Source organism: Zalophus californianus, chromosome 2 (assembly GCF_009762305.2).
Source record: "Zalophus californianus isolate mZalCal1 chromosome 2, mZalCal1.pri.v2, whole genome shotgun sequence".
NCBI lineage: Eukaryota > Metazoa > Chordata > Mammalia > Carnivora > Otariidae > Zalophus > Zalophus californianus.
The window spans coordinates 65,548,182-65,620,270 of NC_045596.1; the positions used below are offsets into that span (position 1 = coordinate 65,548,182).

At 40.7% G+C, this 72,089-nt stretch overlaps 1 protein-coding gene and 1 long non-coding RNA gene across 2 annotated transcripts; one reads left to right on the plus strand and one right to left on the minus strand.

Annotated features, from left to right (window-relative positions):
- Window positions 1-1,682: 1,682 nt before the first annotated feature.
- Window positions 1,683-39,608, minus strand: RASGEF1B (RasGEF domain family member 1B). Its single transcript, XM_027599155.2, has 14 exons — window positions 39,474-39,608; window positions 27,530-27,712; window positions 25,529-25,651; window positions 24,806-24,943; window positions 18,961-19,173; window positions 18,255-18,329; window positions 16,787-16,882; window positions 16,558-16,660; window positions 14,785-14,864; window positions 13,402-13,497; window positions 8,045-8,140; window positions 7,566-7,689; window positions 6,326-6,398; window positions 1,683-3,059 (listed from the first exon to the last, which is right to left on the minus strand). The coding sequence occupies exons 2-14, from the start codon at window positions 27,704-27,706 to the stop codon at window positions 3,035-3,037; spliced, it is 1,419 nt and encodes a 472-aa protein (XP_027454956.1). The 5' UTR covers window positions 27,707-27,712; window positions 39,474-39,608; the 3' UTR covers window positions 1,683-3,034.
- A 275-nt stretch (window positions 39,609-39,883) lies between these two features.
- LOC113925860 lies at window positions 39,884-51,161 on the plus strand. Its single transcript, XR_003521077.1, has 3 exons — window positions 39,884-40,554; window positions 45,531-45,567; window positions 50,720-51,161. It is a non-coding gene; the product is annotated as an uncharacterized LOC113925860 (long non-coding RNA).
- The last annotated feature ends 20,928 nt before the right edge of the window (window positions 51,162-72,089 follow it).

The window sequence follows — 72,089 nt, forward strand, 5'->3', positions numbered from 1 at the left end:
GATGTTCTTTGTGAGACGAAAGGCAGGCGCCCTGGGAGCTCAAGCCTGTGGCGGCAAACACAGGAGACCCTTGCAATGGAGAAAGGTACATTCTTCTTTCCCTACCCAACCCAGGTTGTTCGGAGGCTCCCTCCAGGCCTCAGCGCGCAGCCTGCTTTGGAATGTCTGGCGTGCCTGGACAGAGTACCTCTTGAATCGAAATCTACTGACTGACATGGCCCGGCGCTGCTTGCACTGTGTTTACCGAGGCTTCTGTCCAGCCACATAAATTGGACATGGATCTGTTAACCTGCTGGGGAGTCCAGATATGCGGCACGAAGAGGAGAAGAGTAAATGATTGCCACATATCAGTCAACTGCATGCTTTCAACCCCCGGTTTAGCTAGATATTAAGACAAGAGGCTATTTGTGAGAATGGCAACCCTTTCCATGAAAACTGTTTAAGTAGCCTTGGCATCACATGTTTTAAGCCTAATTCCGCTTTAGGAAAATTTTTCCAGCAGCCACATGTATGTATCTAATGCTCTAATAGAGACCTTATAGCATCTTTGCAAACTCATTTATGTAATGCTCAAAACGACCTTGAGATCAGGGGCTGGTCAGCAAACTTTCTGTAAAGGGCCAGAGGGTGACTATTTGAGGCTCTGCGGGCCACACTGTCTTTGCCTCTCTGCCGCAACTAGAAGATTCCACAGCAGAAAGCGGCCACGAGACAATGCCTGAGCGGATGCGGGTGGCTGTGTTCTACTTTATTTATGGACACTGAAATTTAAATTTCATATGATTTTCACAAACCATCAAATTTTATTCTTTTGATTTTTTTCAACCATTGTGGCAGATTTGGCCAGCAGCCCATGGTTAGCTGACCCTGGATGTGGATGTTTGAGAGAGGAAATAGCACGGCTGTCACGGCAACAAGAAAAGGGGCACGGAGCTCAGGGAGAGGTCTTCCTCAGGGAAAAACAGCAGTTTTGTGGGGTGCCTTCCTACTCTAAGCAGATTCCAGGACCAATAGCATTAGCAACCTCTGGGCCCTACCCCAGACCTGCAGAATCCAAATCTGCACCAAAGCACGATCCCTGGGCAGTTTGCAAGTTTGGAAAGGTTATATCGAAGTTGGAGAAGGCTTGGCAGCATGGTTCAAAGCTTGGCCTCCTTCAAATTTGGGGGCCTTTCAATGGCTATGTGGCCTTGGACAAATTATTGTTATTATCATTATTATTACTTTTTTTAAAAGATTTTATTTATTTATTTATTTGAGAGAGAGAGAGAGAGAGAGAGAGAAACAGCATGAGAGGGAGAGAGGGTCAGAGGGAGAAGCAGGCTCCCCACTAAGCCGGAAGCCCGATGTGGGGCTTGATCCCAGGACCCTGGGATCATGACCCAAGCCGAAGGCAGTCACCCAACCAACTGAGCCACCCAGGCGCCCCTATTACTATTATTAATATGCCATTCCCACACCTAAAAAGCGGGGATGGCGATCCACTTGGAGAGTGCCTGGCAAGTGCTATTTATTAAATGCTTGCTCTGATCCATTTTTAGAAAATAAGTATCTGCACACATACTCAAGGCCACTTCCTCAAGGACAGACACACTCCTAGCAGTCACTTGAGTTGACTTGCTTTGACGATAGCCCCCCACCCCAACAACCCCACCCATAAAAGAAAAGAGAGACGCCACAGCTCCTGGCCGCAGAGTTTAAAATATATTGATGGTTGTACAGGGACAACTGGGAGACATTTTGGGTCTGCTGAGATGGTGTGCAGCGTACACACATGCTCTGTTTTTGGAAACCATGTCATTAAGTTCTCAAATACATCTCTGTTTTGAACATGATGTTTTGTTTTTTTCATTAGCACGGTTTACTACTCTACAGTTTCTCCTAGAGTAAATAAATATAATGGCTATTTGCAGAGCAGCTACAGACTTATTGAGATGTTTAACAAGGTGAACTATTTCACAATTAGATCGACCTTTGAGTTAACAGCAAGATGTTTTTCATCTGTTTTCGTTCACTGCTGCAGTGGAGGGGAGGGGGGATTAACTCTTCCAATTTATTCTTTGTTCACATGTTTAGTCACCAACAGACTCCCAAGCATAATGAAAAATAACAGTCTGTTCAAAAAATTAAATTGTAATTAGGCCATGGGTTTTTTCCAAGACCCTTAAAGTCAGATAATTTAAATTTACAAGAGGAAAAACACAGGCATGATGGAAAACTAAGTAACAAAAAACTACTGCAAAATACATCTGTAGAACACAGTGGTCAGCTGTAAACTGCTCAGAAGGGCAGAGAAAACAAAAAGTTCTTCTAGAACGTTAAGCAGTCCAACGACAAACTCTGCTTTTTTTTTTTTTTCCCTAGTGGCTATTTTCCTACCACAGTGTTGAGCTTCATTATATTAAATAACTTATATGGGTAAAAAGGAGTTTGCTAACCAGCAGCCAACTCAAAATCTTGCAGGAAGAGGGAGGAGAGGAATTCAAAACGCAGCACACACTAAGGGGAAACGAAGTCCAGAGTTAGCAGTGCACCATTTTACCCCTCCTGGCAACACTGTGAGGCTGAAGTTGGGATCTACATGGAAGGTTCTCTCCCCTCCCTCCTCTCCCTTTCTCATTTAAGTTAACAAAGAAACATGGGCTTCCTAAGAGCCAGCACTCAGCTGGGCAAGTCCCATTAGCAGCAAATGTTCAACCAAATAAAAACACACACACACACACACACACACACACAAAAGAAAGCTCCATCCAGGTGCAGAGCGGTGATTCACATGGAAATTCCAGAAGATGAATCATGTGCAGAGCCGGATCGGTAGAGGATTCTTTCTCAAGTGTCTTCAGTGAACATGTCAGTTCTCCCCAAATCCAAGTCAATCTGTCAGCTGTGGGAAATAAGTTCCCCATCTGCTCTTGAGCGAGCTTGCTTGCAGGGACTTAGCAGGCTATTTTGTAGAACTAGATGCCAAATAACAAAGGCCAGCCCCTCAGTGATCTGAGTGACACAGCAGCGGTGACAGTCAGCATCCCATTCCTTAAACTCTGCCTAAGAGGCTGGACCTGAGTAATAAAGAAGACAGTGTGAGAAGGAATGTGGCAGATGATTTCAGTTAGAATTAAAAGGTCTTGCCTAATACTAGTTTCACCTCTCCTAGGCTTTAAGTTTGATTACACATAGTTAAAAAGAGGAAGAAGGGCACCTGGGTGGCTCAGTCGGTTAAGCTTCGGACTCTTGATTTTTGGCTCAGGGCACGATCTTAGGGTTGTGAGATCAAGCCCCACGTGGGGCTCCCCGCTCAGCGGGGAGTTTGCTTGAGATTCTCTTCCCCTCCCTCTGCCGCTCCCCCCCACCCCATGTGCATGCTCTCTCATTCTCTTAAAAAAAAAAAGAGGAAGAAAAAAATATTAAGCATTGAAGTCCTTCTGGTTTTTGTGCCAGTGACTGCTAGTCACTTCAAATAACTATTTATTAATGGAGTTGGCAAAAAGCTTTGTTTATAGGTAAATCTTTATTTTGAGTGGCTTTATATTAAAACAAAAACAAAAAGACAAAAGTCATTGATTATTAAAAGCGTTTACATCTGCACTGGTCTTATCACAGATGGGCTTACTCAGTAAATATAAGCATCTTCACATTCCAATGTCCATTGAGAGCATTTAAATAGACGGTGACAAGAATGGTGTCTACAGTCGGAGGTATATTTGTCATTGCCACTGCTGAGCCTACGTGTCTGACTGAACGGTGCTAGGACCAGCAGGAAAACCTTCTACGCGAAATTATCTAATTGCCTTCAAAGTTAATGCGATGTAAGTTTCAGCTAGGTATTATCATTCTAGAATAATTAGTCTTTGTATCCACTTAACACATGCAGCTTTGCAAACCATGATAGCCTATTTTCTCTTCTTTATCCTCTTGGTGGTTGCTATGATTGGGCCAACACCTGCCGTAACCCCACGTCATTCCCCAACATGGCAGGAGCACAGGCCCAGCGCTGCAGCGGGCATGAAAGACCCCATGCTTGCCCTCAAGGGGCTTACATTGTAGTAGGGATAAGAAGCAATGCACTACAAGACAACCCGTTGGCTTGTAACAGGAGACTGCCTTAGACTCCTTCTGGGGAGATATGAATCAGAGAGGGGGAGGCATTGGAGGGGGGCCTTGAGATGACACAGGATGTGGAAAGGGCAGAGTGCACAGCTGTTACCCAGACTCAAAGGAGAGTTTGTTCTTCAAGGCTCCTTAAAAACAATTTTCATGTAGAAACTCGTCTGTTATACCAAGGATACATCTTCATTGTGTTTAGATACATATTTCCCCATATACCGTCCTCTCTCTTTGTGCTGGGGCTAGCCCCTCAATGAATGCTTATCAGAAGCATTATTACTGAACACTTTTGAGTTGAGTACAACTGCGGACGGATTCATGGATTTGTGTCTGAATTTAAGCCAGTACAGGGCACCCTCTTTTTCACTTCCTATTTCTAAATTCTCCACTAAATTCTCTGGTCACATTTCAACCAACAGATTGTTAACTGTTATTGTATATTGTGTGTACGGTACATATAGATACGGGAAGAGACTGTGTAATTCACGACCTTTAGTTTTTACTATCAATTCTTTGGCTTTACGAACCCTTCCAAACTAACCACTAACCACTAGGAATATGGCATAAAAGAATAACAATCAGAAAAGCCTGGAAAAAAGTATGTGGGAGGTTTGGACTATTTAATGTGTCTGGATTTCACAGGTAAAATGCTGATACCAGGTATCATTTAAGTATAGCCAATTTCCCCACTTACCAATTTTTAAAAAATCTATAAAAGTCACAAGAATTAAGCTATACTCAGGGGCCATATCAACTTCAGGCTCTTAAAAAAAAAAAGAAGAAGAAAGGGAATTAAAAAGAGAAGAAACATGGAAGGCAAAGAACGACAAGGAGTCATTCCTAAAGCTCTTATCCAGCAAGATGTGGGCTCTGAGGCTCATGTTCTACACATGAATAACACTGAAGAGTGCCATAAATATCCTTTAACCCCAACAGAGTAATACAAAATTTTAATATAAAATTGCCACTGGCAGGCGCACAATCTCATGAAAGTAGACTTGAGCACCAGCCCAGCAAGCCTGTTACATTCCCTTGATTCCAGGTGTTGGCCACCCCTTCTTTACGTTTGTGTCTGGGATAAAAGAAACATCTCCAACCCTTTACCTATCACCATGATGTATTCTAAGGCTAATGATTCCATTGCCTCTGCACCCCTCCCTCTTCACTGAGAGGTACACAGAAAACCTAAATTTTCCTTTGAAACAAATGAAATCACACAAACCAAATATATCTAGGATACCCTAGTTCATGAAACACAGCCCATTATCAAGTATAATGAAGACTCCCAAATGACTTTGGGAAGAAGAGAAATGTGGTTGTCCACCCTGGGACAAAAAGGCACATGTTCCCAGAGTCTCTTATTAGAAATACAAATAGAGCAATTTTGATTATATGGTTACTGAATTCTGGGCGATTTTACCTATTAAAATATCTCAAATGGTTAAAATATACATTTACCTATTACCTAACCTTGTTTTTCTGAAACTACATTTGCTTGAAAATACCAATAGATTAACACAATTTTTCAATTTGAATAGATTCTGGATTATGTTTAAAGTCCCAACTTTTGGGGCGCCTGGGGGGCTCAGTCAGTTGAGTGTCCGACTCTTGATTTCTGCTAAGGTCATGATCTCAGGGTCCTGAGATCAAGCCCTGCACCAGGCTCCGTGCTCTGCTTGGGAGTCTCTCCTCCCTCTATCCTTTCCTACCCACTCAAGTAAGTAAATCTTTAAAAGATAAGTAAATAAAGTCCCAGCTTCCTCTTTTTCTCAAACCAAAATGGAGACCAAAATCCAGTCGCTGAGAGAGTGACACACTCAGATTTACTGAACCAACTGGTGCTCGGGTCTCTTTTATCTCAGGTCAAGTAAAACTTTTAGTGTTAGAACTATTCAGAAATAGAGTCTGAACTTGTTATCTTTTAGATGAAGGGAATGAGTCAGTGCTCTTTGTACCATACATACTATGGGGTAAACAATGGCAGAAAGAAAGGAGAGCAGAGTCACTGCATGTGTGACAGTATAAAAAAAGTGAAAGGCGATAAAACTGAACGATGGCAATGAGGATTCTCATCTGCAAAGATTCAGGTGACAAGAGATAAGGAGCAGAGAGGACTCGGAACACACAGGGAGGGACTTCCTACAGAAAGCATGTGGCTTTCCTCAAGTAAGCCCAACGTGGCCTATCGAGACGCACAGCAATGAGAAGCACAGAGCCTCACCTTAAGGACTTCCATCTGTCCTTCTCTATATGATTTTCAGGTCCTTCACTCTCATAGGAAGCCAAGTAGAGCGCTACAATCAACAAAAAGTAAGAATGCATGAACACTGAGGCCTTCTCCTGGTATATTACCCACCACCATCCGCCTCCTGTTTAACGTGAGCTAAACCCTAAAGCAAAACTCTTTAACATATCCAATTACAACTGAGAAGCATCATAGTTTCATTAAGAACACAAAATATCACTTTGCCTGACTGACCATCTCAACAAAAACCCAAGGGCCTCTAGGCCAAAAAGGCACTTAATTAACTGACAGTTTATGGGGGGGAAACAGCTTACAAATGCAAGCCACATGATGCTATCACACGCTCATATTTGTGTTCTTTATGAAGAAGGGGATGGGAGGGGGATCCTTTCCTGGTAGCCTCGATTTTTAAAACACCTTTCATAGCTAAAAAGCCAGATTTTCCAGGCCACTTTTTCATTCTTCTAATATTTTTTTCTTTATTTTTAAATCAAAAAGAATCTCATTCAAAGATTTAAAAGCTTGGTATTACTCTTATTTGTAGAGGTTAATAGCAACCAAGTCCCGTCTGGAGTGGGTAAAATATTAATGCAAAATGCACTTCAGTCATTATCACAAACACTATCAATCGACTATGAGAAATTGTTAATAATACTAGTGATTTCGAGAATATCAGAATATAAAAGATCAAAAGAATAAATCCCTAAGTCTTTTACAAACTTTAATTCTCTTCTCAATTTATTTTATTATAGACAATCGCTGTTTCTGCCTCAAATTCCTTAATGTCTTAACAGGTCAAGATTTTCCACTACTTGTTCAAATAGCAGCAGGTAGCAACTACTGATTTTTTTTATTTTTGTTTTTTCAAATTGCTTTTAATGTCAACATTTTTTGTCCAATGAAGCAAGTCCAAACAAGGGGGAAAAAAAGTCCTTCAAAACCTTTCCATTTGTGCCCAAAGCTCTGCAGCTCTAGTATTATAAAGAATGTTTAAACATGGAAACAATCTGTTTATGGGTGAAGAGTGAGTGCCTGGCAAATATTTTAGGGATAAATCATATGGTTTCCTGTGCAACAGAAAACTCTTAAGATGGAAGAGGTCAGAAGACAGGCCTCATGTTATATGAGGAACCAGACACCAGGCTTGTATGCACCCATTCCCTAATGGCAGGGCTTGAGGACGCTGGTAGGAGCTCCAGCTATGAGGCTTACTCACCATCTTCACTGAAGACTGGCACCGTGAGCAGATACTGCAAGATCTTCCGGTCCCTCTCAAATGGACACTCTACCTGTTTCCACGTCATGAATTCACTCACTTGTTTGGCCAGTTCCCAAAATTTCTAAGAAAAAAGAAAAGAGTTGAAAAGCGGTCATCAAAAGTCATGAGCATTCCATTTAATGTTCCCCTCTGGCTTCAAATCAACTGAACTACATGATTTGCTTAATTTAATAAAAACTAGCTATAGGTATTTGTGAGGAACAGGTAAACATTTACTCACATACCTCCGGATGATAATTAATAATAATGTTGCAGCTAATTTATTCTACTCAGTAGTGTTATTTCCTTTCAAAACAACAGAGAAAGAGAAAACTGCGTTCTAGAACTTCATAATCTGCTTAGGCTGCTTGGCCCGGGATGGAATGTCAGAGAGGCCGGCTCCTCCCTGTGCTCAAGATTCTGCGGCCCACCCTTACCTCAAAGTTGACATGGCCGTTTGGAAGGCGGTTGGCACAGCCCTCATTGAGGAAATAAATATCTTTGATTAAAAGACTGAAGAACGGTATCACAATCTAGAGAAAAGAAAAGATTTTGGTTTGCTTGGGCAAATAGATACTCAGTGTCTCATCAAACAATACAAGAAATTCATGAAGGACATTAGTGCCGGCTTACACAACAGACCACGATGAATTAAGATACAGTGTTTTGTTCATGGCCCATGACAGCAGTTTCCTCCCTTGCATAATTTTGCTAAAGATGCAAATGCTATTAATAACCAAACCCCAGCAAAGACAACAAGCATTAGGAGGTGGATGGCCTCATGTAGCTTTTGCAGTCTTCCCCACTGCAACAGCATAGGATAAATCTAAAAGTTCTAGCTCTAATCCATGGGAGAAGATCTAAAAGAACTCTTGCCTTTCGTTTAGCAATCTCTTAGAGCAAAATATTAACAGAACACCTGTCACTGCAGGCATTTTAAGATTTTTAAGATATGTGACCCCTGTCCCTGCTAGAGATCTGTACTGTTGTATCAGCTAGACTTCTATATTTTAGATGAATTTCTTTTTAGATGAACATTTTACCCGTGAAGACATTGCTCAAGATAATGTGAGAGCTCAGGGTTTTAGGTAATAGTTGCTGCAAACTTCCTATTGGGTAAACCTGGCCTTCAGAAGAGAACAAGTAGGCACCTGTTCTCATGGGAAATCACCTAAGCAGTACATTGCACAATATGTTGTGAGCTATGTCCAAGTGAAGGAGGAATATAAATGTGTACATTAGAGTTAATGGCTGTTGGAAAAACACTAAACCTCTAGTAAGACTCTCCTGCCCCGGGTCTTTGATTTGATGAGGTGGTATTTAATTAATTAACCTAAAATAATAATCTCTAAGAAACTCTTCTAAATCCTACTAAGCCCATAAGGAACAAAGAACAAAGCTCAGACATGGTAACTTCCACCTTTTCTCAAATGCCAACAAGTTTTTGAAGATTCTAAATTTGCTACAGTGCAAACAACGCTCCAAACACAAGTTGTGGGCCTCTGTTGTTTACCCAACAGCAGGTTTTTGAAGTTTCCCAAAGCCTATGACTCATAGGGTACATCTACACTAGATGAATGGGAGCCCTGGAAAACATACATTTGGGCTCATACACAAAAATATGAGGTATCAATTTTCACTTCTAGAGATAAATTCACATTTCCCCCCTAAAGTCATTTTAAAAAACAAGCTTTGGTTATTTTTTATTTCATTGGTCGCTGGAACAGCCAAAGTGAATCTGTGGTTTTGACAGCGTCTTTGAGTATTCTTGTAATCATTTGCTATTGTCTGTGGAAGTCTCTCAAGCCAAATTAGTAAAGATCCCCTCATTACCTTCCCCTTCAAATAATACTGGCTAATTCTCTATTATTTTAGGACTAAACAAGCATCGTAACAATGAAAAAGCATACCCTGGACCTCGCTTCTTTGAAAGACCACCTCTAATGGGGAAGCCTGGGTTTTGGACTCCATTGGACCTCGGCTTAAAATGTGGCCCCACAATTTATTGGCAGTACAAGCCAGGAGTCGACAAACAGTGGCCCGCGGCCCAGCCCAGGCCCACCACCTGTTTTGGTATAGCCCAGGAGCCACACATTTAACATTTTTAAATGGCTGGAAAAATAACAAAATAATATTTCATGAGCACGAAAATTAAAGGAAATTCAACTTACAGTAGCCAGAGAGCTTTACTGGAAAAAAGCCATACTCACTCATTCATCTACATAACGTCTGTCTGCTTTTATGCCTGCACGTCAGAGTTGAGTAGTTACAAGAGAGGCCGTATGGCCTACAAAGCCTAAAATATTTATGATCTGGCCCTTGATGGGAAAAGTCTGCCAACCCCTGATGTAAGTGTAACATACTAAGAAAGCCTAGTTTCCTCACCTTAAAATGGGAACAACAGTAACTACCTCACTGAGTTGTGGTGAGGATTAAATAATACAGGTCTGACCTCGGTTAAGTACTCCCAAAAAATCAATGGGGCCCATAAAAAGGGAAAAATACTATTGATACAGTTATAAGATAATAAGGATATGTCATCACAAGGGAAATGAAGACTAAGTTATAATCAAGATGTGGTACTTGCATACTATAATAGCTTTTAAGCAAGAACTTTATTCTCAGTGCTAGGCTGTGAGATTCATGTGGTGTTGACCATTCTGTCTCACATTGATATTTAAACTTTCCATAACTCCATGTCATGTGCCTCTAGCTGAGATACAGAGGCTCTACTTTATGTAATATTCACATTTATGGTGCTGCAAGATGATCATATACATACATATATATATATATACACATATATATAAATAGAGAGAGAGAGAGAGAGAGAGACTTCACATATAAGAGAGATCTAGTATTTGTCTTTGTCTGACTTATTTCACTTAGCATAATGTCCTTGAGGTTCATCTATGTTGTCACAAATGGCAAGATTTCATTCTTTTTTATGGCTGAATAATATTCCATTGTGTATATATACCACAATCTCTTCATCCATTCATCCATCAGTGGATACTCAGGTTGTTTACATGTCTTGGCTATTGTAAATCATGCTGCAATAAACATAGGGGTGCAGAGATCTTTTGGTTTTCTTTGGATAAATATCCAGAAGTAGAATTGCTGGACTGATCCACTATTAATGGTTTGAATCACTCTTCTAAGAATATAGAAATATAAGTAATCTCCCTTTACTGTTCTGTTCCTTATGCCCATACGCCAGAAAGAAGTCTCATAGGCTCTTCAACTTCCAATTTACTCATTGATAGTCTTCTTCATTATCTGCAGCCCCTATAACAAATCTCACAAAATAAGAATCAGGAGATTATAAGGACTTTGGATTTCCAGGCACTAAGGTAGAGGTATGGGTTACCAATAGGAGGGAGCCCGAGCCTGGTTTCTGGGAGGTCCTGCCAATGATGTCTTTAAAGGGAGAACTTCTCAAGTAATAATGTTTTCTAATTTCCTTTCAAAGTATTCTTTTTTTTTTTTTTTTTAGATTTTATTTGTTTAAGTAATCTCTGCCTGCCCCCAATGTGGGGCTCGAACCCACGACTCTGAGATCAGGTGTCATATGCACACTTCACCAACTGAGCCAGCCAGGCACCCCTCTTTCAAAATATTCTTAATTCAGGGGCGCCTGGGTGGCTCAGTCATTAAGCACCTGCCTTCGGCTCAGGTCATGATCTCAGGGTCCTGGGATCGAGCCCAGCATCGGGCTCCCTGCTCAGCGGGAAGCCTGCTTCTCCCTCTCCCACTCCCTCTGCTTGTGTTCCCTCTTTCGCTGTGTCTCTCTCTGTCAAATAAATAAATAAAATCTTTAAAAAATATATTCTTAATTCAGCGACTTGGCAAATATACCTTAGAGGCATTACTGGTTTCATACCTAGAAATGAATGCTGTTGAGCAGGACCAAGTTCCCACAAACATAAATGGAATGGTAAAAGGATTTAAAACCATGTAATCATATGAGGAATGGTTAAAAACCTGGAGGCATGAGTACCCATAGGAAAAACAGCTGTTTAAAGGTCATTTAAGGGCCTCTGTGAGGAAGACAGAATTGATTTGTTCTATGATATGGTAACTAGAGATGTGCCACCCTGGCCACATAAACTTGCAATTTGAAAGAATATTAAAGATGCTATTATCCCAAACCATGTTGCTGGAAAGATTTTTAAATTACTTACAAATAAAGAGAGTTTCTCCTCACTTCAAAAAAGGAAAAATAAACCCCAACTCTCCTGAATAAAAGATGTGTTTTACCCAGAAATGTTTTCATTCATAGCCCTTGAGACCAATTGTGAAAAAGCAATGGCATCTTTTTATTTTATGGTGGTGATTTCATTTGTTTTATGAACTAGAGAGTACAATTCATATGCTCACATAGAACTGGTTTAAAAGAACAACAAAACTAAAGTGGACAGAATTTATTAAACGCTGTAAAGGGTAAATACTTTGGACTGGTCTCTGGAAAAAGCTATGAGAGTCCCACAAGTCTAGTCTCTCTGGGGGGCTGGACTTCAGAATGACTTTGGCCAGGGCTCCCTGTTACAGATAGGATTCTATAGCCTCCTGGCTCTCCTGGAGGGTCCTGCAGAGAGAGCCTTGCATCTGTCTGGGACGGGGAATGACAGGATGTAGACAGCCCCCCATGTGCTGATTTCCTGAAGCTGAAGAAACTTCTGATTCAATTTTTTCTCAGTCTTGTCACAGGGGTGCTGAGATTTGGGCAAGTAAAACTTAAAAGCTGGTACACTCTGTCAGGCTAAATTGAGATAGTTTTCCCAGTTTCTTCTCCTCTCTGACCTTGTCTCTTTAAAAAAATAATGTATTCACAGTGTCTCTCAAATGTTATCAGAACTGATATTCTGGATTTTGTTGAGAACCAATTTAACATTTTCAAAAGGTGGTGTTTCTTTTGTGATTTGTTTTTATTTTAGATCACTGAGGCTGAAGTTTTTTTGCGGAAGGGATTGAGATGCCCTGAAATGTTTTTTACCCTTATTTCTAAAAATTTGTTGAAGATACAGTTTAACTTAAAAGATGGATAGAATCTAAGCGAAACATAACTTTCATCAAACAACTTCATCAGCCCATTTACCATAACCAGGTATTTACTTTGCAAATAACATGATCTCTAAATGTCAAAATGACTATTCCTTTCCACCTAAGGAAACAGGACAATGACATGGGCCAAGAAAGGACCCTCAGAGTCGAGAGTATGATAGATCCAGGATAGTATTAAATTGTTTAAGGGGAGAGTAGATAAAGCAAGGACCATTAATTTCTCAGACACCATCCCTGTACTTTTTCTGCCACCCACGTACCCAATTAGTAACAGCAGGCCTAATGCTACAGCAACTAACCTACTTTCTGAAAATAAATGACTTAACCATGGGAGGTAAGCTAATTCTTTTAAGAAGAAAGGTTATGCTAAATCAGCTACCTTGTGCAGAGCTGAAATGTCTATTTTCCATTAAATCAAATTACTCTAATGTTATCAGTCATCTTAACATATGACTTAATTTATTGCTTAAAAAACAACTAAGACATATTACAAAATGATCATTTAAATAATGCAATAATGACATAGTAATATCCATTTATAATGGATAATAACATGGTACCTTCCTTTAGCATTCCCCTTCTCTCTGTGGCAAAGCATAAAAATTTCCATAGTATATCAACTTCTCTCTTAGATCTGAACAGGTAAAGGAAGCTTGGGACATTAGTTCACGTGGCATTTAATGCAACACATGGCAATTCTACCACGAATAAAACTCCTTTAAGCACATACCTTCTCTCTGCTGCTGTGAGCAGTTAAAGACCTTTGTGCTGCCCCACGAAGAGCTGTTCGGTAATTGTAGAAATTACTTGAAGGGTCCATCTGATGCTGTCCACAAAAGAGAGAAGAGTATTAATCATTTACTTCTCACCAGCAGAAAGTTTGCAAGATCATACTTTTAACCCTACATAAAAAATTGCAATAGGCAAGGGGTGCCTAGGTAGCATAGTTGGTTAAGTGCCTGACTCTTGGTTTCAGCTCAGGCCCTGACCTCGGAGTCCTGAGATCAAGCCCCGTGTAGGGCTCCATGCTCAGTGCAGTCTGCTTGGATTTCTCTCTCCCTCTCCCTCCTCCCCACCCCTGTTAGCTCCCTCTTTCTCTCTATAATAAATAAATAGATCTTTAAAAAAAAGATTGCAGTAGGTGAGAGAACTCATTAAGGATCAGATCTACCATAGGCATAAAATACATCATAACACAAATGTTTTCTTTGCTAAGGTTTGGTTCATTTAAATAAGCTGATGTCAGCTTCAATAATGTCAAACCTAGACCAAATTCTTTCCAGGTTCACTGTGGAGATTAAACTTAAAACTGATAACAAAGAATCAAACACCAGTGTAAGAAACCATTTCCAGGTTTCATTTGAATGTTAATGGGTCAGCTGATGGTTGGCCATGCATAGGGATCCAACCCTTTCTGGTGAACTTGTTCTTTGCATTTGTTAACAAATCATTCACAAATAATTGAGGCATACTATCTTATAAGAAGGAAAAGACATTTAATAGATAATATGAAAAAAAGCAATATATCCAATGATACTTCCCAATTTGGAGGAAAACTTAGGAAAGTACATTTTTTTATTATCTCCAAAGACCGCTGATTCAAAGCACCAATATGCCAAGGGGATAATGACATTAGTATGACCCAAACACAAAGACTTTATGTATAATTCTTACTATCCTCAGAATTATCCTGGAAGAGCTTTTGCATAGGTTAGCTAAATTTGCTGAAAGGAGGATGAATGAGTATTTCTATAGGGATGGGAACTCTTCCCCTGGGACACTGTAAATAAATGAAGTTAGCCCACCTTGAAGTAGAACTCCCAATGGTTCAGGATCCAAATTCCATCCTGGCAAACAATGGGATGTAACTGACAGGTCACCATTTCTTCAGTCAGTTCACCCCAAAATGGACACCTCTATCTATGAAAGGGCTGGTCTACAACCTGATTTATTCCCCTCCCCCTGCCAATTCTAACCCCCTTCCATTCCCTACCTCTCTAAGGAGAGATGGGCTTTCTTCTCTGCAGTACTCCCTGATCAAGAGCAAGCTCACATAGAAGAATTTCACTTTCTGGGTGTAAAATGTTAACAGCAAGGCATCAGCTTCACATACCTCAAGAACATCAAACTTTGCAGTCTTCACTTTGGCCCATGTTTTTTTCAGTCGAGACACTGGGCTCATGTTCATGCCAGCTTCCCATTTAAAATGGAGTCGGGGGCGGGGGGAGAAAAAGTTGAAACAGACAAATAAGAGAAGTCATTTGAAGTTATCCTCTAAAAAAGTGTTCATTACTAAGTGTAAGTTAACTTGATTAAAAAAAAAAAACAACAACAAACTGCCAGTTTCCCACAGTAGAAATACCATTTCATATTCCCACCAATAATATACGAGAATTCCTCTTGGTCTCATCCTCAACAATATTTGGTTCACCCAGTCCTTTTAATTTCAGTCATTTCAGTGTGTGAAATGGTTTTACACTGTGATTTTAATTTGTATTTCTCTGATGACTAATGATATGGAACGCGTTTTCATATACTTATCATCTATAATATAACAATAAGTATATGAAAGCATACTTTTGTGACATATCTAAGTATCTGCCTCATTTTTCATTGGGTTATTTGTCTTCTTATTATTGATTCATAGGGTCCTTTATAGAGTCTGGATACAAGTTCTTTTTCAGCTATAATGTATTATAAATACTCTCTCCCATGACATGCCTTGTCTTGACATTTTCTTAATGGTATATGGGGGAAAATTAAGTAATCTTCTATTACCCAGACTGTGGACTTTCATTCAGGTCCCTGATTTAGATGATCTTTCTGTTCACTATTTTCAAGAAGTAAACCAAAGAGCCAAAATTTGGGGTGAGTATTTTTAGGGAGAAAATAAGGAAGATTATGTCAAAAAGAAAATGGAAAACAGAATTGGTGAGGTGGGGGAGTTATCAGGATCAAAAGCTTGAATTTCATTTGGTAGAATCTCTGACTTCAAATTGACTCTGACTCTAAAGGGTCAGGTAAATACTCAACTATTTACTAAATACCTACAATGTATACAATAAACATATGATTTATCATATAAATTAGGGTATTTTTAAGTGAAAGAGTCACTATCAATAATTGTGGCATGACCCCATGCACTATGTTTATAGGATGAATGAAAAGAAACATGGTCCCTGGTGTTAAAATCTCCATGTTACAAAGGAGGAGCAGAGTTCGTACACCAGGGTAATAAGGTGCTGTGGGTGGTAAGTACTAGGAGCATGGGCAGTCAGAAGACGTTACAGTTTCTCAGGCCACCCTCTGATCCATGCTGATAGAATCATACAGTGTAGTCGCAGATCATACATTTCTATAATGCTTGACACACTTATAATGCCCAAACACTTTTTAAAATCCTTCATTTGGGCAAATCTCTCACTTATGAGCTTCTATTGATAAATATTCAGATGAGGACAAACTGACTGGATGTATTCCATGAAGTCTCATACATGTCAAAAGGAATGTACACAGGGCGCCTGGGTGGCTCAGTTGGTTAAGCGACTGCCTTCGGCTCAGGTCATGATCCTGGAGTCCCGGGATTGAGTCCCGCATCGGGCTCCCCACTCAGCGGGGAGTCTGCTTCTCCCTCTGACCCTCTTCCCTCTCATGCTCTCTATCTCTCATTCTCTCTCTCTCAAATAAATAAATAAAATCTTTAAAAAAAAAAAGGAATGTACACATTTGTACGATGGTGATATTTAAAGCATTCTGAACATTCTAAAACAATTCAGGATTAAAAAGAATTTTCATTAATAAAACTGTACTACATGTAAATTTCTAGTAGACACATTTCACAGGACCTATACAAATAAAGGACATGTATCTTCCAGAAAACACTCACAGATTATCGCCATCAGGGAATTGAAGTTGCCAATGTTAAAACACTCCCGAGCTACGTCAATGAAATACTCGATCATTCTTGCTCGGTGCTTCTTCTTTACAGGCTGTATAGAAAAGGCGAGGGGGGGGGGGGGGGAAGAGGGCAGTGATCCAACACGTAGACCCAACAGATGTAAAATAAGTACAAAAAAATAATAAAGTGAGGAGAAAGAGAAAATTCATTTCCTCACCATGCAGATTTCTGTGGCAACCAGGTAGCTGAGGCGATTGAACCATTCCACGTAAGCCTCTAAGTTTCGTGTTTTCTTCCGTTCGCTGTAGCAACTCTACAGAGAGAGAGGAAAGTGAGCAGATGAGTTGGAGACAAAAAAAAAAAAAAAGAGTGGATTAGGCTCTCATTTTTGTCAGATATGGGCCTTTATTCCAGTTGATGGAGCAAGACAGCTTTCTAAGACAAGGGGATGGGGACAGAGAGAGAGAAAATCACTAACATTCTCGACTCCCTTTACAGAAATATCACAATCTCTTCATACAGTCCAGTGAATCCCATAAGATCTAGAAAGGTACTCTGATGCATTCAAAATGCTGCCCCTCCCTCCCCGGAAACTAAGTTACTCTCCTTGGGAACTGTCCTCAGAAGCACAATTCAAAGGGTTTTGGCTGCATTCTAAAACAATCTTGACTGATTAATGGGGTGTGACTGCCAATTGCTAGCAACACAGCAAGAAGAAGCTGAGACAGCAGGGGACTAGAACATTTTCTTTTAAAATTCAGTCTAGGACAAAATTTTGAAGCATCATGTAGCAAGAAACTAAACATCTTCCAAGGTAGGTAAAGGGAAGTCTAGGCCATCACGGTCTTTAGTAGGGTGAATGACACATTATTCAAAAGTGAAAGGAGCTCAGCTCATCTCGGAGCTCAAGGCCAAGCCTGAACAGGTTAATTACACCCCTCTTTCCTTCCTTCAAAAAAAAAACCTAACAAACAAAAATGTCCACTAGCCTTCTGCAAAACCTAATCCTCGCTTCCTGTACTGAGGGAAGCTATTCTAAGGCCGGAAAACAGCCGTTACCCCTAAGTTCCAAAGGAGGGCTTTCATTAGTGGGTTGATACAGTCTTTGCCTAACAACTTGCGATGTTTCTGGAGGTCACTGGCTGGGGGTGGGTAGTTTCTTATGTGTGTTTTATAGTCCATGCCCAGTGTTATTTGCTTTACATGTGGGCTTCACTTGGGCAATAAACCTGTCATGAGGGTTCATCTTAAAACAAGAGGCAAAGCGGCAGAGACCCTTACTCAGCACGCTGCATGTGCATCCTGTCTTTAATGCCCTGTTATTGTTGAATCATAAGCATAGCATTCTCTTGTATTTTCTTTCTGACTTAATCTGCTAAAGCCATTATGCTTTTATCTCCTACCTTTATCACCACAAATCCTGCATCTACGTGCTTATTAAATTTCCCAATAAGGAGGAAGAAGAGGCTAAACGTTTGTGATAGGGTAAGAATAGGGTGAAGGCACTTGAAGATCTGGCTTAAGAAAACTGCAATGAATCAGATGTAGCTAATGGAAAAAAAAAAACTTTCTGATTGTAAAACCTAAGACAAAATAATTCAAATTTCTGCCTCTTGTACCTACTGTCACAGACAAAGAAATTCCATTTCCAATTTCAGAGCTGACTTCTAGGTAGCCTGATTTACCTTGTCATTGTCCAAAGGGTCCTTCTGTACAAACGCCTGAACAAATTCTTCTGGCCCAATATAATTGAGCCTTTCCTGAAACATAAAATCAGCAGGTCAACGTTATTAAAGAAAATGAGAAGAAATGGACGGTTAACTCCTTCTGTTGACTTTTGGCATGGCCCCCACTTTTTATAAATGAGCCTTTAACCCTAAATATTGTCATCATCATCAAGATCTGAGCAGAGGCAATTTTCTGTGTAAGTCAATGCTACAGGACATAGTGAAATGCTGGGCAAATTATGGAAAAGTAGAGGGGAAGATGAGGTAGGTCAGTAAACATGCCCTTCAGTCTTGCTCTCACAATATTTAAATTGAATTCCCGGGGCACCTGGGTGGCTCAGCTGTTAAGCGTCTGCCTTCGGCTCCGGTTGTGATCCCAGGGTCCTGGGATGGAGCCCCACATCAGGCTCCCTGCTCAGTGGGGAGCCACTTCTCCCTCTCCCTCTGTGCTCTCTCTCTCTCAAATAAATAAATAAATCTTAAAAGAAATTAAGTGAATTCCCAGAATGTCAAAAACATTCATATTTGAATGTCTAAGGAAAACGAATTCTAGCTATTACACATATTATTTCCCATTTGGATTATTCTAATATAATCTCCCATGACATTACAGCAGATAAACAACTTGTGTGGTTGCCACAGCAAAAGGTGACAAGGACCTTACCAGCTCTATGTGAGTCAGCTGCTGAGCCAGAGTGTAAGGGTCACTGCAGACAGTGATGATGTCCCTTTGTATGGACTGTGGCTTGGTCTTGAGAACCGTGAGCCGATCTGTGGACGTGGAGCTGATTTTTGCCAGGACTTCCTCGTACTGGCTGAGTGTAGCAAGTTTGCGGATTAGACACTGGATCATCTGCTGGACATTCTTCCTGTATGTCTGCCGGAGGATAAGCAAAGGATTACATCCTGGCTCTGCGTGTCGACTTTTGCCACCATGCAAACTCAGGGACTGTGTTCTTAAGTGCTTTTACCCGGATGCTGGAGAACCACCAGGGCAGTTACAGGACGAGTCAGCCTGGCTCTCATAGTTTGAGAGAGATACATCACACATAAGGTGTCTTTTCAGACCTGTAAAATTTAGCTTTTTCCTCAGGCTGTTCTTGAGAATACAATTCAGGCTGAGCCAGGAAAACCCCACAAAGACATTTTAGATTAGCTATTACATAGAACTAACTGCTCTTTGGGCCGGCTTAGGAATGTCCTGCTTTACTTCTGGTGGGCTAAAATACATTGATCTCCACTCAGAGCATCCTCTTCTTAACACTTTTTCTGTCGGGTCACCTTCTTGATTTCCCCACTCCTCTCATGCCCAGTCTCATTAGTCTACAAGCATGGATGCCAACCGGACAGAAAATACCATGACTCTCCACTCCCCACCCCCCCCAACCACCTTCCTGACTTCCACATAGGACCTGGGTTACCACGAGGAAGCAGTGGCTATTCATTTTTGGTATCTGACCTCCATTTGACTCAGGTCCATTTCTCTTACATTCATGAGTCAGTGCTAACACTCACAACCAACCAGACTCTTCCATGTGGCAGTTCTCCCCATAATGCTATTACCAGTTGCCACCTTGTCTGCTGCTGCATTACACTACAGCCATAACACTTAAGATCAATTGGTTTCAAAAGCAATCTACGTATTAGAGATAAATGTCAACCTCTTGACTTCTTACAACACTTGTTAAGACAAAGAAATAACTTCACAATTGATCCATCCCCAGGGTACTTTTATCATGATAGAAGTTATAGCATTCTTTTATTTTTCCTTTTCTAGCCCCAGACTGCCAAACAAACAACATTCATCCTTGTAGGTAAATTACCTGAGAAAGGGACACACGCTAACATGGTCCTTAAGTTAACAGCTCCAAAGGAGGGCAGTACCAGTGAATTGAGATGTGAAAAGGCCTTTGGTTATGCTCCTCTGCGTAGTCAGACCCTTTTTAAAAGGTACTACACAATATTACTTTCTGAGATGAATTATTTGAAAACTGAATGGCAATCTCACCAACAAGTATAAGAACCATATTATTTTACAGAGGCAATTTGGTTTACTAGAGCAAATTACAAAAACTCAAATGAATAGATATTTGCATACTTAAGGAAAATTACAAATGCATCTGGAAATGATCAATTCTTACTTAGTCAAGGCAAAAGAGCATACACAGCCTTCTTTTTCTTTCTTTTTCTCTACTTATCTGGCGTATATACTACTTAGTTCTTTAAACTGGTCCATTAGATGACCTTTTTTTCTCTCTCTATTATTCACAGACCACCCTAAATCATTAATGAAATACCTAAGTGTTTAAAAAGTTGAACCTTCACAAAAACCTATCTTTCACCTAGCATTAAGGTTATCAATTTAGAAGATGCTATCTATTTGGTAATATGCTTGTCACTCAAAGAAAATGTCTTTTTCTTTGGAATTTGAAGGAGTTCAAGATTGAATTAAGGGCTATTTTAAATCCTTCATGGTGGGGTGAAGTAGGGGACAGGGGATGGGTAAAGCAAAATGGGTAAAGCTGGTCAAAAGGTACAAACTTGTAGTTATAAAATAAATAATCACGGGGATGTAATGTACAGCATGGTGACTATGTGAATAATACTGTATTGCATCTTTGAAACTTGCTAAGAGAATGGATCTTAAAGTCCTTATCCCAAGGAAAAAAAATTCTGTAATTTTTTGTGTGGTGATGGATGTTAGTAAGACTTATTGTGATCACTTCACAATATATGCAAATATCGAATCATCATGTTGTACACCTGCAACTAATATATTATATGTCAATTACACCTCAGTAAAAACAATAAACAGAAATATAAGAAAATAAAATAAATCCCTTGTCCCTATTTCCCTTGCTCTTCTGCTTTCATCATCTTGAGTTACACTAAAAATCTATGAACTTAAAATGGTTTCTTCGGCCCCCTGTCCCAAATGTCATAATAAATATTCCCAGGTGACTCTGGTATGTAGCAAAGTGTCAGAATCTAGGCTCTACTGGCAAATCTGGTGGAAGATTCTTATTCTACACTTTAAAATATGCTTTTTTAAGGGAAGAGGTTGAGGGATGTACAGTCAAGGATTCAGCTAGTGAGCAAAAGGCAGGAAGCTATAAGGGGAAAATGTATACAACAGGGTGGAGGGTAAAGCTATTCAAATAATAAAGAATTAGTGTGCGTGTGTGTGTGTGTGTGTGTGTGTGTGTGTGTGTGTGAGACAGAGATGAAGACACACAGGAAAGAGAGTATGTATGTATGACCTCTTTTAAAAGTTTCCTGCTGCCATTTGATTCCATTCCAAGCTTTGTGTTGTTAAGCATGCTTCCTTACTGAGTCATGAATTGCTAAATATGCACTTATTCTTTTTTATAACTTAAAATGCCAGTGACAGTAATTACCTGGCAAATAAAGATAGAATAAAGACCAGCCCCTTAAGGAAGAGAAAATTGCATTTTACCCACTATAGTCATTTGTCATGTAATTCAATCATTAGCTCCATTTCATGTTTCTTGCAGGCAAGTCCTAATAAACCACTTCATTTTGGGCAAATCCCTAGAGGGGGAAATATATTAAGCCAAATTATGCAGAACTGTCCTAGCAGATTCAGTAGAACCCGACAAAATTATATATAGGGAGCACCTGGATTCATTGACTGCCAAAAAAATCCCTCACGTCTCGGGCAAGAAGCAACAAGTCTCAACCCAAGCCCATACTCCTTCCTGTGGAGGGAAATATTTTTTTCCTCTTCTAGTAACTGATTAGTTCGTTCATTCATTCATTCATTCATTCAAACACTACTGAATACCTATGAAATGCCAGGCACTGAGCTAGTAGTTAAGGATGATATGATGAACAAAGGGGGCACAGCAAGGAGTCGGGGGGGGGGGGAGGGGGGAAACAAGTCGTAAAAAAAAAGCAAGTAATTACTAACCACAGAGTGCTATGAAGAAAACAGTGGTGAAAGCCAACAATGAGAGAGTTGCAGGGTGACTGTGGTGGGGGTGGTGAGGGAAGGTCTTTCTGAGGAGAGACACTTGAGCACATCACAGATACGTGGCCTGCCAAGCACAACTGAGGAAAGAGCATCCATCGCAGAATTTTAGAGCTGACAGGGATGTTAACATAGCGCAGTTACCTCTACAATTTACGGGAATGGAGAAGAGGCAAGGAATTGAGGGAACCTGCCGAAGCACACTCAGATCAACCAGATGCCAAGTGTGGCCATGATTCTGAATACTGGACTGAAGGAGCCAAAGGAACAGTCTCTCCCTGGAAAACCCAACCTGATCAAGGCAGGTGACTCTCGGCTGCTCGATCCCTAGGTTAATCAACTCCTTGGTTCGACCTGGCTTACTTTCTCATCTCCTCTTTTCACATTCAAAACCATCTGAAAATCTCAAGGTTTATCAAGGATTTGCTATTAACAAAAGAGTGCTGACAGGAAGCCAGGTTAGAAGGTGGTGTGGCCCTTTATATTTCCCCCTAACCCTAGAGTAGCTTGAGTCTGACAAAAAAAAAAAAAAAAAAGACTGGATCCAATCTGGCCATCACAGATAGAAAGGATCTCCCTCATTGACTACCACGACAAGAAAAACAAAAGGCCACCCATCTGGCACTTTCAGAACGCTAACTTTTTATCTGAAAAAGATTTTTAAGATGTTCCTTTGGAAAGGATCAAGGGACCATTCCTACTTTTTAAAAAGGCAATAGAGGGAAGGGCAGTTGACTGACTATCAGGTTGAGTACCTAAATACAACTTAACTAAAATGCAGTACTGACTGGCTCTGGACTCAGGCTTCATATAGGAAAAAGTCCTAGTGATGCCACTAATCTTTTGAGCATCTTGTCCTAAACTAAGTTCATTGAGCCAGGATTGACCCTGCCAAGCAACCCAACAGATATAACTCCTCTATTGTAAGACTGACTACAAAACTGCCCTGGGATACTGAACTTTTGCCTTTGTGAGTGAGGGGCCTGCCAATTCATACCTGGCTAGAGCCTGTCACAGGCAAACTGGCAAAATAATTTAACAGTCATAACTTGCAAAACGACTCAGGAAACCACTCATTCAGCCTTATAGATATAAATCATGGTTGTCTTGAGCACCAGGTTCAATAGAATGTCATAAGGGAGCAGTAAAAGGGTTAAATCCATTTTCAGGAGGACATAACTGTAGGGAAGCAAGTAAAGTTTTTAATTGCAAATCTTATATAATTTTTTAAGGTGGGGAAGAAATGGTATTAAAATATATTCACCAGAAGTAGACACAATAGATAGGGTATCTTGTTACATGATCTTTACAGCACACCACTGAAAGAGTGAGTTATCAAGGAAGGTACTCGTAATGGGAAAATTCATTTTAAGATGAATGAACCAAGATATCTCTGCAACTGCCAAATGCTTCATCAGTCTTTTCCTGCATGAAAGTGTTGTAACTGCGCCTAAGAAACTTGTTCCCAGGGGCTCACTGGCAGCAGAGAAACTACAAAGACACCCTTGCCCAACAAGGCTCAACACAAAATATCAACCTTCCAGGCCTGCTTCAAAGAGGACCACCTTGATTTTGTTGCAGCTAGTTAATTCTTATCAAAGGCTCGAATGTGGGAAAAGATATTTATGAAAGAGTATCCAAGAGACTCACTTTCTTTCTCCACCTATGCTAGGTGCTAGCCTTGAACCAACTTCCAAGCACCAAGAGACTTGGATCTTTTTCCCTTTGTCTTCTCCTCTCCAGAAGAATGACCTTAGCTAATGACATATTAATTGTGTAGCCTCAGTTTTTTATCAAGGAGCATTTGTTATAAAAACTATACAGAGCAGTTTCCCCAATCTCATTCTATGCCCCCCAGATAAAGTCCTCCGTAAGAAAATTCTTAAAATTTCATTTAATTTAATGCCCTGAAGAATTAGTAGGTTTTCTCTTTCCTGATGGTGAAAATCACATAACCATCTGTATTTCTCTTTTACCTGGAGTTTATGCTCAAATCACAGCAGGCCTGTCCTACTAGACTGTTCTCAACATGAGCCTATTTGTGCTCTCCCTTCCATAGTACAAAGTGTCTATTTCTATTTACTATGTATCAATGTACAACTTGTTATCTGTTAATATGTTACTATGTTATTTATTTGATATCTATTTGTGTTTAGATCTATTAATATGATATGTATTATCATACATGATATGTAACTTTCTATGTCAAATCTTTTTAGAAGGAAGAAGAGTATAAGTAAAATTGAAAAACACTTGCAATGTGAATCCTATGCACGGATTGACATGAACATACCCCCAAATTAATCCCACGAAACTCCAGATGATAGCCCTTAGAAGTGGGATTGTATAATCATTCCCATTCGACACACCAAACAGGCCACTATGCTATGTCAAAGACTTGCCCAAAGGCAACACAGAAAGGAAGAAGTGAAGATTGTGATACATAATTCAGCACCATTTCCCACCAAGGCTTGGCCCTGGAAATTCAAGTGCTTTTGCTAAAATTCAGGATACCAACCTCCTCTCCACTAGCTATTCGGTGAGCCAGATCTTTTAAGTTTCTCATCATTCTTTCATCCCGAAAATCATAAGGAAACGTTTCCGTCCATTCTGTCAGGAGTTGAAGGATTTTGGGTGCAATTTTTCTTATCTGGTTCTGGGGAGAAAAAGCAAATCTCATTCAGTGATCTCTATCACCATGGACTGCATCAAATCAATAACTGTGAACAGAGTCATTGGAAAACTTCTAGTACAAAGTCTTTGGGGTTGAAGAAGAAGTCTAGTCCCCCTTCCCCAAGTCAATGCCAAGTACCACCAGCTTAAGGCAGGACCTAGGGATCTTCCATGGCCTTAAATTTATATTGTGGGCATTTGTTTGTTTGGCATGAAGGGCATGATAGTTTATTTTAAAAAATTCGACCACACTGATCATAATGACCAGCATACACATTATGAAGGCTTTTCTCTTGGGTATTAACATTGAGGTATTTTTATATATTGAAATGTTTCAATAGGACCAAGAATGTTAGAGAAATAAAGATCTTAGATGAAAATGAACACTAATAATTCCAGTGTCCAACCCTATCATGTGTTCTGTAGCCCATTCCCAGTGCCCTTTGCACAGCGGTGATACCATTAATGCCCTTCAGCCTGGGGGGAAGGAAACCAACTTCACAAAATCTAAGCGGCAGAGTTACCATGCCTAATAGACAAAATGGTAAAGTTCAAAACACATCATTACCTTATCGCTATTAGGATCACTTAGTCTCTGGTGCTCAACACATAAGTGGCAAACTTTGGCCATTAACTCATACGGATGCATAAATAACCGAGAACTGAGTAGGAAGGTAAATATGTACGTTCTCTGTGGCAAGAGAAAAAAAATCATTATGGTTACATTCTCTCCAAAACTAATATCTTTCCTATAGTTTATACATCTTATTTCATTAAGTTCTCTTGATCAAAGTTAATATGCTGCAGTTTCAAAAGTAATGCTTCGTAGTAAAACACCTTAAGATGGATTTTTCCTTTGCCTTCTGATGTATCTCTTCCCTTAAACCATACTAAAAATAACAGAAGTACAAGATAAGTTTATCTACTGAAATTATTCAAAGCACACTTTCACATCTCTCCTCTGGGAGTCAGGACACCAGGACACATAACTCATTCTAGGTAAGAAGAATGAAATTCAGCCCAGAGAAATAGATCTAACTTAAATATACCACCCATACAGAATCTTGTTCTGGGTCCAAATATTATGATAACTCAGTGGAAACCAAAAAAAAAAAAAAAAAAAACACCCAACCACAATAGCTCAAGAAGTCTCCAGTGTGTCCAGCATGGCACACAACAGTGTCTGTATGCTTGTGCCAGAACGTTCAAAGGCGGGCTTTCAAGTAATCTGTTTACTTGCTCAAAGGCTAAGCAATTTCATAAAACACAATATCACACTATACACTTTTCTTTAACTACATTGTCTCCAAGAAGCCAGTAACGAAGTAGGGTTTATTTGTTATAATAGTTTCAGACTCCCAGTGAAAAGAGAAATACCAGGGTTTTTTTTTTTTAAACCCCCCCCCCCCCCCCCCCCGCCTTAGGCGCCTTTACTAGCTCATAAACACTTACAGAGCTGAACAAGAGATTCCTTTTACTTTTGATTACAAGTTTTCCCTGTGTGGCAACATATTTCAAAATGCTATGTAACAAATCACACAGAGAGATAACTCAGGAAGAAACACTATGGTGAATTACAGTGGCAAGCACAAACTATCCTTCGCACACCAAGGTCATTATTATATTTATAAAAACATATGAATCTAGTGTCTAGATCATTTCATGAAATTCTTATCAACAACCAGCTGCTGTTGAGTAACAGGGGCAGCTGTGGCACAAGCAAAGGGGGAGAAAAACACCACTTGCCCAGAAACAGAAAAACCTAGGTTTGATTGTTGATGCTGGGGTTAAACCATGTGCCGATTACTCAACATTCTGAATTTCAGTGCTCTCCTCTCTGGCCTCTTGGAATTGCCATAGAGAAAATGTAAATGAATTCCTTAGATTAGAAAGTATCATCTAGGGGCGCCTGGGTGGCTCAGTCGTTAAGCATTTGCTTTCAGCTCAGGTCATGATCCCGGGCTCCTGGGATCAAGCCCCGCATCGGGCTCCCTGCTCCGCGGGAAGCCTGCTTCTCCCTCTCCCACTCCCCCTGCTTGTGTTCCCTCTCTCGCTATATCTCTCTCTGTCAAATAAATAAATAAAATCTTTAAAAAAAATTAAAAAAAAGAAAGTATCATCTACATAAACACCAGCTATCAAAGTAAAACATAAACAACCTATAAAGAACTGCTTCTTGAATATGACTGTTGATCTCCTTTCTATGAAGTTTTCCCGTCACACTTCACTTTTCTCAGCATAGTGATGATCTTGGCAACAAAACAAGGCATTAAGTATTCTAGGAGTATCCAATGTCCTCCGGCATTTCTATGTAAGGACCAACGTATATGCATGAATTAAACCTACAGATACTTCACTTAGATGGTATCTGACCATCTACCGTGTGGTACCAGCCCTGAAAAGAAACGGATATGCAGACAATAACCAAAATCTGAATCATAAGCAGGCTCAATTTGATCTTAAAATACTCAATAACCAATATGCATTTTCTTATTTGGGAAAAATTCTTAGCAACCCAGATATTCTGAAGAATACCAAGGATGTGTTTCAGAGGAACAGGGATACCTACATCCGGATAATAATCCACATTAGGTACTAAGTGCTGGATGAGTGCTTCCAGAGACCCGGAGAGGAGGTTGTTGTCATGGTAATACAACCCTCCACAGCTGTCGTCCGCAGCCTGATAGAGGTTTCGGTTGTAACCACTGCTGTCAAACATTGCTGAAAAGGGAGGAGTCTGAGGCATGCTTTCCTAAAATGAATTTTAAAAGGAGAAAACATAGTGTCAGTAATATGCCATCCAGAAGAAAAGTGAGCTTTAATAGCAACGAGGGAATAGGTTATTTTAAAAAATAGGTGAGGTTCTGATAGAATATCAGAACCCATCAAGAAAGCAAATTGCTCTTTGAGTAACACATGTATGCATATGGGTGAGTACAAATCTCATTCAGTTGAATACCATAAAATGCTTAGATCAAAGGATCCAGTTTGGATTTGAATCCAAGTCTCCAGCTGCCATACTTAGAGATCACTCCTTCACACGTGGGGAAGAGAACTGAGCTTCTGATTGCTTTATCTCACTGAGTCAAGTGTCAGTCATCCTAAGGTAGAAATGGGCAAGCCTTCAAAGCTGGCTGGGGAGAATTACATCACATACGAGAAATACTGGACTAACGTTGGGCATAGCAGGAGATAATCAAAACAGATGTTGAAAAAGTAAAACTGTAAGAGAGGCCTAGAATTAAAGTACATTGTGTGTGTGTGTGTGTGTGTGTGTGTGTGTGCGCGCGCGCGCGTGTTTACAGATGTATGTACAGATGTACGTATGTAAATCCAGAAATACAATGCTGACTCTCCAGCTTCTATTGGGAGATCAGAAGCTGTCAATTTTCACTCCTTTGTGTCAAATTCTTTTGGGGTGGGGGCTCTATAAAGCCTCCATTGTCAGCAAACATGTGGGCTGAGGGGCCCCTGATTTGGGGAACAGGAAGCAGGGTGCTGGTTCTCTCCATTTGTATGCTTTGCAACTCACACAGCCCTTGTTAGAGGGTGCTCAGTAGAGGCTAGAGGCTATTAAGTTATTACTCGGATTCCTAGGGACAGAGCTTGGGACCCTGAGAACAGACTCTCGGTTTCTGGCAGCACGTTTGGACAATGGAGGCATTCAGGAGCTGCCAGACTGAGAGTTTCAGAAGGCAAACAATGCAGGAAGCCAACTCCAGGGTTTGGACTGACGGGGACAGGGTATGTGGAGGCTGCAGGAGGACACAACCTGGGCTAATCCTTCTTTTTGAGATGCCAAAAGATATTTGCATCCGGATGGGGGAGGGGTGTGGAGCCCTGTGTGAGAAAGCACATCCTTCACTCCAGGTGCATCTGCTCCCACTCCAGCTAATGGGGACATGTGCGCGTGCCTCGGCAAGCGTGGCCACGGAGTGGGGTGTTGGGAAAAAAAAACCTACCCTTAGGACAACCTGGCAGATGAAAACAGCATTTAGGGAAGGAAGCATCAAGAAAAAGAAACAGAAGATAAGCTTCAGCATTTTGTACTCTATCCCATCCACAAACCAATGCCGAGGGAGAATGCAAAAGGGAAAAACCAGCCACCAATGGGGAGAAATTGATTACTGAGGATCACTTTGGGAGATTTGTCACTACCTGCATCATCACTGCCATGCCTCTCGCTGAGGCAGGACAAGGTCAGAACAGCCAAAGGATCAGGAACTATGGGATGTAAACATTAACACAAATGCTCCACGCTTAGTTGAAATCATTGTTAAATAAATAACTCCACGTTAACATTTTATAAGACAGTGGACAAAGTGTGTTTCTGTCCTCATCAAATTGCCAGTTTTCTATGAGTACAATGCTTGTGCAATATAATCTTTGCAAATGAGTTGTCCTTGGTGGGAAGATAAAAAAAAGAGCCCATCTACCCTTGCCCTGAGAAACTCAAAATGTCCATAAACTGAGACTCTGGGACCTGAGATGAGAAGCGCCTCAAAGTTTTGCCTGATAGCCTGGAGGGAATGGTTCATTTGAATTTGGTTACCTACTTCTGGCTTAAAAAAGCTTTAGATGGTTAAAAACCATACAGTGTCCTTCATGAGCAGGATCACAGGTGGAACTCTGGGAGTTGAGTTTTTTTTTTAATTTTTTCTGCCAAGAACCATGAATTTTCTTTGATTTCTCCATCTATTCATCACTACTGAAACCATCCTAATAAAGTGATTTGGGGAGATGGCTGGCCAAAAACTTGGGAGTTTCAGAAAAATCAGAAAATGTTGAAAGTTCAAAAGGATCATAGAAATCATCTGGTCCGGGATGAAAAAGAGATTTCATTTCACTTTCCAACTGCAATCAATTAGAAGTGGGTGCCTAGCGGCCTGTGGGTGAGTGAGAAGAATTTAAAGGCTGTAACTAGGTGGGAGAATGTGTGACCTAAGTGATTAGCAACGACTGCAAAAACAGTCATGGAAGAGGTCAAAGCCCAACCTGCTCCGAGCTCCTATTTTTATTAATGTGCAAACCCTGGAAGGTGGAACGAAGTGACCAGGCTAAGATCTCACAGTGCTGTGGCTACAGCACCAAAGGAACCAAGTGGAAGCCCCTCACCCCGTGAATCTTGCACCCCTGCTGCCTTCGGTTTATTAACAGTAACCATTAGCCCGTGATAGTCAAGGGTCACCCAGTTCCCTTTCAAGGAATCAGCACCAAAAGCCACAAGTATCTGTACTTCTCAATTATTTACTCCCACGAAGCAACAAGGACTCAGGTCTGACCAAGGACTCAGATTTAATGAAACCCTAACCTGGTGCTTCACGGTGGTGAGAACTTCAAAAGGTAATATACCACCACCACCACCACCACCACCACCACCCCCCCAACACATGTTTTTTATTTAGAAAATTATTCTCAATTTTGTTCACTCCTTCCCAAATCCTAAATTATAACAAAACTATTAAGTTCTTTTATAGCAAAATTCTTCTGAGAGCATTCTTAGAGCAATGGCAAAAGGCTTCTGTATTGTTCCTTGGAAATGTTTCACTCATGGGATTTCTTTGATGAGGTAGAAAATATCCACACTTAGAAAATCCCCTCCAACCAAGCACCAAAGAAAATACTGCAAATAGCAATGGAAACCAAACTGAGGTAAATGAATTGGGGTTATAGCTTATTACTCCTACAAATCAATTTTAAGAGGGTATGTCTCAGGTCATTTTCCGCCTTCTAATCAGCCCTAAGTTCTATTGCTAATCAGCTGATTTCATTCTCCTATGATCCATCTTGACTGTTGAACTTGCACATAGCAACAATCAACTGCCGAGATTTGAGTCACTCCAAGAGACTCCAGCCCCTATTTACGCATGTTGGTCATATTTTTCTATGTTGCCTTATACTCACAACGGCATCTTTTCCATTCCTTAGGCCCCCTCTCTCCCTCCCCATTCTGCTACTATGAGATCCTTTGTGCAAGGGAAAGGTCTCTACATTCCACCTTCCTTTACTTCTCTGATTCCCCTTCAAGGCCGCTCACCTGAGAAATGCCTGGACGCACGGCACGGAAGGCTCTGAGGAGATCAGCAGCTCCCGTTTGTGTGGTTTACTGCCTACAAATGCCTTTCGGGATTCTTAGAGCTACTCTGTTTGGTAGACAGCCTCTTGTTGTTTGGACTGCATAAGAAGCTGAGGTTCAGAAAACCTGTCATAACTGACTGGGGTTACACAGCAGAGAAGGGACAGATAGATAGGACAGTGTTTCAAACCTTGATCTTCAGGTTCCAGGGTCCAAATTTATTATACTACATCGTGTTGTACTACAAATGGACCTCCTTGAACCTGTAATATTTCACCATAAAATGAAAAGTCTGTCAGTCTATCCCAAATTGTAGGCATCAGAACAATTTATATGCCTTATATGTTTTATGTAAGTCATTGCTCCAAAGATGCATCAATGACACTAATTATTCTTATGAAGAAGCAATACTCCCATGAGAACAGAAGTATTTACGCTACTGACTTTTGCCATCAAGGCACAGTCCCATCTAGACAGAGATTTCGGATTTTAACATATACGTCTTTACGTTTTAGTCTCTTTGTAATTGGCATGCATATAGTGATAAGAAGGCACGCGTGACAGTCTTTTTTGTCCTTAGCAATATGAAATAAAAAAGAGCATCTTACAATGGATGGCATCTCAGATTCAATTAAATAGAGTAGTATTTGCTTATGTTTACTTTATAGATCTCCAGTAAAAAAATCTTACTGAGACAAATGACCAAAATAAAGATCATGGATCACAGTATTCATCACCCATTTCTGGACAATCTCTAACAAGTGGCCAGTCTAGCCATTTTCTAGAAAGACCAACTGCCTTGTGTAAGAAATGCATTTGACAAACAAGGGGAGGTCAACAGCATGGTAAAGTACTGTCTGTGAAGTGTACCTTAAATACCTAAGAAGATAAACATAGTAGTTTTTTTCTTTCAAGTATCTTCCCTGTTATTACCCACATCAAGAACTATTGTTTGTTCAGTATTACTCAGATTTGTCATCCAAGACTTGAATTCTCTTGCTTCAGTTCTGGAGTTGAAAAACAAGGCTCAGAAGATTAAATATTAGCTTAGTTCTTGTTTTAAAAAACAGAGAAAATATCCAAGTGCTGGACATGAGAATCCTGAACAGCATTTATCCCCAGGCGCTATTAACGCCAGGAATCATTTGCTAATGATTTCTGTAGCAGAAGAAGGGCAAAGGGCGAGGCTGCTCTTATCCCAGAAATCCCATTTATTTGTTTTCATCTCGGGGTAGTTCTGATTTCTTATCTGTAGCAAACCTTTTACAGCTCTCACAATTAATATTATCTGTCTCTAGGGTCCTTTAAACTCTCAATCCACTCCCCTCTACCCTTTCCAATATAATCTCAAAACCAACTTCTCCACTGTCTACCACCCTTCCTAAGCGCAGATTTTGCCCAATCCAATTGGCTAACCAAAAATCTTATTCAGGAGAACCTGACTTTCCCAAAATTAGAATGTGCAACAGCATTAGGGTAAATGCTGGCATTAATTTACTATTAAGTCAAACTTCAAAGTAGTTAATTCCTTTGGGGAAAAAAAGAGATTTATATGAGATACTTGAAAAGAAAAACAAAACTGCTGACTTTATTCAAATCACTACCAATAAGATAAGGCAGAGGACAGGCTCACCTCACAAGCAATTCTCACCTTAAAATCATTTCCTGGGAAACAGTATATTCAATGTGGCCAGTGGCTCTTAACTTCTCGGGAGATCACAAACCTCTCCCCACACTGCCCTGAGAGCAATGTACCAACAAGTTTGCATATACCTTGTGGAGTTCAGACCCCAGTTTAATAAACACTATGTGCAGACCTGTACAGAGCCTAGATATGATTTATCTAATCGTCTTCAAAGAAGAAGAACATGGCGGTTCTAAAGGGAAGCTTGGTCTAGCACATCCAAGCTTGGCTCCTTAGAAATCAAGGAATACTTATATTCTCCGGTAGTGCCAATCAAATGGAGCTAAAGAGGCTTTTAAAATGATACTTCTTTTGGTTTGGGTAGAGATATTTAAACAGGTATTTCCACTCCCCCTTAATTGAGATGGCACTTTGGGGTGGGGAAAGATGCGATGAGACAATGGGAAACAGACTTTGGTTTTTAAAACAATGAACCAGGCTAAAAGAAAGCTTAGAGCCATGAAATTAGCATACAGATCACAGGTTCTGTTGGAAAACTTCCCAACAGGAAGTAAAAGATATATCCAACTCAGGTGTACAAGATGAATGTTCTTTCTTAAAATTAACTTGGTAAGCTGAAAAGTTGGTTGACAGACTAGATATGTTACAGGGGCACCTAATTCAGTCACGAAGATATATCATGTTCTTCCAAGGACTCTGAAAAAGCTCAGCCTGACATTGATCCAGAAGCAAGGAAACAAGGTCTGGGTGATTTAAGGGATGAATGGATTTGAAAGGCATGCCTAATGGTTTCAAACCAACGAAAGCACCAGATGAAAAGCTGCCTTTTTCTAAACAGCAGACTGTGTTTGAATTAGCGACTGCTTTTGCACAATGTTATTTATGATGAGGCAGGTGCACCAGGATAAGGTGGTTTCAGGTGACATTTCAAATTGGAAAAGAGGTTGAGGAAAAGATGGGTGTGGGAACTAAATCCAAAGCTATCCTTCAACATCTGCTGTAGGTACTTTGTAAATCTCTACCAGAATGTCAAGTCAGCATTTCCTTTACACTTAAGAGAATGAGCTAGAAAAGGTAGGACTCAAAAAAAAAAAAAAAAAAAAAAGTATGGGAAGCTTTCAATCCATATTTCTTCATAGAGTACTTTGGTGAAATATTTAACAAATCCAATGCCTTTATATCGATCACTATCTTTTCATTTCTGTTCAAGTGCTGGGCATGTGTCCCAATTGAAAAAAACAAAGCCAGTGAGGTAGAGGAAGCCCTCCCTATCACAGCTGAACTTTGAAAGTATATTTGTTTAGTGAGGAGAGGCTTAATTCAATATCCTGGAATTACCGGTTTCCCCATTCCCATCTAGATTCCAAAGGAACTTTGCACTTTGCTGAGATGAACCTTCTTCCTTTTCTCACTTGAGGTTCCAGAAAGCTGAATGAGAAAGATTCACATGTTTCAGCTTTACTCAAGTACTTCTAGCCTCCTTTTGGCGCCACTGAATCTTAGAATACAAGGACAGACTGCACGCTCATAGAGGGTAGCGAACTATGGATTTGACTCAGGGTGAAAGTAAAAGTCACGTTTCTGACACTATCTAAAACACGGCTTCTTTTGAGCTTGAAAATGTCTAGAAGATTATCTTCGCACATTTTCCTGAGCCAGGGAAAGTCCTAAGGGCAGAGATTTCTAGCAACAGCTCTGGAAACTGTAGAAACGCTACACTTCTGCTGACCTCCTTGAGAAAAGAGGTACAGTTCCTGTGAGTACAAACAATGCAGAGTAGACAACTCTAAATCAACTCACTTCTTTGGCATGTGAACAGAAAGGAACTCACTCCCAGATAGGTACATTCTTTGGAACTGAGCCCCAAGTGCTCAGTAAATTTCATACTCAAGGAGGGAAAAGTGAGTATTTTTTATTAAAGAAGGTCTTATTTCTCTCCATAATGATGAAATTGGTGGTACTATTTACCGATGTTACAGGCTTTCATAAAAAAGAACTTGCATTTTTCTTGATTTATCCTGGATGCTACTTAAGAAATCTTTACTAATTCCTAATTGATGGAGGAAAAAGATTGTGACTCAAATAATTACTGTCTTTGGTTTCCTTGGAAGAAAATTAAAGCTAAAAAGTGTGTCATCTTTTGTCTTGGAGCTATCTTGTTAGCAGTTTATTTATTAAAACACAAAACAACATTTTACTACATGGCAACTCTAAATGGACCTGGAAAGTCATTTAAAACTTTTCTACAAGATAAATCTTTACTGCGTGGGAACAGATCACAGAACACTTTGATACTCTTTATGCGTTGTTTTGAATCTACAACTTCCATGTAGTTCCTGAGCTGAACAGTAGATGGCTCCACGTTCCTTGTCTGTGAAAAGATTGGTGCTTTCCAGCTTCAACAGTGGGTGCTGGTTTAGAAATGTAGAAGGACAACTGGAGTTCTGGGTGAAAAAAAACCTAAGAAATTGGTGTTTGTGATCTTGGCATATTATTGAGCTTCGGAAAGTGGCACTGTTCGTGCTGTACGGCTGAAAACAAATACTGGCTGAAGAAGTCAAGTCAGTCTTATTTTGTAGGTCTTAGGTGCCCAAATACAATGAGAGTTAATTATTCCATTTTCCCAGGAGGACAAAAGTGATCTTCTGGACAATCAAAATCATCCTGATCTAATTAGGTGCTGTCAAAAAGAACTTTGACCTTTCTGGGATATTGGAAATGGCCCTCTTCCACACTGTCCAGTCAGTCGCTGTTAGCTGTAAGTAGCTATTAAGCACTTAAAATGTGGCTGGCGCAACTAAGAAACTCAATTCTTAATTTTGTTTAATTTAATTAAACATAAGTTTAAATATACCCATGTGCCTAGTGGCTACCATACTGGATGGCACAGATATAAGGTGTTGGATCATCTATACGATAGCTCTCAAGCCAAATTATAGAATATCATATGGGGAGCATCCTTTACTAAAAGGGTTTATTTTTCTAAACCCAATTCATTTCAGCAGAAAAACGATCTGATACTTAGTGAGGACATTTAGTAAACAAGCAGAAGTTTCTATTTACATTTTATTATGTAACATGGTTCCTAGGATAATTTTATTTTTTGGCTGCAAGTCCTTGAAAAACTATGCTTATCCCTCCCCCTCCATTCTTCTCTTTTTGATAAATAGAACGATCCTGGCAGTCTGTAAAGTGTTTTCCTTCCCTACAAGGCTAATTTGTATTTTCCCTGTGTGAAACTGATTTTCATACAAGGGCTTCCTAATAAAATTTGAATCAAATGAATGACTTCTAGATATAGACATACCTTGAAATGGAATAGCAAATATATAAACCTAAGGAAAAAACCTAGGTCAGAGGCCGGTTAAAAATTTCATAAATGATGGGATGCCCGGGTGGCTCAGTCAGTTAAGCATCTGACTCTCTTGGTTTCGGCTCAGGTCATGATCTCAGGGTCATGAGATATAGCCCTGCTTCAGACTCCGTGCTCAGCGGGAAGTCGGCTTGAGATTCTCTCCCGCTCCCTCTGCCCCTCACGCTTGGGCTCTGGCTCTCAAATAAATAAATAAATAAAATCTTTTTTAAAAATTTCATAAACGGTAACACTGACTTAAGTAAAAAAAATTTCTGACTCAACTTTCTTGATAATTAGTATTTTTTAATACACTTATAGGAGAAAAACAAAAGCAAAAAGGAGGTCAAGAAAATATTAAATCTCTACCTAGTTGTTATCAATACAAAGAAACTTCACTCTCTTCTCTCATTTCCCTGCACCCAGAAAGTAGCTGAACATCTAACTGCAGACACTTCATCTTTCATCTTCCACCCCATCTAGGGTACAAATGCAGAAAGGGATAATATAGCAAAATCAAGCAGTTGTCACAGAACTTAAAAGGGACTCATAGATCATCTAGTTCAACACCTGACCAACTTTACAGATACTGCAGGTAGAGGGAGAGAACAAACAACTTGTGAGGGCCTCAGGACTCATCTCCCTTAATCCCAGGGCAGAAATCTGTCCAGAGCACTAGGCTACAATATCTGTTATTTTAAGATAATCAAGGGCTGTATAGATCTATTTTTTTTTTAGTAGGTTTAATTGGAGAACCAAAAAAAGGACAACTGTAGTTCTAGAAAAGTGAAGGGGGTGGGGAGGCAACACCTAAATTCAACCACGAACATCAAAAATGCCACAAATCGTAAGCAGTATTTTCAACAGTACAATTTGTCTCTTTAAGACTTCACAATACGTTATAATGTCTTTTCCATTATTTGTGGCATAAGAATCAAGATTCTCAATCCCTGCTTCAGGCATTCCAAATTCTTCTCTAAGTAAGGGGGAATACTTTCTTTTCCCCACCTCCTGTCTCAGGGAGACTTGCTGGGGCCATCCAAATTGCTTCTCCAAAGTCCACTTCTTCCAGGTAGCCTTTGGAGATTGCTAATGTTGATTCCCTCATTTCCTGTGCCATTATTGGGTACCTTACCCTGTATAGACTCACCCAGCTTCTTCCCTTCGTTTCTTTTTCTTAGATAGGAGTTATTCAATTGTTATTTTTTTTTGAAAGGGTCTATTGTACTTTATTAGCCGGTGGTTAATTTTAGATTATCAGAATGTAACGTTACTAATAATATAAGAAATATGTATTATGACAAATAATACATTTTTAGAAACATTAAGTAATATAGACCTAAGACTATATTAGATTAGATGCTAAGCTGGGGTAAAAAAGAAAACAATTGTAAATGCTTTCTGGTGATTTTCTATTCCAAAAGACAGTGTTATCTCAGGTATCAGGTGTGGTAATATCAGAGAAAATGTCTTGTGGACCACACAAAATGGAGCGAGACTGAAAGTGAACCACGGGGGAAATAAATTCTAAGAATTTAACACTCCATTAGACAACTAGAAAGTACAAGGCCAGTATGCTTAGTCGCCAGAAATGTTGCCACCTCCAGGAAAACAAAGGATTGACCCACATGTAGTGGAATAATGCCAACAAGAAACTTGCTAGTCAGTAGCTAATCTTCTCAACTTTGCCAGAAAATCTGCTTGAAAGGAATAATACAGCAAAGCTTGTGAACCCTGATTTCTGTCAAAAGTGGCCCAACAACTGTCCCCCCAAAATTAAAATAACCACTAATGATAGGATCTAACAAGCTGCCATTCTTTTATTCTGTTTGAAAATCTCAACAGCCAAAAAATTTTATTTGTATTTCTTTTTGAAAATCAATTCTATATTTACCCCAAACCTCACCTGATCAGTTATATTCCTCCCAAATCTCCAATGAGGCATACACTCTGGTTAATTGTAACCTCCTTATTTCTTAGCATAGGTTTTATCACAGTGGTCCAACTATGTTTTAAATTGAGACACAGCTATCACATGCCAAGCTCTGGTTGCTATCTTCAAGAGGAAAGAATAATTATTCACCCCATCTGAGTCTGACTGTACCAGACATTATTCAAGAGTGCAACACCCTGATCCCTAGACTCTTCCCCTTTATGCACCCAGTTCAGAGACCCTCCCTCGGCCTTTGGAGATCATCCAGGGCTAAATATAGATCTACGCACACCAGCAGTTCCTGGCCGCTGTCACATGGTGCTGCTGACGATGGACTCCTTGGAGACATGCTGGGCCCAAACACATACACACAAATTTGTGTGCATATTCATCTATACCCACCGAATACACTGGCAAAGATGGGCACCTCCACGTTCACAAGAGAACGTCGCTCCCTAGAGATCTCCTCCTGCTATTTACATCACTTGGACCACCCTCTGCACTGTCAGATGACTTAGCTACCTTGCTTTAGCCTGAACTGCATCAATTCGATTGGGGTAAGGTGAGAAACAATACTCAAAACAATGCTCAAGTGGTACGCGGATGCGGGGACACACACACACACACACACACACACACAGGTGTGTACACACCAGACACCCCCCCCCCCCGTCTCCCCCTTTGCTCTTGTACAGCACTGAAGTTGTTCCCACGATTCCCCTAGAAAGTGGAGCTTCTCTTGTGCTAGCTGCCGCAAGGCTCCTAGGTACTTCAGCTCACGTTATTATAACCTAGCCAGGTGTCTCGAGGCGACTCACCTGAGCTCGGGCAAAAGCCAGGAGACTCGGTGTGTCCCAAATTCGCCAGGTGAACGGAGGGATAAACAACTATCGCCTCGTCAGTGGCAAGCACATGACTTCTGTTTCCTGTCCTTTCCTAAGAATCAGAGCTTAGATTATAAGGCACCCACACCAAAAATAAACAACCCTCCCCCCACCCCCAACACACACGAAACTAGCCAAGTAGTAGAAGGAAACAGCCTAGCAGCGCGCTGGAAAGGAGATGAAAGGATGAACGCGACTAGAACTCAGACAAATCCTCAAAAACTACCAAGATTTCAAGCGTAAGGCCTGGCTGCGGGATCGGGGCGAGAGCAGCAAAGCAAAACGCAAGCTTGTCCCTGCCCGGACCTCAGCGGCTCGGCCCCGCACCTGTTGGCACCGGGTCCGCTCCCGGGGCAGCCCCAGGCGCCCTCGGAGGCCAGGCAGGAGACTCCCTCGGTCTCTAGCTTTTGCCAGGCGCTTTGTGCCAGAGAGCATTTGGTCGCCCCGATTCTCCCGCCTCTTCGAGGCGCACCCGGCAGCTGGGGCGCCTGAGAGCCAGGCTCGCTCGGAGCGCTGCTCCCGGGCCCGGCCGTCTGGGAGAGCGCAGAGGGCAGCACGGCCGCACATTCCCGGGGCCAGGCTCCGGTCCCTCCGGGAGAATGCCTGGCCAGGGAACAACCCACCTGCAGATGGACCCCGGGTCCTCGGCTCCCCCGCTGTTTGCCGCGCACCCACAAGCGCGATCAGAGACCAGGGAGCTAAAGCGCGCGCGAACAGGGAAAAAAAAAAATCCGTCCGACCAGTCGGGTGCCTTGTTTATACTGAAACTACGGCCTCAGCCGCGGCGCACACCCCCTTCGCTCCGAGTGCCCGCCTCCCGCCGCCAGCCCCGCCCCGCCCCGGCGGGCGCGAACCAATCGCGGCGCAGCTCACCGCCCACGCCGCCACCGCCTCCGGAGCCCGGGACCCGCCCACGCGTCGCAGGGCGCTGGGGACTCCCGCCCCACCACCGTCGCCCGGGTGCCCTCCCACGCTGCGGAGGCTGGCCGAGCCCGGCGCAGCGGTGTTTACCTGAGTGGGTTCGGCCCGCTCAGATGGCTTGCGTTTCTTTCTGAGTCCGCCTGCCCGGGGCTGTTTGTGAAGTCATGTGTGTGTGTGTGTGTATGTGTGCGTGTTCATTTACCTGTGTACTACCTGTAAATACCGGCCGGACTCGTTATACAGTATCTATTAACATAATTATGAGCTAAAAGATTACTACTGTCCATGTACTTTCAGAAGAGAGCTGAGAGAAACCACAAGAACATTTGCTTAGCAAATATTTACGCAGAGCCCGACGGCTAGGCATTGTGCAAAACGCTGAGGGCATGCTCTAGGCAAAAGTAGGCAGGTCGCTGCTATTCTGAAGTTTACAGCCGGTCTGGTGGAGGACAAACGTTAAGCAAATGGTCACCCAAACAAAATATAAAATTGCGGCTCTTACAAGTTCCACGAAGGAAGGGAATCTGTGCTGTGAAATATGATTCTGGAGGCAAGGCGGGCAGGACAGTCCCCAGTAAAGCCTGTGTTGTCATGGTAACCACAGACTCTATCATTGGATACTTGATAACTATTTTAGAAAAAAGGTAAAAGCCTCAATACTTCACCTTGTACAAATAAAAGAGACTGAAGGGAAGAAACGATGGAAACAAGAGAAGAAAGGGACCCATGGAAAGAAAAAAATTGAAGCATCCGGAGACTCTCTTGCGAGCTACATGACCTTGAGTAAGTAAAGTAGCTTTTCTGAGCTTCAGTTTTCCCATATATAAAAAACAGCACTATTCATACCTGTCTTATAGGACTATAATTAGGATTACTGAGCTAGAGGAACCCTTTTTGTCCTGGCTCCATCCTCCTTCTCCCCCTCCTCCTTCCTAGCCTGGAAATGGTCATCTTCAAGTTCACCTTGCCTATTAGCTGATTCTTCCCCTCATTTTCTTCATCTGTGCCTCCTTTCACTTCTCTTCCTCTAATTATACTCTTTCCTTTTCTCCTGCAAATGGGTCTCTCCAACTCAGTAATTCATTCTGAGCCTCTCTGCAGTTTAAAGGAGAAACCATGCAGCCCAAAAGGCTTGGTGGGAGTCGGCCATGCAGAGAGGCCCAGAGGTTCTGGCTGCCCAGCCTAGCTGTTGCCGTTGTGCTGGGTGTTTCGTCTCTCAAGCTCAGTTTTCCATCCTGGTTCCGTAACAAACAAGCCATCTGAGGTTGTGCAAGCCATGTGCAATACTGCGGTTCCCGAGTCTGTAGCAATTAATTAAAAGGGTTGGAGTAAATCAAGATTTCTTAGTGGAAATGTTTAACATATCCTTTATAACCGCTGGATACACCCACCCACCACCCCAGAAGATTTTGCCGTGTTTTACTTTCTTAAGTGTTTTCTCACCGAAACAAAAGATGTTTATTTTAGATTCTCAAAATATAAAATGGACACAGTGATAGCATCGATTTAATGTTTTACCAAACCATGTGCCTGTTCCCCATTCTGGTGGATCCCTCACGGCTCCTTCCAGCTCCCTGTATGAGAGGTGATAACATACGGGGACAGCTCCAGAGCTGGGTGGCCCGAATTTTGATCCTGTCCTATGGCTTAGCCAGTTATCAAACCTTACAAGAGACCCTGGGCCCCGGTTTGCTCATATGAAAACAGCAGTCATAATTTATAAAAGTCACTTCTTCACAGCATATTGAGAAGATCCATTAAAAGAGTTAATAAATGAAGTGGGTTTGGAGCAATGTCCCTCAGAGAAGCCTTCCCCCGACCCCCTCTCCACAGCGTCCTTCCCTCCTTTCATTGTTGTTTCCTCTATAGGATTTACCACCATTTAACATATTGTATATTTTACTTATTATTGCTCTCCTCCTTGCTAGAATATAAGCTCCAAAACAGCAGGGTTTGTTGTTGTCATTGTAGTTGTTGATTTCCTGCTGTATTTCCAGTGTCTAGAACAGTATCTAACACAATAGGCACTCGATAAATATGTATTGGCTGACTTAATTAATGCCTAGTAAATGGTAAGTACTCCATAAAAGCTGTGATGATTAGGTATCAATTATTCTCTATCATGAAAAGATATTTTTTCTGTGTTCTGCTTCCCATAGTTCCTTTCTGGTCTTTTGACTCCATTGGCTCAATTTTTATCGCTATAATTGTTGGTAAGCTCTATAAAACCAGTCACATTGATGCAAATAAAGCCCTGCTGAGTAGGATACTCAATAAAATAGCCACTTGTATGGAGCTTCAAGTATATGGCAGGCCCTGTGCTAAACATATTTTTCTCTTATTTTCCTCTTGGACTTCAAGTGCACAAAATTAGAGCAATCATCATGACTAATCCATGTCTAACACTCTTTTTAAAATTTTATCATTTTAATATACTTATTTTATATTATTAGTCTCTTTCATTTCCACTCTAAAGTCCTAGTTTTCACCATTTCAAAGGCACTTACTCTTTCACAATGTATTTAGTACGTTTTTCATTCTGCCTTTCATGCACAATGATGGTATTGTTTTATGTGAGTACCACATGAGTAAATTTACCTAAATGTTATTGTACAGTCCATCTTATTCTGTCTCTCAGTGTGTTCCCTCCAACTTTTGACTGCTCATCTATCCATGTTGATATATGTTGATGTTGTTCACTCCTTTTACCTTCTGTTGAGTATTGTACCATATTGGTGTTACTTTTTTTACTTACATTATCTTTGATCCTTGACAAAACTCTGAGAGATAGGTACTATTTTCTCCACTTCTGAGATGAAGGAATGATGCTTAGGAAAGTAAGTAACTTGCCACGGCCATATAGCTGAAGAAGCCATAAATTAAACCTGTGTCTCTCTGATTCCAGTGCTCTGGTCTTTCTACTCTATAAAATGGATTTAATTACTGACTGTAAGATTTATGAAATAATGTCTGAAAAAATATACCATTAATTTGACTCATTTTACATGTCTAAGATATTGCTGTTAAAACTAGTAGATATATGTATTTAAGCTAGAGTTGTTTTCCTTGGGAAGCAGTGTTTATGATTTTCTTTTTTTTTAAGGATTTATTTATTTGAGAGAGAGAGAGAGAGAGAGAGAGCAGGGGGAGGAGCAGAGGGTGAAAAAACTCAAGCAGACTCTGCTGAGCATGGAGCCCAATGTGAGGCTCAATCTCAGGACCCTGAGATCATGCCCTGGGTCAAAATCAAAAGTCAGATACTCAACCGACTGAGCCACACAGGAGCCCCTGTTTAAGATTTTCTTAAAACACTTGAACTTTAAATGAAAATCTCACAAAGCATAACTGCCTTCAAATATGTAAAACTTGCCCTGTGAAAGACGAATGAGGCTCCAGAGCACAAAATAGGACTAAAGAGAGAAAAGAATAAGAGAACGGATCACAGCTTCAGTGTAAGAAAAACATTAAAGATACCCAAGGTGGAATAGCAGCCTTTTTCAGCATCGAACTCCCTCTCTCTGGATCTTAAAAGGCCTTGTGAAATGGCCAAGTAACTCTCCAAAACACTTTGACATTTTCTCTTTCATTTATTTTCTCGGTGTCACTCTGGACTATGGAGATGAACAGCTTAAGCATAAGGCATTTTAGTCCGAGCTTACACAGGTAAGAAAACAAAGGCACCAATCACCCCATTTATCAACAGTTAATCTAGACCACAACCATGGCCTTCTCACTTTCAAAGCCAAGCAAGACAAACTGACTAAGTATGATGTACATTGCCTGTCTTGTATTTTAACAAAAGATTCATGAGAATTTTATAAAGCAAAAACATGAGGAATGACCAAATGCAATTTTGAGAAAATCACTTAACAGTTCCTAAGCAAGGTCTGTTAATATGAAATATAGCTATTCCACTTCCGTCCCCACCCCTTTCACATGGGATGAGGAAATACTATCATGGTATGGCTAAGTCGAGACAAAAATATTTTGGAGCCACAGGGCTCATTTTTTGGGATCCCCTCTCTTTGGACTCTTTCCCACAGGGCCGCAATGGTTATGTTGATTACTGTGCAAGATGTTGGACAGGCCAGTTAGATCAGCCCAGCTCCAGACCTTAGAGAAAACTCCTTGTCTTCCCCTTGCTATTCAGTGGGCTTCTCCTGGGCTTCCCTTCCCTCAGCACCTGAGAGCCTAGAGTGAAAGGCCAAAGGAGGCTGCTTGGCATGCTTTGGTGCCATGCCCTCTTCCTGCTTCTACCCTGAGTGAAAGGAATTCTGTCTATGGGCCAACCTAGCTCACTAGGGGACCACAGTGGAATTTCATAGTAATGAAAAGTGTGTATGTGTTTGGCATTGACCTGTGTACCTGCATTTCCCTGGAACCTGAGGGAAGGATGATGAAGGCCGGACATGAAGATTTAGATGCTGAAGATCTTGAGTCCCTGCCCAGCTGCATGAACACTTTTATAGCCCTGCCATTTAGAAGGAATTTTTGTGATGAAACACATGCTTGGGTCAGTCTTGGAATGATCATCTCAATAATAATTTCCAACATTTATTATAGTTTACAATGTTTTTTCACAGCCACTATCTCATTTAGGGAGAGCATTGGGTCTGTGAGCGTCATTTAATTCTGACGGTTTCATTACAGAGGCATATATTTCTCTTTCCTGGGATCACTAAAAATATTACAGATAGTTATTCATTTAAACTTGCTAAGAAGATACTCCTAAGGACAAAGGAACTGACTAAAAAGGATAACTCCAGGGACGTCTCTTCCACAGACCCATGTGATTCTCTATCACTGCCACTTTTTATCTCGCAGACCTTAAGTCATACAAAAGAATGTAATGACCCCATGGGAAATTCCACAACAGATATAGTAGGTTTTCAAAATCCCCTAGGGAGATGTAAAAAATTAATGGATCTTCATTTATGCTAGATAAGAACTGCTGAAAGGCAAAGTTACTATTTTTCATCAGCATTACTCTTTCACTCATTTGCCAATTCTTATTTACTCATACAAAGTAATTATTTGTAATATCCTCAGGAGGGATATTGATATTGAGAAATAATATAACTTGGCCTGATCATAAGGTTATGAGACAATCTCATCATCTTCATTGGTTATATATTGCATAGTGACTTATTTTTTTCTGCACAAAGAAATATTTCGTAACCTTAAACGTGCATCATTTTGACAAAATGTAATGCTGGTTTGAGTGTAAGTCCAACATTGTTTAACATGAGTTTGTTTAGATAAGTATTCATCCTATAAAATCTTTATAGCAAATAGTAAATATAAATGTATTTCTCTATTTCTGCTTTCTCTTTCTAGCGTTTTTTGCCTGCTTTCTTGTGAATAAATTGATCTTAAAATGAATTAAGATAAGGTTTTCTGTTTCAAATTCTTATAGCCTTTAATGTTAAGTCTGATTACTTTGCTAGAAGATACCCTCAGTTTTGACTAATTACCAATCTATGTCCTAGAACATTGAGTGGGAAGGGAAAAAAATGAATAATAGAATAATAAAATTTTAGAACTGGTAGAAATATTAATGACCATCTCTTTTAATCTTTCCCCACCCCCATGCCACCAACCAAAGCATTTTTGAAAGGAAATTAAATTCTAGAGAGATCAAATGATCTTTCCAAGGCCATCCAACAAGATAATAGCAAAGTTATGTAAGTCAAAGAGCCTGGATGATAAGCCCCAAACTTCAAAAACTACATGATTTTATTTCCTAATTATTTCTGCAGGGCTGACATCTATGGAGCTACTATGACACTGTAGAAGGTACAATTTGTTTTCAAATACTGATGACAAATATTCTCAAGATATTAAATATTTCTTGATGAAATGATAAAGAATTCTCTAGATGCTGCTAGTACTTTTCATTAGAATTCTCTAAGTATTGCTAATACCATTTATCTTATTTAATATTCAAGATGGTAAAATAGTAAACTCTCAGTTACTTTATCATCAAAGTAACCATGGCATAAACTATTCATCAGACATCATAAAGTATATTCAAGAAATTATGTTGATCCAAAAAGCTTCTCTAATAAGCATTTACTGTTATCACCATAAAAACATATACCTAGCGTATTTTCTCTTTCATCTACTAAAATAATTGATTTTAATAAGACGATATAGTTTTCAAAAAGTATTACAGCATTGTGATTTCTAGATAATTCTGTGAAGTTTAATTTGGTAAAATATCCAAATACTTATTTTGACAAATAATATTATTTCTATTGGAAAACCAGCATTTCTGTGTATATGTTTATATATTGCTATGGAAAACATAATGTTAAATACATTTTCTGCTTAAAAACAAATGGAGCAGATCATATAGTTTAACTGTATTTCACTGGCGAATTAGAAAGAACAGCTGTCTCTGAGAAGGGGTGGAGGTGGGACCATTATGGAGGCAGAGGGAGCTTCAATTTTTTGTGTAGTGTTTGATATCTTTCATAAAGAAAGACATAGAGCAGATATGACAAAACATTATTATCATTTGTGGGTGGTGGGTGCACAAGTGTTTATACTTTTTTAAAATTTTGTAAATTTCTAAAAAAAAAAAACACCCAAATTTTTATAATTACAGCTGGGTAGTTTCATGTAGCTATCCTGCATAAACTTAAACTTCTATAGTTAAAACTTACGTTTTAAGGCAATCTATACTGATGACATTACTGTTTTACCTTGTTCTGCTCACGGATTAATCACATTTATGAAGTATGACTGTCAATCAAAAGTGCAGAGAGTTTTATTTGGTCTCACCATACAAAAGTATAATGTGTGAAAGGTTTGTTAAAGAATGTTATACATCTCACATAGTTTATCAGAATTAGCTTCCTCTTGCTCTTTGGTGTGGTCGCGTGTATCCCCTCTCAGACAGTGATGCATATTGTGAGTGTACACAAAAAAGAGCTTTGATTCTTGACTGAGACCTGCTTTAAAGTCAAATCTCCCCCAGACTAGCACCACTAGCATATGATTAAGATTTCCAGGGCCTGGAATTAACTAGTGATAATTTTAGAATCTACAATTATTCACGTAATTGTCTCCAATTAGCTGTCTCTGAAGAGTGGTCAAGAACTAAAGGAAAATGGAGGTTGAATATATGGACATGTCTCCCTATTCGTGCAATGGTCCATTTACGTCAGCTCTGTTGAGAGAGTCAAAAGTATATGTTTGGAAATGTGTTCAGATGAGTCAATGGGGCGGAAGGACATAGCTGTTGCTTGTACAGGTGGCGTTTGGGGAGATTGGAAGAAAAGAGGAATTCTCTGGCCCAGACTATTGCTCAGTGATTTCAAAGAGATTATCTCCTAAGAGAAAGTTTGTAAGGAAATAAGCCTGAGAAAGACCAAGGCCTTCTTTATGGAGGTATGAACTTCATACCTCTCACAGCAAGAAATTTATAACAGAGGGCCAAATAAAATGCCTCAGTTTGAATAAAGTTTCCCCAGATAAATAAAACATGTGTCTTAAGTTGTTCTGTTTTGTTGTGTTTTTTCAGAACTCAAACTTTTTTTGAAATGCTCTTCCTTCCTAAGCTAAAAGTTAAACACCAGATATTATAAAAGGCTGTTGTGAACCCAAACTTTCTAACTTCTAAAATGCTAACAAGTTGTATTTTTCTCCAAAATAGTTGAACTAGGACATACTGTTTTGAAAATATCTCTAAATAGATGCGATTTGGGTTAGTCCTGCCCCCGCTCTCACATGAAGGCTAATGGCAGACATTGTCATTTTTTGATTCACAACACAAAAAAAATAAAAATGAATGTGATTTTTATCTGTGTCTTTCCCTTGGTAAGGAAAAACCCATATATAATGCTGGAACCAGTCCTTTAAAATGTATCTCAATGACATAAACTCCAGGAACATCTCACCTGACAAGTAAGATGCCTATTAGGCCCTAGAAATTTTTACAGAAGCTTTTAGGGCATGAGGGAATATTTGAACCTGTTAAACAGGAATTCTTTTGAGGAGAAACAACCAGCATATTGAAATAAGTCATTTGCAAAAAAGGCTAGCAGAACTTGTTCCAGAGCACACACAATGAGGAAACAAATGCAAAACAGGACAGCTAGTTGAGAGCAAACAATGGAAGGGACACATTTTATTACCTAGAGAGCAAGAGCAATGACCAGTATTTCAAGGGGACCCTCGTCTGTGTGGGAACAAATAAAGAAGATCCTATAAAACTTGGCTCTCCACTAAGGAAGCTGACACTCAGATTCTGAGTTTCCTCAACTGTAAAATGAGGGGATTGGATGACATGATTTCAGAGGTGTTTTCTCACTGTCAAATGCTACCTCATATTAAGTTTTTGTTAGTTTTTTAGACTAGTTCCATCTGGATAACTCAGCAGCCAGGCAAGAGGCTTGAAGAGGACCAGAAGTGATAGACTTGACCTAACTCCACTGACCTTATGACTGTGGGCATATCCTTTCCCTGGAGTTCATTGTCTGCATTATTAGTGATTGTGATGTTTGAAAGAGTCCCTGGGCATCTACTTTCATTTTTTCCCTGAGGCTTGGCCTTCGCTAGAGGCAGTGACTACCAGTAACTATATCATGGCATAGTGACACCTCCACTCTGGGTCTGGTTTATGATATCTGAGATTTAACTTCAATAATGGAAGGTCTGGGACTAATTTCTTATCCAAAGGATATGCATTCCATGTAGGGTGACCTGACTACTCCCATTCACTTGGGATTGTGCTGGTTTTAGCACTGAAAACCACATGTTTTGGGCAGATCTTCAGCTCCAGACAAATTGGGATGGGCAGTTGCCCTAATTCCACAGATATTTACTGAAAAGAGAAACTTCCATGGGCCAGGCCCTGGAAAACGTATTGGGAACCCAATGAGAACAAAACAGATAAGGTTCCCTCTGTCATGGGGCCTCCCTCCAGGTGGGCAAGATAGACTTAAAACAAGGAAATAAATAAACAACCAATCATCACAGATGGTGGTCATTACTGGGATGGAGAACAGCTGTGGGGCCTTTCTCAGACGGGGTCAAGGAAGGCTGCTCTGGAAGCAAGACTGTAGGACATGGGGTCAGTCATGAATATTGTCAGTATAGGTTAGTCCTAGGTCATTTCTAAGAATGAAGAGGCCCTTCAAGGAACCCTTAGGATCATATTGGCACTCTCTAAAATCACCTTATTTATCCATTTATGTAATTACTACTAGAATTAAATTTGGAATAAACATTTTAATAGAATAATTAGAATAAAAAGTACACGTAAACAAAGACCTTATCTATAACACCAATCAATGCCCACACCAATACTTGGTGTATAGTAGGTGTTCGATATCTATTGAATAAATAAGTGAGAATATTGCTACCTCTTGGTCTACTATGTAGTTCCCCAAACTCACTTTCCTTAAAATTTCCCCTTTTCTCAACTGGCCTGTCCATAAAGTAGATGGAGTTGCAGATCCTATGGGCCATGTTAACACTTAAGTTTCAAGCTAGGGCTCTTCTGAACCAGTGTGTGCCTGCTGGCTCCAAGAGAGATTTTTGAAGTGCTTTCTTTTGTTCTGTGCCCACGTTTTAGCTCAGAAGAGGTTAGGTACTCAGCCACCTAAGTCAAGGACAGATGTAGCTCATGGTTTCGTCTTCAGCTTTATGATGACTTGCTTCTATCGGTGGGTTGTGGTGTTACTAATTAAAAGAAGGCAGATGTCTAATAAACTCACAGCCTGAATACATGAATCATAATGACTATCATACTGATAACAAATACATACTAGCTGAGTTCTCCTGTTCTAAGTTTTAGGGATTCAAAGCCATGGTCCCTGATGCCAAGTCGATAGTTAATGATTGCAGGATCCAGCATTGGCAATCACTTTGAGCAGCAGGTGTTTTTCTGTATAAGCAGGAGTCATTCATAGCCATTCAAATTAAATTTTTAAAAATCTGGGGGATGGGTGACTAACATTTATTAAGCATTTACTATATGCCAGGGATTGTGCTAAGTGCTTTCTCGATATATTTATTTAATCTGCATAACATCCTATAAAGAGGATTCAGTTCCTAGAAGAGGAACTGAAACTGAGGGAAGTTTTTTAAAAAGTTGCCTAAGAACAAACGTCTAATAAATGACAGATTCAAGATTTAGACACAGGTCGGCCTAACTGTGGTCTCTATATGACAAGAAAGACACAGTCCACAAAGCAGACATATAAACATCAGCTGGATTTGCAGTGTAATGACTCTTGTACTAGAAGTAAGTCCATAGCTTGTGTGTTTTCCATGACCACATAAGTGGTTACAGTACGATTTGGAGGCGGGGCTATGCTGCCTAATAATCAAGATCACCCATAATGGAAACAGGAAGAACTTGGTTCAAACTCTGGCTCAGTGTGAACTTAAGTTATTTACTTATTACAAGCTTCGGTTTTCTCATTTGTAAAATTAAAATAATAACAATGCTTGTTTTAAAAAGGAACTAATATCCTGTATATAAAGTCATTAGTACAGTATCTGGCACAGAAAACTCAATAAATGGTAGTTAATTAAATATAATCATCATCACTATGCAGCAGCCTCTCTCATCTTTAATACCTCAGCCTCCTTCAAACTCCTTTAAAAAGTAGGACTGTATTTGCTTATCTAGTGTGCTTTCATTTTCTATTGTTGAAAAACCACTTGAAAGTTGCTGATACCCTTACATACTTTAGCATGCATCTCCTAAAAATAAGGACATTCTTGTACATAGATAATGCTATATCTAGCACCTATGAAAAATCAACCATATTAACTAATATCATCTAATTTCTAGTATATATTTAAGTTTCCTAAATTGTCCACAAAAATTATTCCCAAAGATTTTTTGAACAAGGATGTAATCAAGGTGTTATATTTAGTTGTTGTTTCTTTATTCTCTGCTAATCTGTATCTGTCTCCACCTCACTCCCAGCCCTCTCTGCTTTTCTTGACATTGCCGTTTTGGAAGAAACCAGGCCATTCATCTTAGAGAAAGTACCACAGTCTGGATTTGGCCAATGTTTTTCCTGGAGGTGCCATTTAACCGGTTCTTCTGTCTTCCAAGTTATCTTTAAATTGGAATGCTGGTCTTAAGGCTTTACTGCTTTTTAAGTTAAATAAACATTGTGCCAAAAATGCCTCAAAGTCGATGCTGTGTAGTTCATATTACATCATATCAAAATTTCCATGCCCACTTCCTCTTCAAAATACTTTGTGGTTTTGTAGGCATCTCCAGGGTATGGCTACACCAGTGGTTTTCCACTCTAGCTTCACTTAGAGTCATCTGGGGAGGTTTAAAAAGTATTTGTTCCCGACTTGCATCCTTAGAGTTGCTTGTCACGGGCCCATTCCACTGGATTGTTGTGAAGCTTCCCCAAGTGATTCTTACTGTAATCAGGATAAAGAGGGACTGGTTTAGAATACCAGCTCTGAGAAGGCAAGGGGCATGCCCTTCTTATTTACTAATACACATTCTCAGTGTCTAGTAGAATGCCTGGCTCATAACAGCTGCTCAATAATACGTTCTGCATCAATCAGTTCATTAATATTCAGTGCATAGGCAACCTCATCCCCCTTTCACACCCTAGCTTTTCCTTTTCTTCTAATTAGTGCACTATGAAGTCAAGAGGTTAATTTTATAGCATGTTCAGCCATATCAGAACATGCCACTATTTTTCAAATCTCTGAAAACTGTATATCACTAGAATAAGAATCATTTTCAAACATCCAAGAGAGGAAACAAGAATAATCATTTAGCTATACTGTTAGATTGATTCTGTTGCAGACAATTCCTTTTTTTTTTTTTTTCACAATATCTTTTCACAGTTCTTCCAGTTCTGATCATAAGGACTGGTGAAATGATCCTAAAATTACTTACGGAGGAAGAAAGACTGGGATTTTGTCTGGGTTGTAATTGTTTTTTTCAAAATATATTGAGCACATTTCAACCATATGCAGCAGAAAGAGAAGGACTTTGGGTATAGTTATACTTCTATTTGTTCAAATTCAACTTTGGCCAAATCTTAAAAACAGAATAAAAAGATGCAAGACTTGTTAGGGTTTGCCAAAAATAACCATCTGTAACTTTAAATACAAAGGAGATAAGAATGGTGACTTTTTCCTAAAAGAAAAGCCTGTCCCATAGCAACATTGGAAAATAGGAAATATACACTTATTTATTGTACTTGCACTAAATGAAAATCATCAACAACCAAGAGAAACTCAGCAAAGGATTGAACACACGAGTTTGTATCTGAAAAGGCTTTTATCCCAAGGAAAAATGCTCAATCTGACTCATGTTAACAAAAATGTAAATTAAAACTACACGAGATATCTTTTTCTTTAACTCATCAGATTAATAAAAATCCACTGTTGTGGAAGATTACAAATGCACATACCTTTGGATCTACCATAGTGGCTAAGGAAAATCATCCTAAAGATACACTCCATTCGTTACATGAAATAACACATGAACCAAGCTATTTGGTTTCCTCGAGTAAAAGATCAGAAGTAACTAACTGTCCATCATTAGAGAACTGGATAAATAAGTTCTGACACATTCACAGAATCAAACAGTTTGCAACTATAATAGAAAATAATAAGGAAAATAATATATAGGAAAATATATATATATTTTATATATATATAAAATATATATAAAATATAATAATAAGGAAACTATGTACTGATATGTAATGCTTAGTGAAAGAAGGTACAGGTTGTTCTGTAGTGTATGCCATAATGTATATAAAAGGATAAAACAAGAAGGCATATATATTTGTATTGTATTATTTCTTATGTGAAAAAAATCTGTGCACAGATAAACAAGGAACTGATAGGTGATTAGCTATTTGGGGAGGAGATGGGAACTAGTAGGTGGAACACAGCAAGAGGGACAGACAGGAAGGAAACTTCTCACACGACAGCACCTTTTCACACTTTATCGTGTTTAAACTGTGTGAATGCGTGACATAGTCAAAAACTTAAATATTCCTTAAAAGCCTTGTTAAAAGTCCTAGGAAAATGTAGTTTTTTTTTAAAAAAAAAAAGAAAAGAATCCAGATATTCTTATAGCTCTTAGTCTTGTTGTGAAGTCGGAGAGTAAATCCTATTATGTCTCAATTTCACTAAAAATGAAACTGAAACTCTGCGTATTTCTCATACACCCAGACCTAAACCATGGATTCAGAAGAAAACTTACCAAGATAATTTCCAATTTTGATTTTTGTCGCTCCGCAGAAGGTCAACATTTTAGAATACATTAAAACATGCACTATTTACAGTCCAAACAGACCAAAGTTGAGAGACATCCATCCCAAGGCTAGTGCTTACATAAAGTTGAAGTAATGATGTCAAAGTAAAATGAATCTCTTTCTCTCATGGAGCTCTTCATGGGATCCATGAGAGATGGGGCTATCTCCCATAGTGATGGGGAATTCCATCTAAGAAAAAGGGATTCTTTCTTCACAGACAACAAGATGAAAGGGAATTGTGGTTTATTCATTAGGTTCTTCCATCTATGACTTTCAGTTACCGGTTGTGTCTATTACAAAAACCTGTGGGACTGGTGGTGTGTCGCCAGCGCTCTGCCGCATGCCATGCATACAGCATGTGCATCAGGAAAGCCTGACAGGCCACAGTAAAATACGTCTGGGTTCTAGAGTCTCTGTCATGTTGCCAAGTCTTATATCCTCCTCTGTCTTAGCCAATTTCCTTATCTGGCAATGGAGTGAGAGACTAACTGGAATACCTCAGCATTTTGATATGGTGACCAAATAATACAATAAATAAGAAAGACTTGGAAAATTGTAAATTGAAAATGGCACTATTGTGACCGCTGTGATGACACAGATCTGAACAGATAGGGCAGAGGAAGAAGAACATGATTCCAAAATACACATCATGGAGAATTAGTCTCAGTTTTACAGATGAGCGCAAAGAAGGCCAGAAAGTTTAAATAACTTGTTCCAAGGCAAGTAGCCAGTTAGAAGCAGAACTGGAGACAGATTCCCACTCAGTGTTTTGATTGAATGCCTCACTCTTCTACGACTCTACTACTATTACTTTGAGCTTTGAGAATACCTGGAACATGGGAAGGGGCAAAGGGCCACTTGATGACCCTGGCCATAGGAAGGCTGGAGAAACAATGAAGAAATGATCAGGGAAGGCACGGAAGGATAGCAGAGTATTGGTTAAGTTCTGGGTGGGGAGTCATAAAAAGGAAAATAAGAAGGCAGGAGGTAAGAGGAAACCCACTTGTCCTAAGCATTTCTGACTCAAAAGGGTCTTAAGAACTTGATCTCATTTAACCATTACAACAATCTAAAGTCCTCTCCATCTTCCAGTTGAGGAAACAAGACAACAAGTAGTTAAGGACTACTGGCCAATAAGGCGCAGGGCGGTGATGAAATCTGGGACTGAGGGCCTCTGGGTCAGACCCTTGACCATGCTGCCTCATTCCACAGTAACTGATAACTATCATGGAGGATGTGGGCCCAACGGGAGGGTAGTAGATATTTAAAAATATATATTTATGATGTATGCTCAAAATTTAAAAACAACATCTTTGGTAAATATTTTCTTTCTGAACCTTTGGGGTGAAATATTAGTAGAAATCTCCAGATAGACTCACGCTGGGTGTTTTCTGCTTGAGAGTGAAAAAACCTGGGGCCACTTCTTTGAGAGTAACACCATCGGGATCCTCTTTTAAGAAGGACCAGAGCAGGGGGTTTGAATCAATGAATAAATACTATCACATAGGACTCTTTGAATGAAATTAGCCTGGGGTATTTTTTTTTCTGAGCTTAATAAATTCCTGAGTAGTGATACTATCTAACACATACACAGAACTTTCTAAGTACTGTGTACTCTTCTGAGAGGTTATGCATTCATTTAATGCTCATAACTATGTAAGGTGAGTTCTATTATTATCTCCATTTTGCAAATAAGGAAACTGAGACACAGAGATCAAGTAATGTGCCCAAGATCAAACAGCCTGAAAAAGCCATCATTGGAGCCGGAGCTTAAACCCAGTCAGTTCAGCTTGCAGGACTTAATGTTGCATATTATATGGCACTTTGCATATTCTGTCGCCTAGGCCTTCATTAAAATAGCAATCTTGCTGCCTACACTAAAACCCTGGATTGCTGGGGTTGGACAGATAAGAACTCATTTATTCATTAAGTAAGTCATTCCATTATTCATTCATATAATATGTATTATAATCCTACTATATATCAGGCTCAGTAATAGCAAAATGGGATGTGGTTTCTGCTATGCTCCAACTGAGAGTCTGGCGGGGGGGAGAAATGCTTATCAAATAATGACACAAAAAATGTAAAATTATAAACTTTCATAAGAAGGGTGAAGGAAATGTACAAGATGTTATAAGATTCTATGAATATTTAAAGAGGCATCTGTCCTAGTCCAGGGCAGGTCCTGAGGAACTTTGGCCTTTGAGCTGGGATTGCAAAACAAGAGACCTTGAGTTGTTTAACATTTCTAAGCCTTAATCCTCACCTGTAACATGGGGGCAATGGTATGAGGCATTATCCCAGCACTTAGTAACTACTTAATTAATGACAGTTATTGGCTTTGTTATTTTTAATTTTCTCATTACTTTGTGACCCATATCCACTTAGAGAATAGGAGATAGGAAATATAAAGATTTAGAATAATAACTTTAGCAATCATAAATGTGGAAAGGAGAGGGGAGAAAAAGAAAATAATTTGAAAATGCTATGGATTTTAATTTTTAAAAATTAGAGTTCTTCGGTAAAATGAGCAGTATATTGTAAGTAACCAAACGGGAAAATAAACGCATACAGGAAACCTAATGCTTTTTCTTCATGTTTTTTCTGACACTTCAGGATTTTGTCGTGAAATTGCTGATGCCTGGCTGATAGCATATTTTTCTGTGATTTTAAATATTTCTTCCAGCATTAGTCATTGGACTGATTGATTTGCACGCTCTTTCACGCAGCGCTTACTACTGCAGCAGTAGGAGAAAGGGTTGGACTGACTTCACCTGGGTGGGATAGGACAAGGAAGGTGAGGCTGGGTGTGGAGAACCTCTAGCTCTCCGGAGGAAAGATGTTTCAGAGCTAATATGTGGGCCACAGAGAGCTTCCAGCCCAATGACTCTCTGCTTCAGAAAAGAAGGAAAGCTGCGAGGTAAGTTGATAGAAAGTATTGACTCCTTCCTGCAATGTGAGGTGTCCCTGGAAGAATTCCTCGGGGGTGAATTCAACGATCCCACATTTTTCAGACAGAAACCTGCCTCTGCCCCCTTGAGGAGAGCACTTCGAAGGGTCACGGGACACTTCAAAGGGCCGGGAGCTTAGTGCAGGACTAGTGTTCGAGGGCTGGAGGTCCCGTACCCCGGCAGTCCGTGAACCCACCGCCGGACCAGCAGGGAGGCGGGGCGCTCGTGGAGGGCTGTGCCGACGTGGACATGAGCACGCTCTTATCCCGAATCCCAACCCCACACCACTTCAGCTGGGGGCAGGGACAGGAAGCTGGGGCGGCCAGGAAGGGCGATGGGGGTGTGGGAGCCCGGGGGGGGGGGGGGGGGGGGGGGGGGGAGGGGGGGATCGACCAGGGCCACCTCCCTGGCCCAGCGAGGTCTCAACTGTCGCTGCCCCGCCCTTTCAGCCCCGGGTTTGGTTCCCACGGAGTCCAGTCCCCTTGGCAGCGGTATCTTTCAGTTCAGTTGACTCAGGCGCTCTGGGGAAAAGTTGCCTGTCCTCAATTCCTCTACTCCTGGGCACCTTTAGCCCTGGAGTTTCCGTCAGTAATATATTTGCTTTTCCTTAGGTAGTCTAGAAGCAACTAACACGTGTGCCTGACTTCCTCTCTTCTCTTCCTTCTGGGAGAAATTCTAAAAAGTAAAGGGGACTATGTTAAATAGGAGATATGGGACATTAAGTGCAGGCAGCCCCCATAAGCCACCATTAACTACAAATGGGATTGCCATGTTCCCTTTAAAAGCAATGGTGTTTTTCTCATCATCAGGGACAAATACTGGAGGTATCTCATGTTTCCAGGGTGATTCTGGGGGTCCTGACCTTTCATTGAAAAAGCAAGTTTTGTAACTACATGTGGGCTTTTTCCCTGTATCTGAGCACCGACTAATGCCAACGGTATTTCTGTCCTGCTCCCCGCCTCCAAGCACACACACATGGGTACATGGAGGAATGGGGTAGGGTTAGGTGGAAAGACCAGTAAAGAAACAAGACAGGAAAAGAGCTTTACAGGCATAGGGAGGCAATAAATAGAATCACCGTGGCAAATCCAGAACTAAGAGAAGCTTTCAAAGGCAGGATCGCCCACAAGCCTTTCTCCAGAAGCTCCAATCCTCAACCCCACTCTGTCACACAGGCAAGGATGCAGGTAGGCACTGTTAGATCTGCATGGGTGGGATTCTACTGAGTTCAAATTCTTAATCTTAAAAAGGCACAGCAAAGAGGATGCCTTTTCCTCTCTCGACTGTAGAGTTTTAAAACATATTTCCTGTGTACGTTGTCATTGGGTTATGTACCACATCTAGCATATAGCAGGTAGTAAGTAGTTGTTGAGTGAAATCTATAAAGCATGGAAAACCATGTGTGTTTCCCCGATGACCAGAGAACAGACTCCTGCTGCTTAGGAAAGAACCTGAATTTTTTGTCATGTCAAACACAAAAGGCCCCAGTCCCAGGGCTCTTGTTGAAAGTCTCCAGAAATAGAAAATAACTTCTTGTTTATTGATTGACCTATGACTGGTGTATCTGGAGTTTAGCTCTAGAAATGGAAGGAAAATAAGGTATCTTTAAACAATTTATAGACCTAAAAAGGACCCTCCCCCAACGCTGTTTGCTGCCACCTTCTTTTTTTCTCCTCTGCTTCCTTCTTTTCAAATGCTACCTGACAGACTGCCGCAATCACCCTGTGAATGTAAGTAATTTCCTTATTGACAGCCTCCCATTCTCCCTGACATCTGTCAGCACTCCCTGACACTTGAATAAGCATTAAGACATTAACAGTCTGGCACAGGTTTAAGGGCTGGAATAGTAATGCTTGGCAGGCCTGCTGCACAAAGCCACATGCAGAGAGACCCCCACTCATTCAACTCTGTCGTCCTTCTGGTTCGAAAATGTGGCAGAGCCCAGAGTAAATGCCGATTATTCGCTCGACTGCTCTGGCATTTTGGTGTCTCCTTAGACAGGCCAGACCGTACATTAAAAGAAAAGAACAAGAAAAACAAGAAAATGCCTGCTTGTGCGACGGTGTAAGTGAGAAGTGGAATGTTCAGAAAAAGGCAGGTCTTTGCTCAGCGGGATGAGTTAATATTTTAAAGGGATTGACTTAGAATAAAAAGCAAAGTCAAACTCCCCCTGACTTACACATAGGACAATTAGCATCATGCTTTCTTCTGATAACACCAAATTCTTTCCAAAGACTAGCTGGCAAATGCCATCTTTGTGCCATGGATTTTTTGAAAATCAATTTGTCAGATCCTCATACAGAAAATTTTGAGGACAGAACACCACCACAGTAGGCTTTGTTGCCCGAATCTGTTCACTGAGAAATGGCAAAGCTATTAACATGCTTGGTTTTTAAACTGTTAAGTGAGTCAGAGAGCTGCTTCTGTTCTGTTGCAAGCAGGGCTTGTTTTGGATCAAAACCCAGCAATCCACACAGGTAAAGCTAAAATTAACATCAAAATAGAAGGGGCAGAACTGTGAATGTGACACTTTTTCTTGAGTGAAAAATGACTCACTATGGCTGCACTTGAGAAACAAAAGAGGAGTTAAGATAGGTTTTTACCAAAGTTCAAGGTAGTCTGATGACAGGGTCAGGCAAGATGTTTCCCTTGGAAGCATTCTGGGGCTCAAGACTTTGACATCTTCTGGGGGCCAAGAGCCCTGATTTTTCTCATTCCCCCAGTTGGCCACTGTTAGGACCCAGCGATGCCACAGAGAACAGCTGATCTTTACATAGTGATTCCTTCTGCAGATGCCTTCATTTCCTAGTTGTTTGATCTGAGCCTGTATCATTATCTCTGCTTTGCGAAAGAGGAAGGAAAAGAGTTCCCAGAGGGATAGGGGCTTGCCCCAAATCACACAGGTAGTAAATGGTGGAGGCCCATAGTGAACCTGGGTCTTGTCTCCTGGGTTGGTGTATTTCCACGTCATTGGCTCCCAGCCTCAGGGGGCTTGGCCAAAATGACCAGAGAAAGGAGATCGTCAGCCAGGAAGGACTGTGACTATCTTTCCAGAGCCCAGAGAGCTGTCTGTGGTCATGATTAGGCTGACTGACTGGGATCTGAGTGGAATAAACAAAATCTGCTCCATTCCACAAAAGGGGGGTGCTCAGGTGGGTAGGGTGGTTCCCTTCAGACTGACCTCATTTCTTCATGAGCACAGCAGGAGAATCAGGACAAGCCACCATGGTGACATGGGTGTGTCTGAAGGTGCTCGGGCAGGGGGAGTTATAGTTCTCAAACCGATTTCCGTGACACCTCCAGTTTGCCACTCCAAACCTTGAATGGGAAGGGTATGGGCTTCGGAGTCAAGGGGACCTGAATTCAAGTTCAGACTCTCACTAGCTGGCTAAATTTAGCCAAATAAATCTCAGTTTTTTTCATTTATAAAACAGTGATGACAACCATATCTTCCTTATAGGCTTGCTGTGAGGGCTAACAGAGCTAAAGCCCGTCAAATGTTTAGCACAGTAAATGCTCAAAAATAAATGTTAATACATTGTTATTATTAATTAATATAGGGACTCGTGTGAGGCTCATATCTTTCTGACTATCGACTTAACATCTAGTCCGGGCTTTACATTCACTCTGACTACCTTGGTTCAGGACTGCTTTTCTATTTGCTGGATATCAGATGCTCTCTAGATGTCCCATTATCATTTCAAGTCCCTTTCTAATTCACAACGCAACACACACATGCACAAGGGCACCTGCTTAACCCCCCAAAGCCTAGCTCTCATGACAGCTTCCCTGTAGAAGATGTTCAATGACTTCCCACATTCTACAGAAGAAAAATGATACTAGTCAGCTTGACAATCAAGGTCTGCTTCCTCCATAAATGTGCAATTTAGCTTTGTGGTTCTCATTATATCTCTTTGCATACTCAGCAAAACGCACAATCCATGGGGGCAGAAATCTGTGCCTCTTGTCCATTGCTGCCCCCGATACCTAGAATAGTTGTTTATTTACATTCAGTGCTCACTAAATATTTGTTGGTTGAATGAATGAATGAATGAATGAAAACAATTTCCCCGCCAAAATGATGATACTTTCCACCATGTTTTACTGCAGAGCCTATTAGTCGTTTAAAGATAGGAAATCTGCTTTCATGTTTTAAAGCTGCCAGCATCGTTTTTAAAGATGAAGAAAAGCCAACACAGGATTTTTAAATATTTGATATATTGTAGAAAATAATGTTTATCAGAGGCTTATTCAACAGAATGCAATATAATTTTGTTATGCAAGGATAATTATGGGAGTTCTAGAAATAGTCATTATTAGTCACGACAGGCAGCGTGACCCAGTATTGGGACAGCAGTTTCAAATCAAGTGACAAAGGTCATCTTTACTCTTGCCAGCATATGTGTTGCTGAGACAAGGCATAAAGGCTTCTGATGCCCCCGCTGAGTGTGGGCCTAATAATGTCTCTGCTGCCCCATATCACCCCTCAGGCCTTTCTTCGCACAACCCCTTCCTTCCCCTCACCTGCACGTCTTCACACCCAACTTCTCCTTCAGAGGCTAAACTAAATACCCTTCTCTCATCTTTTTCTAGGCCTCCCTCCTCAGAAGAAATCTCTTATTACTTCACCACACCACAGCAATTTCATGTGGGTTCATACGTGTAACGATTTATCACTTTATACCGTGCACTTGAGCTGTGGGTGTCCTGAATCGGTTTGTGAGAGCAAGGCCCGTCATCCCTCTCCAAATTATCTTTCTAACCGCTCTCCACCTACTGTTTTGTATCTTGTCATGCTCACAGATGCTCAGTATATATTTTTTGAATAAATAAGTGAATGTGGCAATGCAGGTAAAAATAACAGATGGCTGAAGTCTCGGTGTGAGGCATTGGGCAGGGTTTACTAGTTGGCAGAGGAAGAGAGGGAGAGAGGAACTGTGTCAGAGGGTTATCCGATTACAGGCAGCATATTCTAAAAAGTGACATGAGCCTAGTGATTAAGTGCAGGCTCTTGAGCCAGGCTGTTTAGGTTCAAGTACCAGCTCTGTCACTTCACTGTATGAATGTGGGGCATCAGATGGCATTTTTCCCTATTTCATAGGTTTTGTTGTGAAGACTAAAAAAGCTAATAAATGTAAAGTGGTGATTCCCACTGTGGTAGATTGCAATATTGTTTCAAATATTTCACTGCCTTTTGTGTTAAAATAATTTTTAATGTATAATATATATTATATATCTAAATTATATATATATAAAATATCTCTGCTCACTGTCACATGACTTGCCATGTTCCTTTCATCCGCATAGGGCTTAGCCATGTGACTTGCTTTAACATGCGGAATTTAAGTAGAAGTGACATATGCTACGACTGAGCAGAGGCTTTGGGGCCACTGTGCCCTTTTTCCTCTACCCCAAGACTGACGCATCTCACGGAGGGTCATCTCCGTCGTGCTGGATCCTGCGTGGAAAAGCCATGTGGAACAGAACCTCAGCCACCACAACCAACATCTGACACGTGAGAAACAAGCCTCTGCCTTTGCAGGCCCCTGGGATTTAGGAATTGTTGTTGGGACACAACATGGTGAAGCTGACGCATGGCCCAGTGAAAGAAGGACCCCAGCCATGGAAAGACTTGCAACAGTGCCTGGAACATATGAGGGGCACCATAGTGATTATCACTGCCAATGTGCTCTGACTTTTGACACGACTTCCTAATTTGCACTCGGTTGTCTTCAATTAAAAGCCTCTTCTTTGGACTCCTCAAAGTATTTTGTTGTAGACAATCATCTGGCGAAGAGCTGGAAGGTGTGTGCGTTCCAGTCTTGACTTGCTTTTTCTGGGGCTCTGTTTCCTCATAGCTAATTGTCAAGGTTGTTTCCAGCTCAGAGAAATTTCGGAGTCCACGGGCAAGCAGCTGCCAGAGTCTTGCACTCATTCAGTAAACAAATGTCGGATCTACCACTTACAAAGCAGAGTGATTTCAGGCCCTCAGCTTCTTCCTCTTTCCCCTCACAGGACTTATGTTAGGCTTTGGCCACTGTTGGGTTCCCAGGCAATGGAATTTGCATAGGCTCCTGGGGCACAGCACTATTTTTTGTTTTCTTTCTCATATTAAGTCACTAAACTCTTAGCCAGAGAAAAAAGTGATGTCCTAGAAAATAAGTTACAAAAAAATCTTTGGCTCACCAAGGATGTGTTTAACTTAAAGGACTTAAAATAAAAAGCAAGGTACAATCAGAGAAGAAAAAGAGGCTGCTTGGGGGGCAGAGGTCTGGCCTAAAAAAGAAAGCTTTTGGTTCCAGCCTTCTTCCCGCCATTATCAGCCAGGTGATCTTGGGACATCACTCATTACTCTGGGTTCCCATTTCCCTACGTGTAACAGTAAAGGATCTCCAAATTCCTGTCCAGTGCTAATGTTTTATCACTATGATTCCATCAAAATTAATTGACAAAGGTGGATTTGTTTTTTTTTTTTTTTTTTACAAGTTTCAGGTGTCAGTTCTCTTAATTTGTGGAGTCGGAGAAATACCCTAACGGAGGGAAATGTTGACAGGGAAAGCCCAGCCCACACAAATCTTCTGAGTTGTTAATAAATTTTGATCCTAAAGGAGAAATAAAAGAAAGAACTTGATTTATAATCATTAAATGAAAACAAGCACTATTTCGTTTGCCAGAAGAACAGGTGGCCTAGTATCTTTTCCTGCCCACTCACAGGAGATTTTCTGCTTCAACTAAGGAAAGCTGATCTCTGCCATATTCCTCCTAGAGCTATTGAAATGTATCCAGATCCTCAAAGTCTCAGCCAGAGGTCTGTCAAGTTGAGTGTGGGCACCAAAGCTGGTCCATGCATTGATTGGTTTCCAACACCAGGTCCTCCTCCCATCACTTGGGATGGCAGGTGCTTGCTGTTCCCATGCCACTGGCCTTGGCAGGGTTGACAGTCCAGCTTCCACACCCTGCTTTCCTTAGATTCCCACCACCATATCCTATTCTTGGTTGTGGGCAGAGACAGCCCCAAGATTGGCTTTGGTAAATATACAATCTCGGTAAGATCATATGCTCTAAGAGAAGTCCCTAGGATCCCCCCTTAAAAATATACTGTCCTCCTCACAGAGCTTCTGTGATTACTAAAACTTGCAAAAGCCCACCCTCAGCCTCAGAAAGGCATTCTAGAAGAAAGGGCATGAGGGTGCCCTGCTGAGATTCCCCCTCTGAGAGAACCTGTGGTGGAGCATTGCCTCCAGCTGCCATATTTTGGATTTGCTGAGCATTCACTCAGAGGCCACACTTCCCCTGGGGCTGCTCCAGGACAAAAACTGAGCACAGGGCGGGGATTAGAACTGGGCCCTTCCTGTCTCAAGGGGAGAGTCCTCATATGGGCACTTTTGGCGTGAGGACTTTTCAGCAGGATGGTCAAAACTTTCTCAGAATTCTGCTGTGGTCTGAAACTCTTCCTACTCAATCCTTCCTTCCCTCTTCCCTTTCCTAGACCTCAGACCTGCACCATAAGGCAAAGATTCCCCCCCTGCCTGTTCCTTCTCCCCACTCTATTCCTCATCCTTCCCGGGCACTTTCCTCACTAAACCTCCTGCATAATGCCTTCCTTTGGGCATCTGCTTCTAAGAGAAGCCAGGCATGACGCCTTCAAAAGCTAGCATGTCTGGCCTACTCTATTAGTTAGGGTTCTCCAGAGAAACAGAACCAATAGGAGATCTATCATCTGTCTGTCTATCGTCTATCTATCTATTATCTATCTATCATCTATCCATCCATCCGTATTATAAGGAATTGGCTCATGTGATTACAGAGTCTTGGGACTCTACAGTTGGCAAGCTGGAGACTCAGGAGAGCCAATGGGTAGTTCTAGCCAGAATCTGAAGCCTCAGAGCCAGTGGTGTAAGTTCTAGTCTGAAAGGTGGCAGGCTTGAGACACAAGAAGAGCTGATGTTTCAGTCTGAGCCTGAAGAACCGAACAGACCAATGTCGTGCTCGCTTCGGCAGCACATATACGAACAGACCAATGTCAAAGCAGTCAGGCAGGAGGAGTCCCCTCTTATTCTTATGGAATGAGGGGCTGGTGTGATGGCAGCAATATGGCATCAGTCTTTTTGTTCTAGTCAGGCCTTCAACTGATTGGACGAGGCCTACCCACATTAGTGAAGACAATTTACTCCAACTACTGATTCAAATGTTAATCTCATCCAGAAACACCCTCACAGACATACCCAGAATAGTGTTTGACCAAATATCTGTGTACTCTGTGACCCAGTCAAGTCGACACATAGGATTAACCATCACACCCATGGAATCCAATGCTAATCAGTTAAATGACTTCTGCTCAAGTCCTGAATACAAGTCAAGGTATAGTATGAGTTGCATTTATGTTTATATCTGTCTCGCTAAAAAAAACCCATGAATAAAAAAGATCTACGAATGCCTGAAGGTAGAAACCATGTCTTACTCACTTTTAGATCCGAAGTATGTATTGAAAATTCAATAACTTGAATTCCTATGTTTCCTGCACGAGCAAAGTGCTAAGGGTATATCAGTAAACACAACAGACCAGGTTCTTGTGCTCAGACAGCCTACATGAAGGTGAGAGAGACAAATAATATATCAAACAATTGAATATATAATATAATGTGTGCCATGATCAGTGTGAAAAGGAAAGAGTAAAGTGGGCAAGGGGATAGAGAGGAATGGAGAGGTGTCACCTTATATAAGTGTTCAAAGATGTCCTGAATGGGTAACTGATGAATGAAAGACTCTGAAGGGAGGTGTTGGGAAGGTGGTATAAGTGTGTTGGGACGAGCAGGAATTTGGAGTTACACAGAGCAGAAGGAAGGCCTCCTCTTCTACCCAGAGAATTGACAACTAAATTGTTATTTCCCCCAGCTCTGGCCTGTTTTTCTTTGCCTCCCTGACTCCTATTTCTATAGCATTTCTTACAGAGTGGGCCCTGACTCCCTCTCTTTAAGTGACTGCCTCACTGGAGTAAGTTTTCAAGTCAACTTTATCGCTTGCATTGACCTTCCCCAACATGAGGGCTTGGGGCCAGTTTCCACTTCTGAAGAAGTTTCTCTAAAAGTGGTGCTCTGGAGACTCTTCAGTAAATGAAGATAGACTTGGCAAAGAAAGTCCAAGCGTACGGGCAGATAATTAAGAGAGATTTTCAAAGCCTAGGGGGAAATCAAAGACCATTATGTATGTATGGTTTGCACTAAACCACTTCTATTACAATTTGAGCTCCGTACAGCTGTGTAGCAATTGAGGAGTGAGTCTACACAGCCAGGGAAAAAAAAAAAAAAACAGAAGTCGTGTGGATGCCAACCTTCTAGCTGCCTACAGGGGCCACACATAAGTTTAAGTTTCACAGCTCCTGAGGAATCACAGAAACCAAAATAAGTAATTTTATTGCCATCCTAATAAGGAAATGATGACGTAGCCATTGAGAAATAAAAAAAGCTTAAAAATTTCCCTTTCCCTCTTCCACCTCTCTGATTCAATTCCTCATTCTCGACAGGGATGTGGTGAAAGGTATGAGATTTTTATGGAGTCATCTGAAGTCTCTGGGAGGTTTAGCAGAGGACTCTGGGCTTTGGAACTGGGCAGGCCTAGAAATGTGATTTAATTCTGCCAGCAAAGAGCTGTGTGATCTTCGGGAAATTACTCAATCTCTCTGAGCTCCACTTCCCTTGTCTGTAAAATACCCACTAGAGAGAGTTGCGATGATCCCATGAGATGGGAAGAAAGTTGCCTGGCACAGGATGGGTGTTTAATGAATGATGGTTCATCTTTCTGGAAAGGAGGGTCCCTAAGGAGCTCAGAAAGCATTACCATACTTTCTCTTTATGATTTCTAATAAATGTTATGGCATCAAAAAGGTCTTTGTCAAGAGCAGTGATCACAAAAGCAAATGCCTTTGGCAAACCTACAATAGGATTTGATTTGTGATTTTAAGAGAACTATGGCAAAATAGCGGCCCATGCTGCTTTGAAGGGGCAACTAAAAGATTTATGCCTGATATGAGGGGGTATACCCCTCCTCTACTGGAGGGCCTAAGCCTCATCTAAATGGGGCGGTTGCTACTTAGCTCCTACCTAGGAGTGGTGCAGACCCGCCATTGACAGATTTTTTTAACCCCTAAATCCATTTCTATGTGAAATTTCCAGGTCACACAAAATGGCTCCTAGGTCAATTGATAACAAACAAACAAACAAACAAACAAACAAACAACCAGAGACCACAAAAAGCATGTTTGCAGGCTGGATGTGGCCTCTAGTTAGCAGGGATTGCCAGTTAGCAACTTCTGGAAGAGGAACATTCCATGATTGCACTCTCACTCCTTGTATAGTAAAATATTTTAGTTTTAAAATAATTCTTTGAATAATTCCACGCAGAGCAAAGAGTTCAATGTACAAATAAATCTCTTCCTGCATATTTCTATATCTAGGACATCAAGGGCCAAAAATAACCTAAAAAAACCTATGAAGGATTTTGTTGTTATTTATTCCTCAGGATTCAGAGATTGCTGGCGGGCACTGTCCAATGTCTGTGTATAGGTAAAGACACAGAGCTGATGCCTGCTGATAAAGCTATTTTCTAGATATGTCCTTATAAAATGTGATGTTCCCTGACACTTTCCACGGTATCATAGAGGGGTTGAATTATTAATGAGTAGTCCACAAAATTGATGCCTTCACATCTTAAAAGAGAGCACAGAGAGAGCTTAGGAGAAATTATTTTGTTTTTTAAAGAATCTTTCTACTGGCTCCAGATAAGCCTCACAAAAACAACGCTCTAGAGAAAGTGCTATTTGGCAACAAAGTGCTGATTGTTTGCATAACAGTGGCTGAAAAGTATTAAGCCACCAGGGTGTTCATTAACTTGTTCCACTCCACTTCTGAACTTAAAGCAGAGGAAAAAAAAAATTGTATTTCAATATCAAGAGGCACAGCAAAAGTTAAGCTCCATTTTTGATTGACAGTTTCCCACACACTCACACACTCTAAAACTAGCAACTGTACATTTAGAGGATTTACGGTAAAACCTAACAGATTTCTAGAGTATGTGACAGTCCAGATATGTGTGGATGGCTTACCCACAGAAGCCATCTCCCCAGGGGGGAAATGTACCATGACATCCCTTTTGATAGGTAACAGGCACATTAGGATGGAATTACCTCAGTTAGTATATGACTGTGACAACAAGAAGAGAGAAACCTTGGACCAGAAGAACTACCGGACGTCTTTAAGGAACGTGTTGAGTCCCCGTAACAACACAACCAGGGATTTGTTAGGCATTGGCTTTGAGAAACTGAATTACCAATACTTCTTCTCAGGACATCTATGTGTTCTGCGGACATGTCTTCACCAAACAATTGCTCAGTCTATAACCATCCAAATAGTATTGGGCAAGGATTGCATGTGAGGTCCAACTAATTGAGATCTTGGAGAGGCAAGCACTGAAATAGCCCTATTATAAAGTAGCATATCAAATAGAATTTCTATTTGAAAAACTAACCCTCAGTTACTCCTCTTATTTCTCACCCCCCCTTTTTTCTCATGACTCCTTATCTCTAATACTATAATGACCCAATAATAAAAATATTTTGCCTCGGAAATCTCATTTGGAATGTCGAGTATATTTTAATCATGATATTAAAGACACCTTAGTTTGAGAAAGGCTTTTTGGAAAAGGTAAGTCAAATTCAAGCAAGTGGAAGCCAATCTTTATGCAACCCCGTTCCCTAGGATTATGATGTTCCCACGATAATTTCATCATCTCACTTGGGTCAACACTGCAGTTGACTGGAATGGCAGAACGCCAAGAGAAGTTGCTACGCCAGGTTTGGCACTTAACGATGCTGAGTTGTGCTTTCCCTCGAGAGAGCACCCCATAGTGGGAATGACATTCCCGGAGTGGGACTCAAGGGGATGGTCAAGACACTGTTTTTCAAGGTTAGTCAAGATCGGGTTGGCATTTGGGTAGAAGACAGGACGCAAACTCTGATCGGGATGGCAGTAACATTTCCATACTCTTACTGTGTGCTGCTCAAGTTCCTGCTGTCATTTCAATTAGAACCAATGGTGTTTTTTCCTACCAGTCCCCTCAGATGTGAAGTGTTGCTGTGACCTGCCGAGAATGGATTAGGTTTCCTTAATAAAGATAAATACATCACAGCAGTGGGTTAAGTGATACAGCTAACAATTAATTCTTGCTTCATTAAGCCAAACCAAATAATTCTCATTTAAATGAAGAAACCCATCCTGCTTCCCAGTAAATATTTGGTATCAGAGTAGCAATGAAAGCTCATGCTATGTAAACCTTACTTCTCTTTGGGGGATCCTAGGACATTTCCACTGGTACCCCATTGAGAATGATAAACATTTAAAGCAAAATGACACTTGTCCAAATAAATGGGTAAAAGAAGCTTTATGGAGTCTCTTCCTTGAGTTTGGGGGGGGTTTGTTGTTGTTGTTTTTAAAGTGTGTGTTCATGCTACTGTTCAGTCGTGAAAATGTTGTAATACTCCCTGGGCCTCTCAGCCATTAGTATGAATTAGAAAGTCCTACTGAATAATCTCAGCAAATCATCTGGTAGAAAGTGCCAGGGCTTTTCAGGCTAACTGCACATTATACATATAAATCATTATCACTTTGGGGTTGATTAGAAAAGGGCAAGTATTTTGCAGTCTTGGCAATGTGTGTATGCCTGTGGCAACCGATTAGCTATTTCAAATTAATAGCTTAAAATTAAAACAGCCTGGGGTTAGAATAAAGGGAAATGGTTTTTCTACGTAAGGAACGCTTCCACCTCTTACGAAAAGCCCCTTCCTTCCCCCTCATGCTTTGCCTTCCTCTTAACATCCAGACTCAGAATGCTCTCTGTCAGCTGGAGGACATACAGGGATATGACTTATCATGTGAGTTTCCAGAGCTCACTGGAAGGGAAGGCGGTGGAAACTATGGGAAAGGAAGATGTCAATAAAATGTATTTTTCTGTAGTCATCTCCCAAGGGGAGCTGGGAAGTTGCTCAGGGGGCGTGGCCCTGCTGTAAGACAGGACCGAATCCTTCCTTCCCTCTGCCTTGCACCATCCTGCCTGTGTCAAGCAGCTTCCCAAGACAGTCAGCCTACAGCCAGCGTGCCCACTACAGCACTCAAGTGTCTCCCAGTCAGTGAAAAAGAAAAAGCCCAATAGGGAAGAAACGATAAGACCCACACTCTGTTTCCAGGGTAGGAGGGAGGCTCAGGAGCAGGGAGAGCGGGTAATGTGATCTGGAGGTGGAAAGAGGATCTGGGTTTCAAGAAAGAATTTTATGAGATCTTTTTTGCCATTTTGCCTTCTCGGCATTTCAGGTCTAGATTTTATTTTGGAAAGTATTCAGAATTACACTTGTACTACTATGTTAGTTTGTCTTTTCAAGTTAAAACAAGAGAGAAAGGAAGAAAAAATCTTGGTCTTTGAAAGACCCTTTTGCAGGCCATAGAAAATATACCTTGATCTTTTTGCTGCTCTCCAAGAAATTGAGAAGCCTAAAGTTTGCCTAACCTTGGCGTTTTTTGATAGTTAACTAAGATGAGCAAAGCTTTATTTCTTTAACTATTGACTTTATTTCCCTAGTGACTCCCTTGTTTCCATATTGTATTTGATAAAGAGAAGCTCTCCCCTATGCAATTTTAATTTAATTTTTCAAAAAAGATACAAGTGCCATTTTAGAGGCGAAACGAATTTTTTTTCATCAAATTCCTCATGGAGAATGCGTTATAAAATTTTATGTTCTTCAATCTTAAAGATCGTTACCACTGTTAAAATACTGAGTGGAAAGAGAGAGGGGGGAAAATACCGTGACATCAAGCAAATGTGTTTTCAAATCCAGCTCTGCCACATACTATCTGTGCGACACTGGGTAAGTCACTAAATGTTTGTGAACATCTGTTTCTTAGCCTCTGAGAGATAAGGCTAAAAACACACACTTGGCATCGTTTTGTTGAAATTACATCAGATAACCAAGCATGAACACCTCTCATGGCAGATATTATGTATTCATTCTGTTCATTCTCTTCCTCCCAATTCGAAAATGCTTTCTGGAGATTTGACTTAATTGGTATCCTTAGAACACCTAGCAGTCCAGTGAGCTCCGTGATAGGCCTTGTTGAGAAATGATAAAGAAGTAGCAAACCCAAATTATGTCTCAGAAGAACATTCCTTCTATTTGAGGAAACAAGATGTATGAAAGAAATGCACCTGGGAGGCCATTAGGGCACATACGGACAAGTGTTAGAGGTTAGGGTATAAACAGCAGGTGCCAAGAAACATTATGGGAAAAGGATGGGTTTTATTTAGGCTTTTGTGGCAAAGAGAATTTTAATTGGCATAAGCAAAACAAACTGCTTTTTTTTTTTAAATTCTAACTCCTTTTTTTTTAAGATTTTATTTATTTGAGAGAGAGAGAATGAGAGATAGAGAGCACAAGAGGGAAGAGGGTCAGAGGGAGAAGCAGACTCCCTGCCGAGCAGGGAGCTTGATGTGGGACTCGATCCCGGGACTCCAGGATCATGACCTGAGCCGAAGGCAGTTGCTTAACCAACTAAGCCACCCAGGCGCCCTTAAATTCTAACTCCTTTTTATTTTTTTAATCCTGTGAGTCTTTTTTTTTTTCCAATTTTTTATTGTTATGTTAATCACCATACATTACATCGTTTTTGATGCAGTGTTCCATGATTCATTGTTTGTGCATAACACCCAGTGCTCCACGCAGAATGTGCCCTCCTTAATACCCATCACCAGGCTAACCCATCCCCCCACACCCCTCCCCTCTAGAACCCTCAGTTTGTTTCTCAGAGTCCACCGTCTCTCATGGTTCGTCTCCCCCTCCAATGTCCCCCCCTTCATTCTTCTCCTCCTGCTATCTTCTTCTTTTTTTTTCTTAACATATATTGCATTGTTTGTTTCAGAAGTACAGATCTGTGGTTCAACAGCCTTGCACAATTCACTGCGCTCACCATAGTACATACCCTCCCCAACGTCTATCACCCAGCCACCCCATCCCTCCCACCCCACCCCCACTCCAGCAACCCTCAGTTTGTTTCCTGAGATTAAGAATTCGTCATGTCAGTGAGGTCATATGATACAGGTCTTTCTCTGATTGACTTATTTCATTCAGCATAACACCCTCCAGTTCCATCCACGTCATTGCAAATGGCAAGATCTCATTCCTTTTGATGGTTGCATAATATTCCATTGTGTATATATACCACACCTTCTTTATCCATTCATCTGTCGATGGACATCTTGGCTCTTTCCACAGTTTGGCTATGGTGGACATTGCTGCTATGAACATCGGGGTGCATGTACCCCTTCGGAACCCTACATTTGTATCTTTGGGGTAAATACCCAGTAGTGCAATTGCTGGATCGTATGGTAGCTCTATTTTCAACTGTTTGAGGAACCTCCATACTGTTTTCCAGAGTGGTTGCACCAGCTTGCATTCCCACCAACAGTGTAGGAGGATTCCCCTCTCTCCGCATGCCCGCCAATATCTGTCGTTTCCTCACTTGTTAATTTTAGCCATTCTGACTGGCATGAGGTGGTATCTCATTGAGGTTTTGATTTGGATTTCCCTGATGCCGAGCGATGTTGAGCACTTTTTCATGTGTCTGTTGGCCATTTGGATGTCTTCTTTGGAAAAATGTCTGTTCATGTCTTCTGCCCATTTCTTGATTGGATCATTTGTTCTTTGGGTGTTGAGTTTGATAAGTTCTTTATAGATTTTGGATACTAGCCCTTTATCTGATATGTCATTTGCAAATATTTTCTCCCATTCTGTCGGTTGTCTTTTGGTTTTGTTGACAAGCAAAACAAACTACTTTAAAAACAAACAAACCTAGGGAACTTTTTTGAATGAGAAGAATATGATTTAAGATACAGTAAAATTCATAAGATTTAAGAGGGTAGAAATGAACAGAGCATATATCTTCAGGAAACTGACCGACATGGAACAGAGAGCTTCATTGGGGGAAATAGCTCAAAAAGAGGAAATTGGGATCAAATGGTAAAGAGCCTTGCATATTATCCTGAATCCGAACCATGAGGT

Excerpts from the sequence above, each read along its gene's own strand:
- RASGEF1B (XM_027599155.2), bottom strand. The coding sequence starts at position 27,706 with ATGCCTCAGACTCCTCCCTTTTCAGCAATGTTTGACAGCAGTGGTTAC. Across the intron at positions 24,944-25,528 it reads GTGATCCTAATAGCGATAAG|AACCAGATAAGAAAAATTGC; the intron begins GTAATGATGTGT and ends TTTTCTCCCCAG. Across the intron at positions 6,399-7,565 it reads GCCAGTCTTCAGTGAAGATG|CGCTCTACTTGGCTTCCTAT; the intron begins GTGAGTAAGCCT and ends TGTTGATTGTAG.